Genomic DNA, 72,089 nt, shown 5'->3' with positions numbered 1-72,089 from the left:
TATGATGTGATGGACGATGTATGATATCCATAAAGTGCCATAAATGGTGTCATTTTTGCTGCAGTATGGAAGGAAGTGTTATACCACCATTTAGCCAGAGGCAACCATTTGACCCATTGTTTCTGTTTATTAGATACAAAGCAACGAATATATCCTTCCAAACATTTGTTCACTATCCCAGTTTTCCCATCAGATTGAGGATGATAAGATGAGCTATGAGCTAACTGAGTACCCAAACAAGAAAATAATTATGTCCAAAAATTTCCAGTGAAAATAAGATCTCTGTTGCTTACAATAATCTTTGGGTTTCCATGTAGCTTTTGAATTGTTTCCATAAATGCAATAGCAAATGCACTGGCTTTAAATGAATGAGATAATGCACAAAAGTGTGCATACTTGGTAAGTCTATCAACTACCACCATGATGACACTCTTTCCTTCAAACTTGGGTAAACCTATGATAAAATCCATTGAAACCTCCTCCCAACTTTGAATTGGAATGGATAAAGGTTGTAATAGACCTGGGGTCTTAATTGTCTCAACTTTATTTTGTTGGCAAACCAAACATTCTGCCAAAAAAATTTGAATATCATGTTTAAGCCCATTCCAAAAATATTCCTTCTTAACCTCGTGGTAAGTTTTTAAAAATCCTGAATGTTCTCCTAAGGGACATGTGTGCAATTCCAGAAGAATTTTTTGTTTGAGTTGGGAATTCTTACATAGGTATAAGCGATCTTTGTACCATAATGAATCATTTTTACAGCTAAATGTATCAGATGTACTGGGATCTTGCTGCAACTTTTGAATGAGTTCCCACACTTCTTCATCATTTTTACATTCATCCCTTGGTTCATTTATCCAATCTGGTTGGGTAATAGAAATGGCACAAAGTAATGCTTCCACATCATCATCCTTTCTGGAGAGTGCATCTCCAACAAAATTTTGCTTCCATATTTTGTGGATGATTTCAAAGTCATAACCCAACATCTTTGTGACCCATTTTTGTTGATCTTCTGAAGATAATCTTTGTTCTAAAAAGTATTTAAGACTATCATGATCTTTTTTTAACTTGAAGTGTCTTCCCATTAGGTAAGGTCGCCATTTCTTAAGTGCATGTAGAATTGCCAACATTTCCTTTTCATAAATATATTTGTGTAAATAATTTCCTTTGATTGGACGACATTCAAAAGAAATGGGTCTTTCTTCTTGCATTAAAACAACACCAATTTCATTTCCTGAGGCATCACATTCCACAATAAAGGTTTTTGTGAAGTCTGGCATAGCTAAGACAAGTTCTTGGCACATTGCCTCCTTAAGACGTTCAAAGTCTTTCGTTGCTTCTGGAGTCCAATAAAATGCATCTTTCTTCAGTAATGTTGTTAGAGGTGCTGATATTCTCCCATAATTCTTAACAAACTTGCAATAATACCCTGTCAACCCAAGAAATCCTCGCAGATGATTTATGGATGTGGGGATTTTCCATTCCTTAATGGCTTTAATTTTGTTAGGGTCTACCTTAACACCTTCATGAGATACAATATGACCCAAATATTCCACCTCTCGTACTCCAAAGAAACATTTGGAGGATTTTGCATATAATTATTTCTCCTCAAGTATTTTGAGCACTCTATCAACATGTTGAACATGATCCTTCCAAGACTTGTTGTAGATTAGTATATCATAAAAATATACTAGCACAAATTTTCTAAGGAAGGGTTTGCAAATGGAATTCATAAAACCTTAAGATGTAGAAAGTGCATTGGTAAGGCCAAAAGGCATGACCAAAAATTCATAATGACCCTCATGATTTCTAAATTTTGTTTTTGGAATGTCTTCAGTGTTCATTCTGATTTGATGATATCCTGAACGAACGTCCAACTTGGTGAAGTAAATTGCTCCTTGCAATTCATCCAATAATTCATTAATGACAGAAATGGGAAATTTATCTTTAATAGTGAGCTTGTTGAGTTCCCTATAATCTGCACACATGAACCATGGTCCATCCTTCTTGTGCACCAATACTACTAGAGCAGAGAAAGAACTCTGACTAGGTTGAATTATACTAGCCTCTAACATTTCTGCAACCATACGTTTAATTTCACTCTTTTCGGCATAGGGATATCTGTAAGGCCTGATGTTTGGAGGAACACTTCCTGGAATCAAATGAATAGCATGATCATGATCGCGAATAGGTGGGAGGCCTTTGGGAGTCTCAAATACCTTGGAATGATTGTCCATGACTTTTTGGAGATCTGGAGAAATAGATGATTTCAATGTGCCAATCTCTAGCGAACATAATTGTGCAATTACGCCATGTTGTTCTTTCTTTAGAAGCTTTGTCATGTTGTTATAGCTTATTATCTTTCCCAGTTTCCCTATGATACCCCTTAATTCAACTTCCTTTCCTTCCGAAAATTTTTTCAATAAAAGTTCTTGAAAATTAAAAGTTATCGTACCCATATATTGTGGCCATTGGACTCCTAGTACAACATTAGCACCACCCATTGGAATGGAAAGCATTGGACTATTCAACACATATTCTGCCATGGATAGCATGATATTATGGCACTTTCCAGAAAATCTAATGGTTCCTCCATTTGCAACCATCACTTGACACTCTAGTGCTGGATATAGGAAGCAATTCAATTCCTTCGCTATCTTACAATGAATAAAATTATGGGTATTGTCTGAATCAATCAACATTATTACCTTTTTCTTCTTGATATGTCCTTCTATCGTGATAGTTTGAGGAGTGGTACTTCCGGACAATGCATTACAAGATATGGTCAGATTCATTTCTTCTTCCTCTAGGGTTTTTTCCTGGTGTATATCCTCTTCTCAGCACACTTATGACCTTTAGTGTATTTGCTATCACAACTGTAACAAAGCCCTTTTACTATTTTTTCTTCCAATTATTTTGGTGTCAACGTTGTAGGTTGTGGAAGGCTAGGGGTAACAACACTTCCATCTTTATAGTTGTGATTGGTAGGCTTCCTTGTTGCCATAATTTTTCTTTCAATTTTTCTTTCCAACATTAATGTCTTCTCCAATAAATCAAGTTCCCAAAGGCGAACCTCATGTTGGATATTATCCTTTAAATTCCTTATGAACACATCAATCCTATTCTCCTCTGGAATATATTTTACCCTTATATTCAATTTTTGGAAGTCCTCAATGTGCTCCACCATTGAACCCTTTTGTTTGAGATTTATCAATTGGCTAAAAAAGGTGTTGCTTTTTATATCCTCTCAATGTGTTATCATTTCTTCTGTAAAAATTGCCCAAGTGACAATTTGTTTACAAGAGCAAAGCCATTGATACCATACAAACTGATTGGGTTCCAAATATAAAGTAGCAATGCGTACCTTTTGTGCATTTTGCACATTATGGAAATCAAAATATTGCTCTATCTGTAGTATCCATGTTACGGGATCCTTGCCATCAAACTTCCTCATATTGATCTTTGGAACATGATGCGTCTTCAATCTAACGCTAGAGTCTATGAAGTCATCACTAACATTTCTTTTGTTCTCATCACGAGTTTCCTCTACTACCTTTTCACCATTAGGAAGCATTTCTTGTAGCAACTTTGCCAAACCTCCTTTTAAACCTTCCATGTCTTTCTTCAAATCTTCAATGTTTACTTCTAAACAATCCTTCTTAGCTTCCACACCATCCATATTATCTTCCACGCCATTCATCTTAACTTCCATGCCTTTCTTTAAACCATCCATCTTAGCTTCTGATACTTTTTGTGAGAGTGAAATTTGTTGCACTTAGTCTCGTAATTTTGATATATCATGTTGCATTTCTTCCTCTTCTTCATGAGTCATGCTAGATATTTTAGGTTGCTTACTAGGTGTTTCCATTTTCTTTCTTCGGGGCATCAATTAATGATAAATATGCTTCATTGTGCCCTTCGAATCACTTCAAACAAATTTTTCAGACCAAACTTACGCAATTTTTTTAAAAAGACTACATACCTTTTTTCTCTTTGTAGGAGCTCGATATTGAATCTGTTGTGTATCTGCAATTTCGGATCTCCAAGGCATGAAATTTCATCCTGTGATAGCCCTATACGTCCTCTTTCCAACCCCACAAGTATGATCCCTATTGGATTCTCCACGAAAGATTTATGTCAAATATCCCACGATGGCATGATTATAGACTGGTTCAGTAGAGCACACTTGTACGAAGTGCCACGTATCACTATTTCGACCTTCGGACCTAAAAAACGATACAAAGAAAACTAAAGTCTGTCCTCTTTTTGTAACTGTTTACGAAATTTCAATCTGATGCTTAGAGAAAGATTTATAACTATTTTCCCAAGGTAACTTGTTTGAGATCGAATTCTGGAGCCTGCAAAAACCCTAACTTCCTCAGTTCATATCTTCGAAAATATAGCGAGACAAGATCTAAAATTGGGTCCTGAGGTTTATCATGATTTTGGATCAAATGGGTTTTAATTTCAACTTCTGAAGCTTCGTAGAAAAAACGTTATAGGGAAAATTCCACGATGGCCTATTTGAAGCAGCGAAACCCTAGAATCCAAAGCTCTGATACCAATTGTTATGCAATCAACTCAAAAAATAGAAGAATGAGATAGATCAACGACTTCAAAAGTAGCATGTTCCAAGGGGAAACCTCCTTTACATTACACAAATTAACAATTCTTCGATGATACAAATGACAAGACCTCCTTTCTATATATAGGAGTCTAAGGGGTCACAATATAATGAGAGCCGACATAACAATAATAATGTAAGGGCACAACAATAACAATAGTGGGCTTCTATGGGCACAATAATAATAATATTGGGACAACATGGGCACAACAGTAACAATAAGGGGCTACAATGACAATAATAATAAGGGAATACACTAGTATTATAGGGACCTAACAATATACATAAAAAATGAACCTTTTCTCGACTTTGGCATCATGCTCAACCTATAGTATTTCAATATGGATTTTGGGGGCATCATAGTGGTGTAAATAGCTAAAACATGTTCTGCAGTAACTTGAACTCTTAAATAACATGGATCTTAGGACCCCCTTTGGTGCATATGATTAAAGGCTTGTATAGGCAGCAAATAAACCCATTTGAGGGGGTGAACATAAAGGAAAGGGAGATTGCAACAGGGAGCAATCAAATTCACCAAATTTATAGAGAATAAATGAAGAAATTGTGTGATATAAGGAGAGTAAAACCAACACCCTCACTAAAAATTAACCATAAACAACAAGAGGAGATGGGAAAAGAGGACGAGGCCCTCCACCTCAAAGACTAAGGGGAGATAGCTAGCAAACAATAGACCCTAGGAGTATAAATAATAAATAGGAAACCACAGAGTATTAATATGTTGAAAATCATTGGCTAAAATAGAGACTATCCAATAAATGAACCACTATGCACAAAAAAAAAGGAAAATCGAGAGAATTCTAACTAGATGATTAAAAGTATTCCAAAATATTGGGGTAAAGAGTGATGAACCTGAAAGGAGGAGAAAGATAACCATCTTCGAAAAGAGATGCTCTTCTTGTCATTAAAGAGGTATTTAACCTAGACCCAATGATGCCAGGGCAATATTTCCTGATTCAAATTTTGAAACAACAAAGAAAGATCACCTCCTACTTCCATCCTTAATAGCTAAACTTTCATAGATACTAGAAACGTTGTTAAGCATAAGAGTAGTATTTCCCAATCTTCATACATTTTCTTTCCTTATTAAAACAATTTTCCCTTAGTGGCATAGCTAATTCACCCTCTACAACCATGCATACAAAGGTGTATCATAAAATACCATCACGAGAGAACCAAAGCTTAGAGAATGTCAAACCATCAAACCATCCACCACCCTTCATTAAATAGTGTATTAATGCCTTTTCATGGAGAACCATGCCATACAAACACCAAGTATGTGGGGTCGGTTTCCACCTACCCCCACTATCCCATAGATAAATAACCTTTCGCTATGTTGAGTATACAACCCTAGATGGGGAAAGGGGTTAAATTTTATTGTTATTGCAACTTTTTTACTACTATAATTTCCTACCTTTTATGCAAGTTTTACAACAAACATTGGTAGTTTTTCATTTTGACTACTTTGTAGATTGTTTTGCATTGAATTGTTTCTTAGTAAACCCCCTAGATCTTCCCTAGAATATTATCTCAAACCAAATATGGAATTGACCTTCATTAGCCATCTAAACTTTGACTTGATTGATATATCTCACTGGTCATATATTGGGTAGCTACTTAGGACACCCTATACTTGATTGTGTCTTTCCTTAGGAGTTGTAAATCCTACCAAGGAAGCCTCCCTTTGTTTATATTTATCCTTTAATAAAATGAGGGAAGTTGTTTCAAAGGTGGAAATGGTAACACTTGTGATGTTCCATGAAGTCTTGGAAACTTGGGAATGATTTCCACTAGTATGTTATATTTTCTAATAAAAAGAGTCATTTTTATCTAGATTGGATCATCATATAATTTTTCATCTAACTTGGCACTTTCTGCGTGGAAAATTTTGAGGGAATGGCATGAAGAGTCCATTTAGTGGTAGGTTCTTGTTTGGAAAATTGGGATTTGAAACCTTCCATAACCATTTTAAGGCATCAAATGATGATTTTGGAGTTTCCGTGTTTGAAACTTTCGTATAAAACCTTGATGTTGATATGCACATTGAGACCTTTCCAACATTGTGAAAATCACCTCAATCATAGCTTGTATGTGAAAGCTATGTCTCTTGCAAAATGATCTACATTGTTAACAACCATGGTATGATTAGATGTCATGTTATTCACCTATTTTAACACATCTAAGGATAGCCACATGTGGACTTTTGAGAAGATTCCAGAAGGTAAAAAAAATTATCACAATTGAGGGTTGAGGAGGTCAAAACCTTATCACTATATGTCTATTGGGTAATGTTAAATATTGATCCCCTAGGAGGAGAAGGGAGTTCCAATATCTAGCATCGTATCTTGTTCCTAGATGAGAAAAAACATATAAGAGTGGTATTTTATGATCATAATATAGGACAAGGAAGATTTTGTACTAAGCATTTAGGTCACGGTATGAAAATATTACTCCATGGTGAGTTCCAATGCCTTTGTATCTACATTTTTATAACTAAAGCAAAGAGAGAAGATAACGGGCCTCACCTTATTGTTATATTTTCTTGTATATTTGGTTTTCCAAGATAAATATGGTTTTTATTTGTGTAGATGGTTTATTTGAGTGTCTATTGTTGCCATTTATTATTTCAATTATTTCATATATTTGAGTAAAGATGACAGTTAATTAATATGCGACCTAAGGAAAATTAACTTGCATCGTCTAATATTTTAAAAAATTATAAGATTTGTTGTTATGAATTATTCAAGCAAAATATCCATGATAGTTTATATATCACATTTCAAATATGAAAAATAAACTCATAGTATGTGTATCTTACTTGGATGTTAAAGAACCCCACCCATGGCCTTGAATACTATTCTTGGTGTGGGCTTAAGAAAAAAAAAATTGGGACCATTTTTTTTGTTTAATCATGGCGCTTGTATCCCTCTAGTAAGCTAGAGATGCTCTATAAGGTCCCCAAGTGGTGCTCAATAAAACGCTCATGGAACTATAAGATGACAAGCCTCATGGATTGTAGGTGTTTTTCATGGCACTTAAACCCAAGAAGCATCATTTAGAGAACATAAAGCTTATTTTGTTGCCTTGAACTTGGTTATACCTAAAGACACATTCTTAATTCACAACGAAGTTTTTCATGGCACCCATATCCACTTGAGGTAGATGACACCATATAGAGGTCACATATGGCGTTTAAGGATTCTTTCATGGCACTTGATCGTGAGAAGTAAGGTTTAGGTCTAGAGGCTCTTGTTTCACACTCTCAAATATGGTTAAGGACCTAAGACCCATCCATGATGCCTATGACCTCATAATGGCACCCTTATTTAACTTAGATGCCAATGACTCCATGGGAAGAGCTCATATCATAATTTTTTGGTGTTGTTAGTGGTGCTTGAGGTTGAGAAGTTGTAACTTAGGGCTTAAGGCTCTTGTTTCCCCACTTAACCATGTTTAGGGCGTAAAACCCATTTCTAGTGCATAAATCCTTATCATGCCACATGTATCCCACTCCAAGGGTTGCAAAGGATCTATTCAAAGGAATCATGTGATGGTTCAAGGACTTGTTTGAAACTCTTTAGCTTTAGAATATTCAAAAATATCTGAGACATTTTTTTCCTTCCTAAACAATGTTCAAGGCCTTGTGATTCATCCTCAATACATAAAACCTCCTAATGACACCCATATCCAAATTTGTTATCAAAGACTCTTAAGAGAGTACCTTTATTGTTGTTTACAAGAATTCTTCATAAAAATAGATCCTAAGAAGATATTTTAGGACCCAAGGCCCAAGTGTTTTCTTCCCCTAAACTTGGTGTCTCATCTCAAGAAGTTTCATTTAGGTTTTAAGCCCCTTATTCTCCAGAACTATGTTTATGTCTTTAGACCCTTTTTCATTGTACAAAACCTACTGATCGTGCTCATATCCCACTTGACTATTAGCGAACCTCAACAATGTCCTCAAAAAGAATTCTTGGTGTGAGTACAAGACACATTCCTATTTAGGGTTTGTGTTGTGGTTTAATCATGGTGCTTATATCCCTTTAGTAGGCTAGAGATACCCTATATAGGTTTGATGTAGTGGTTCGAGGATTTGATCATGAAATTATATAACTTGAGAAGATTTGTGGGTTGTAGGTGTTTTTCATGGTGCTTGGACCCAAATAAGCATCATTTAGGGCACAAGGCTCTTATGGTTCTCCCATAACCTTGGTTAAGCCTTGAGACCTATTATTGGTTCATAGCTAACTTGTTCATGGTATCCATTTCTCGCTTGGAGTTGAACGATTCCATTTAGAGGTCATATGTGATGGTTTGAGGACTCATCCATGGTGCTTGAGCTTGATAGGAAAGTATTAGCATTAGCGGCTCCTCTTTCCTCTATTGACTATGGTCAAGAACTCAAGACTTGTCAATAAGATGTGCATGAGGCATGCATAGAGGTTAATAGGAATGTGTATACATTTCTATACTACATTCACATTACTAAAATTCTCAACAAGCATGTGCTTCATTACAACAATTTCAAGAATCAATTTTTTACACTTTCTTTATTCTATGAATAATTATGAAAAATATAATTTTAAATTTATTAAGTTGTACTTGAGACATGGTTTTCATTGCATTGATTTAAATTTAAATTCATCACCGAATATAAAATTTCAATAATATCTCATATACAATATTGATTTGTTGATTTTATAGTGCTTAGTAGACAAGCACGAATTTCTGCATTTGGTAGCTACTTCCAATTATATATGAACCTCATTAAGTAATTACACATAAATTTAAACTTCGTAGAAAACTTTGGCCTCTTCGTTAGAGATGCTTCCATGTGTAAAAGAGAGAGAATAATATGTGAGTGATGTGTATGTTATGATTGTATCGATTGTATTTTTAAAGTGATATTAGGTTGCTCCAAAGAGATGGGTCTCTTTGTAAATTAAATTTAAAAATAATTTTCTTTCTTTTAATTTTAGCTTAAATTTATTTTTTCTTTCTTTTGATTTTAACTTGTGTAGCTGGGGAATACCTCTCACAACTACCCAAAAATCAATGCTCCTTCTTAGCTAGGGAGGTATTCACCTTGAATTTCTTAGATGTATCTCTTTGTTGAATATTTTCATTAAGAATAAGATTTCGTGACTTACATTATCAGCATCATAATCACCCAAATCAACACACTTGACCTATAACAATCATAGCATCCACTTGTTACCATTATCTAGGTTATCACACCTCACCTATGGTATTAGGTACCATCACATAGGTTAGTACATCTAACCTATGGTACATCATCAGTATGTACTAGGTACCATCATCTAGGCTAGAACACCTAGCCTATGGTACAACAACTAGTCATCATGATCTGATCAGTGCCTCAACCTCATGGTATACAAACTAGTATAGGTTTTCCATTGCCATGGTCAAACCATAGGGAACATCCATGTTCCAACTTTATAAGGTTAGACAAACCCTAGAATACATCCACATCTTCACACCAAAAGGTTGCCATCACCATGGTCAAACCCTAAAGGACATCCACGTCCTTACACCACAAGGTTTCCATCACCACGTTCAAACCCTAAAGGACATCCACGTCCTCACTGCATGGACCTCATTTTAGGCCATGATTTTATATGGGTTCACTCTATAAGTTACTAAGCCTAATGCTGAAAAAACACTCACTCTTATAGAGTGGTTGAGCCAAAAACACTAAAAGGCATCCACTCTCATTAGGGAAATTTTGAGGTCTAAAATGGGCCTCCTAAGGAAATTTTAAAATAATAATGGAAATAATAAAATAAGATTAAATTACATCATCAAATTTTAGGGGGAAAAAGGAAAAAACCTTTTTTTCAACTTGTATTTTCAACTTATCTCCCTATGGGTTTACTCAAATTTCGATCATAAACACTCATTAGATGAAAAATTTGATTCCTCTTCCAAGGATTACTCATGTTGCATACTTTCAATGGACGCTACTACATGAAAAATGAGAAAGACATGAAAAACGTGATTGCAATCACATTTTTTCATTTATTTCTCATTTTTCGTGTAGCAAGGTCCATCGAAAGTATGTACTCCTTGGATGAAGAATTACATTTGACATCTAATGAGTACTCTCACTCAAAATTTGAGTAAAATCTTAGGGAGATAAGTTTAAAATATGAGTTGAAAAGCAATTTTATTATTTTATTATTTTTTAATCTTTTTACTTTTTTACTCCCAAAATGGAAAATCATCCCCCATGGTTGACATCATCATCTTGAATTCTATTGGTTCTTATAAATTTTATCTTGGTTGTACATTTTCTTAGGAGGCCCATTTTAGACCTCAAAATTCCCCTGATGTTCAAGTAGCCTCCACCAAACCATTCTCCCTAATTTTGGTCACAATACGTAACATAGGGAGAATGTTCGTCCACCAAATCATCCTTCCTAATTCTGATCAATGTACTTAGTATAAGGATAACATCCCTAATTTTTATCAAAGTACATGATACAGGAATAATTCTTATCCATGATGTTATCAAATCTATGAACCCATTCTCCCTAATTCTGGTCAATGTACTTAACATGAGGATAACCTCCCTAATTTTGATAAAATTACATGACACGAGAAGAATCCATATCCATGAGACAATATCATCATCAATATGTGCCACAACCCAAGTTATCTCTCATAGCCAATGGTACTTACTTAACTAGTCACCATGATCTGATGGGTGCCTCGCCTCATGGTACTCTGACTAGTTCCAGTTTGCCATCCCCCATGGTCAAACCCAAGGGAAACCCATTTCCTAAATTGAAATTCCTCTCTATTCCATGATGCTTAAGAGGCACCCATTGCACGAGTGTCTAGGCCTCAGAGACCAAACCTTTCAAGAATGTTTTCCCCTCATGCTCTCACCAACAATCTAGGTCATGCTTTGTTGTCACTGATAGTATGAGTTATACCCTTGTTTTCCACCAATCAACAGTCCAGGTCAAGCTCCTATTGTTACCAATATTTTCAACCATGCCCCTGTTGATGTCACATAAACACTCTCTCTCACTGATAGAGGAGTTCTCCATTAGTCCAAGCTTGTATCTGAAGTATAAAAACTTTGTCTGAGACATACTTTTTGATAATGTCAGTCGTGTACTCATCATTGGAGATATATTAGAGCCTCACTTCTTCCTTATGTACCATATCACGAATGTAGTTGTACTTGATCTCAATTTTCTTTGACCTTCCACACAGCTTTAATTGTCACAAAATATCATGGTCGATTTCAACACTTGGTCAAACCATGTTATGAGCAGCTTATGAAGCTGCACTACTTCACAACTCGCAAAACTATCTGCAATATACTCGGTCTCTACAGTGCTGAGTGTGACAAATGTTTGCTACCTGTGAAGCTCAAACTAAAGCAACAACTTGATGTGTTCTTTCTATCTTCTAAACTCCCTACTCAACCCCATCAGATGTACTTCAACATTTGAGAGATATCTCAAACCATATCTAACTGTACCATGTCAGTGCCTCGACACATGGAGTGGCTCATGCCTTATTTCAAACATAAATTGATGGCTTCCTTTACTAGATCCATCACTACAACTACTTTCTAATCACCTTGATTGGGTGCTCCCTTTAACACTAAAATAGATCCTACTATGGAAATCCTAGTTGCTCCCTCTGCCACTATTTCCTCTTAGTCACTAAAGAATATATGTTTTCTAACATGGTCCATTCATAGAAAGGCATAGTGCTCTGAGAGACCTCTCATCTCTGGGCATCAATATTGTAGTCCATCATCTAAAGGATCTCAATAGTATGCTTCCCTTGACCAAGGAAGTAATGCATCAAATCTAGATCCTTCATCTTGAATTCTAAGGTCATTTTCTTTTAACATTAAAGCAAGGCTTCTATGGTAATCATGACTGCTCCCTCTATCATGAAAGAAAATATTTCTACCATGGTTTCTTCCTCTGAGTCAGAATAGTCATCAACAAGATTACAGGCTCATCAAAACCCAAGGTACCTGACAACTGGAGTGAATGTCTTGCCATAGTCTTCTCCCTCCTTTTGGGAGAACCTTCTTGCCATGGATTTTTCTTTGTACTACTCTATGTTGTAATCTGCTACACGCTAGATCATGTAGATCCACTTGGAAGTCACCATTGACTTCCCTTAAGTCTTGGAACACTTTCCACACACATCGTTATTTGAAACTTGCTAGCCTAATTGTTTGCTTCCTCTAAACTGGAAGCTCTTCTAGTCATCTAGCATGGTTTTATATTTCATGTTCCATTCCTCCCTCTCGAACACAAATCTCTCTAGTTGAGTTTGTGCTCCACCTTAGGAGAATCCTCTTGTCATAAAATTTGCTTCATTCTTCCTAATGCTTCCATCTGCTACCAAAGGCTTAAAAACTTTCACAATGTACCTATAACCTTCATTAAGAAGTCATTTTAACTAAGGATTGTAGAGAATTTTCAACTCCCTCTTGATCCTTTACTTCTTGGAGGAAGCATTGCAATCTCATCAAGCTAGAAATTATTATCCTTGTCCTCATCATCATGTTTCTTTCATTTCCTTTTGGGCATGAGCTAGGGTTTCTTCTTTCAGCAAAAACGATCAATCCTAGGGTTTTTTCCATAAACCCTAGGGTTTTCTTGTATAATCCATGTAGCTTGTTAGGGTTTACAAAGTATAAAACCTTAGATTTTCATTTTACATCTTCTTATAAGTGCAACCATTTTTTCAATGTGTAGAGTTCTCATTTTCATGTCCATTTCCAAGCATATTGGAGCATTACTAAGAATTGTTTCTTGATATTTTCAAACCAAGCATCCTACATGTTGTTCCTTAAGAAACCAATTTCCTGGCTATAGGGAAATTGTGCTTAAGACATTAATAAATATCACTTACTGTCACTTATTGTTTGTTGTGTTCTCAAATGAAGGACCTAGAAAACTTGGTCTTTAACTCTTAATACATGTATGACCACATCTCAAAATGCCATTTGTTGTTAGATATAAATGATGAATGAAGAAAGTTTGTAGGGGAAGTTAAAGATAATATGTTGATCTTTCACAGAAACTACTATCTGTAACTTAGAGGAATTATGATAATGAGAACTGAATCATAGACAATATGTTGATCTTTCACAGAAACTACTATCTGTAACTTAGAGGAATTATGATAATGAGAACTGAATCATAGACAATATGTTGATCTTTCACAGAAACTATTATCTATAATTTAGAAGGGAAGTGAGGACTTCGAGTATAGGAGCACTCTTTTAAGGAATTTTAACCTTATCTACGTAAGTAAATAAAGACCTATTGCTTCATTACTATACTTGAAAAGAAGAAAACATAGCATGATACATGACAGAGAAGCTTACAAAATTATATGCAAAAACTCATGGAAACCTCTGATTCTTTCATTAATCAACAATAATATCAGGAATACAGTGGCCTAGTCTCTGGGTTCTCCAAAGTTCGAACCCTTAGTAAAATTTTCTCTTTTTATACATTGTGGAACAATTGTTGATTTCTGAAACTGCTCAAATTATCTAACTACTTCTCTAACTATATGAAGTAAAAACTATTACAGAATTTTACAGAGGGTAAAAGACACCTCAAAGAACATGAAATAACAAAATATAACTGGATTTAGAAGGGAATGATAATTATTGGCTTGCTCTGTTGATCCGCTGCCAAATTCCTCTATAAATTCCCTAATGATGCTTAATTCATTTTAGCCGTAATAAAATACATTTAGTTTGTGTAATCCTGGCTTACATGGGCATTCTAATTGGCCAAAATGCCAAGAAACATATCGGATTGTCTTCCTCTTCAGCTTCGGCTCTAACCCTGTTTTTCCACTTTACACAGCGAAATTAACGCGACCTTTGATTAATACGGAACCTAAAAGAGTTAATCCTGCTTCATAAACCTATCAAATCCGCCCATTTAGCACTTCGTTGACTTCCATTGCAATTGCAATCGGCTCAAAAATCACTGTAAAACCTTAACTTATGCAACCTTAGGCTGCATAACTATGGAAATGTTGGACTTTGGCGTAAAACCTTTATATCTGCGCTTTCTATTGTAAACCGTTTATAATGAAAATATATGATAAAACAGGCTTTTTCCACCTTCACACAATTTTCGAGGTATGCTTCCCGTCGATTCATACCCGCCATTGATCTACGCTTTTCAGATCAGACGGTCTATAAAGGTTTCGGGTGGGACATAAGCCCAAAGAATACCCGCCCAAAATGGGTGGTTTCCTCTCTCCACCTAACTGCTACGTGTTTAATGCTGAGTGGAATCGTGTGAGTTCCATAAAAACCATCTACCACTTGTGCTCCACCCGAAAATCTGCCTTATAACTTTAAATCTGCTTTTTCTTCGCTTTGCGGCTTTAACACTAATTTTTCATTTACACAACAAAATCGATGCAAAACACATAAAGCGAAATTGAAAAAGAATTAACCCAATTTAATAAATATATCATGTCCAGAACCCAATTGCTCATCGCAATCGGCGCTTTCCATATATACATATATATATATATATATATATAAAATATGTTGTGCGATACAACGGACCCGCCACAATTATAAAACATAATATATATCGTTTCGGGTCCATCATCGCAAATCGTGATCGGCGGAACCCATATGCATGTATATAAAGGACTTTCGATACAGCGGACCCGCCAAACTTTTAAACATGCTGCATATATTATTTCGGGTCCGCCCACCCATATCGCAATCGGCGGATCCATATACATACATATAACTGCGATGCAGCAGACCCGACATGCTTTATAAAGCATAGTGTATATATTTCAGGTCCAGTGTTAATGTTTAACACTTGTTTCCTTTGTAAAACCCGATATATTTCTTCATTTCCTTTATATTTTGATTTCTGATATACTTGCCTTATCTTTTAACAATGTAAACTTTGAAACGGGAACTGATACTATTACCCGTTTCGTAGAGATAGCAAAAAAGTGACCTGATTTTGAAAAGGGGTGATGCAGAACGAACATGTTTTTTTTAGAGCATAGTTTTTGTCACTTTAATTCTTTTTATGTACATTACATTTTAGAATCATTTTAGAATGGTAGTGATTTTCATGCTGATTTTAAAAAGTGAGTATTCTGCATCACCCCCTTTTTTTAAAAGACCTGTGTTTTGGCTTTAAATTTTCTAATGTATAAAATGTAAATAATTATTTTGTAAATTTCATCATTTTTGAAGTGGCTGTTTTCTTCACATTTTCTTGTTTTTTATTTTAATTTTAACTTTTTTTTAGTGAGGTTTTTATTGTTTTGCATTTTTAAATTAGGAGGTCGATATTTAGAATTTTCGATATTCTACATATTTATACATCCTTAATTAATTTTTCAATCCACATGAAATAATTGTTTCTAAAAAACAATATTTTTTAACAATGTACATAAAAATAACCATTTTTAACATAAATATAACTAAAAAACTACATGTTTTGATAATTTTTTGCTAGAATTGACATGTCAAAATCACAATTTTTATACGATAATTTTAACTAAAAATGGTTAAATAATAGTTTTTTTTATGAATTTCATGTCAAAAAAATAATAATAATCACTTTTTTCTTCAAAAAATAATGATTAACTTAAAAATCAATGCGAAAATCACATATTACAAATATTGAATGTATAACAACCCTAATTGAGTGTTTATTCTTCCCATAAAATGCAAAGTCAAAACATTGCAAAGCTTGATTTACAAGAATAGCTTAAATTTAATCAACAATGTCACGTAATCCAAACTCTTCGTCCTCTAGAGTTTCATCATTGTCTTCTTCCACAATATTTTATGTTTCCTTTTGCTCACTTTCCTCTTTTAATGGGTCTTTGATGTCTGCGAGTCTCCCAATGTATGTCTTTCCAAACATTCCATGTAATGGTGGTTGGGGTTCCTTTGCCTTTTTTGCCACACGTGATTCACTAAAGTCCCCTTTATTCAACCCAATTTCTTGCATTGCATCTGGAAGAAATTGAAGAACATTAATTCTTTGCTGAATGAAATTGCACTGTATTGGATCTTTTTTCAATTGCAATGCAATTTCTTCCTTTTCGAAGGCAACATGCTAGCTTTGCACCTAATTATCAAGCACAAAATAAATAATGAACAAAATTAGTACAATGACATATTAATTAAAAAATAACATATCGAAATTCAGTTCCATATAATAAAACTTACCTGAGTCAGAAAATAAATCCAGAATCCAATCTCCTTCATCTGAACAAATGTCTATAAGATAGTTAATCAATAATTGTGGTTTTTGATAAATGTTAACTATCTCTCCTTTTTATTTTGATTCCGGGAATCAACTAGCCACCGGGCGGGCGGCTGGTGGCTAAGTGATTCCCACCAATCGGGCGGGCAGCTGGTGGCTGGTTCATTCCCGAAATCACCCAGCCACCAGCAAGATGGGGCGCTGGTGGTTGGGTGATTCCGGGAATCAACCAGCGACCAACCGAGCGGGCAGCTGGTGGCTCCGGAATCACCTAGCCACCAACCGCCCACCCGGCTAGTGGCTGGTTGATTCCAGGAGGCTGGTGGCTAGTTGATTCCGGGAATCAACCAGCCACCAGTCGGCCTCCTGGCCAGTGGCTGGTTGATTCACGGAATCAACCAGCCAACAGATGGCCTCCTGGCTGGTGGCTGGTTGATTCCCGGAATCAACCAACCACCAGCTAGGCGGCCAGCTGGTGGCTGGTTGATTCCCGGAATCACCCAACCACCAGCCGAGTGGGTGGCGCGGCTGGTGGCTGGGTGATTCCGAGAATCAACCAGCCACCAGCTGGGCGGCCGGCTAGTGGCTGGTTGATTCCCGGAATCACCCAACCACTAGCCATGCCGGGCAGCCGGCTGGTGGCTGGCCACCCGGAATCAACCAGCCACCAGCTAGCCACCAGCCGCCCGCCCGACTTCACCCAGCCACCAGCTTAGGGGGTGGCTGGTTGATTTTCAGAATCAACCAGCCACCAGTCGGGGGTGGGCTGTTGGTGGCTGGTTAATTCCCGGAATCAACAAGCCACCAGCCCGGGGTGGCCAATGGTGGCTGGTTGATTCCTGGAATTAACCAGCCACTAGTTGGCAGCCCGGCTGGTGGCTGGTTGATTCCGAGAATCAACCAGCCACCATCTGGGCGGTCCGCTGGTGGCTGGTTGATTCTCGGAATCACGCAGCCAGGAATCAACCAGCCACCAGATGACCGCCCGGCTGGTGGCTGCATGATTCCCGCCAGCCAAGCGGCCAACCAGCCACGAGTCGGGCAGCGAGCTAGTGGCGTGTTGATTCCCGGAATCACCCAGCCACTAGTTGGGCGAGCGGTGCGGCTGGTGGCCGGTTGATCCCTGGAATCAACCAGCCACCAGCTGGCCGCCCCACTGGTGGTTGGCTGATTCCAGGAATCAACCAGCCACCAGCCGTCTGCCACACTGCGCGGCTAGAGGTCGGTTGATTCCCGGAATCACCCAGCTACCAGTCGGGCCGGGCCACCGGTTGGTGGCTGGTTGAATTTGGGAATCAACCAGCCACTAGCCCGGCTTAACCCAGCCACTAGCCAGGGGCAGGCTGCTGGTGGCTGGTTGATTCCGAGAATCAACCAGCCACCAATCGGGCGGCCAGCTGGTGGCTGGCTGACAAGGTTAATTTTAGGGGCGAATAATAGCCCAAAGGCGAAATTTAAGGCTTTTTATATTTTAATGGGGCGAATTTTTAATTAAAATAATAAAAAAAAATTATATAATTAGCCCATATTTTATTTAAAAATTAATTTATTTTTTTATTTTAGCCCAGGGCAGATAAACTAACCGAATCGTATTTGATCAAAATAGCCCCATTTTGATATTTGCGGAATCGTATTTGATCAAAATCGCCCCCATTTTGATTTACAGTTTGGATTTTCTGGTCTGGGAGTGGTTTGTGAGGGTCGATTTGGTCCCGGGAGTGGTTTGTGAGGGTCGATTTGGTCATGGGATGTTAGATTTATTTTGAAATGGAGGGCGGAGGGAGGGCGGCTCCCTGTTTTGACGGATTCAGCCCGCTGTTTTGGTGTATATGGCTCCCTGGGTCCCTGTATAAAAATGGTTTTGAAATAGGTTTTTTCATCCTAGTTCACAAATCTAGCAGCAGCAGTTTCGGTGGGATATTCTTGCATTTTCAGGTTTCAATCCGCTTATTCTTCTCTGGTTTCGGTATCCATTGTTTCTTGGATTTGAACGGCTCATGCCACTGCAGCAGCAACAACAACAGTCGGTACTTAACCGAATTGTTGGCTGAGCGCGAGAAATTAGGCCCCTTTATTCTCATGTTCGTGTAAAAGGTATATTAACTCTGTTGATATTCAAGCATGGGATAAGTAGCCGTGATCTGCTTACTCTTTTTATGATTGTCTGTGTCCTCCCTTTTGTTGTGTTGTTGAGCTGGAAATTTATCAGTACTTACCCTAAATATTACAGCATTTGGATGTTTGCAGTCTGCCAGTATCCCAAGATGAATATTGTGATGGAGAAGGCAACTTCCTGCTTCTGATTCCCATGTATTGTTCATGTTGGAAAGATCTAGGCAATGATTGTTGTATTGCTCATATTTTTCATTCAGCTTGATCTCGGTACAATTGTCTCAAATGTCTTTTATGGTGAGAGGGAGCGTTATAGTCATGTTGCCAAGTATGGGCTGGTTCATAGGGTTGAGTGGGGGAATTGGGTGTTTTCTTGCCTGAGTCATGGGTCAGTTAGCACTATTTATATCAAATGTGGCATGAATGCTGTTTGAAACTGGAGATACTGATGACCTCAATGATGTGAAAAATTGGAGATACCGTATGGCCTCAATGGTGTTTGTAATCAAAATCTGGATTGAACACAGTGTCTGTATAGACTGTAGTTCAAGTTTTGTATAGACCTTTTGAAAAGTTTTCGAGGCAAGAAATCTGTTGTATTAATATTGTCTGATTTGTAATAGAGAACTGCTATGCGGTGCTTTGGACTACTTGGGAATGAATTTTTGTCTCAGATGTCGATAGTCTGTACTGTGGTAGACAATAAGATGATTTCTTTTCTCAGGGATTGCAATTGCTTTCCGGAAGATGGGGTATACCTGTTCATGGTACTTCTTTCGACATCAAGTTGATAAACCTTCCCTTAGACTTGAGTTTTGTTTGGTTCTTGTTCGTTGGGTGATGATAAAAAATGTAATATTCATTTGTATTTGTTGATTTTATACTCATGGAACTTGTTTCTTATTGTACTCAGTTCTTTTGATGCAAGAAAGAACAACAGACTAGTTTGAGCTTGAGGTACTTGAAGCGGCAGCAGCTCTCTTCTCAAGCGGTATGTGTTCTAGTTCTCAAGTGTAATATGAGTAAATTTAGAATGTACTGCCGTTTGACAATACTTGTAAGCACTTTGAAGCAAATGTGGCCTGAATGCTATTTGAAACTGGAGATACTGATGACCTCAATGATGTGAAAAATTGGAGATACCGTATGGCCTCAATGGTGTTTGTAATCAAAATCTGGATTGAACACAGTGTCTGTATAGACTGTTGTATAGACTGTAGTCTAATTATGTATAGACTGTTGGTCTTAAGAGCATGTGATCATTGATCAAGCCATCATGACCCATGTCAGCTTTGAAGGGATAAAAGGAAGACGTGTTGAAGCCAATGCTGCCATTGGAGTTTGATTCTTGAATATCATGGAGATTAAGAAGAATTATGTTCCATGCTCAAGGTTAATTACAGTAACGTTTTATGTGCTTACTCTACAAATGAATTTGAACAAGTTTTTCATGGAAACCTTTCGAAAAGAGAAAAAAGACCTTGCATTATAGTTTATTGGTGGATTCCTATATTTTCTTGGTTACCTCCACCATCGTTGCCCGATGAGAGATAATCCTTCTCCCTTCTCCTCTTCATTTGGTTATCCTTTGCCATCATACTAGAATACAATCTCCTCCACAATTGTAGTCTTCATCTCAAGGACTTCACATGACAAATGAGTCTCTCTTTGTGGTTAATTGTACTATACCTTGGGTGCCAACATTCATAATTCTTGTTGTTGAACCAAGCTCTCCAGTTGCAGCAATAAGCTTGACACCTTTGTCTTATTGATTGCATTCTTTGAACAATGTTACTCAAGCCAATCCTTAAACCTTGGATTGATCAACCGATCTCTAAAGAACATTGCATCATGATGTTGTTCATCCCCTCTTCTACAATTTCTCTCTTATAGATGCATTCTTTGATTGTTCAAGGCCTCCTCCTTAATGACATTTGAGGGATAATTTTGCCTCCTTCCTTGTCTTAACATAAACTTGGTTTTGTTATCCATCTTTCACATGGCTGCTAGGATCCATGGTCACTTCTGAAAATTGCTTGCAAGGTTATCTTGGCTTCATTATGCATTGTTTTTTCCTTTTGGAAACTCATCCTTCCTTGAGGATTGTCTAGCATCTACTACCTCAATTTGGATTTCTTGGATCAATTTAGTGCTCTCGTTCTCCTTTTGGACCAGTTGTCCATTCTCCTCACATGCAAAGCATGCATTCACATAAAATTCACCAATTTTAAAAATAAAAGGTTACCTGGCCTCTTCTGATGCCTCCAACATCAAATTTTGTCTTCCTTCCATGCTTTAGGAAGGTACTCCTTCTCTTTCTTCTATTCTTATGACAACTATGAATGATTTTCCCTCTTGAAAATCCTTATCATCTGCATCTATACACATAGCATCAGTATCATAATCACCAAGCTCTTTAGCCCCATATGGTATATATGTTACGAGCACTTCTAGCTAACCTCCCATGAGACTTTCATTTATTGTCTCATCGACATCCTCTTTGTGTAGCTCCCTCTACTGTTATGATGCTTTTTCCACCATATCTTCTATCAACAAATCCATATGTTGATTTGAACTCTTTATGCAGTCCATGAGACTCTCTGATAGTCTCTCTTCAACATCTTCCTCATCATCAAGGACTATTCCCTGCTCTGGTTCAAAATAGTGAACTAATTCAACTTTAGGCTCAACAGGTGCTTCATCTTCCTCCCTAGCTTTCTAGCTTTAGGGGGCTTCCTCTTAAAATCTTTTTTCTGACAAGTAATTTGGCCTTCTTCCTTAGGTCCCATCTCTACCTTTGGTATTCTCTTTCAAGCCTCATTTTGACTATGTTGAATCTCTCCTTCAACTCATAAATCTCCTTTTCAATTTCTTCTTTACTCATGCCATTTTCCTTGGCATGCTTCTCCCTTTTGTTATGGCCTCTCTTTGAATTATGTCCATCAGTAGCCATCTTCTTTCCTCCTTTCTTGTGATCTTTCTCTTGCTCATTGTGAGCTACACTCAAGCCCCTTTAACAATTCTTCTCCATCACTTGTTACCCAATATCTCACCCACTTCACCTCAACCTAGGCTTTTGGTATTCCTCTGGTTCCCTCCTCTGGAACCCACTTGAGCATGCTCTGGTCTTCTATGGCTTCTACACTTTTCTCACCTTTTGAGAACTCCACTTGTTCTCTTCTCTTTGAGGACCTCAGCTAGAAACCTTCTATGTTTTGTTTTGTAGCCTATTTGTCGTAAGTTTCTTGCCATACACTTTAAGAACTTTATTGGTCCTCTGTTACCACTCCTTCTACTATTACCACTGTAAGGATTAACTCCTTGTATACATTTAAAAAAAAATACAAACCAATTACCTACTAGTTCCTTAACCTCTGAGGTCTCAATATCTCAGTTCTTCCTAGCTCTACACTTGGTTGGTACTTCTTTAATATGCTCCAATCCTGTATTCCGTTCTCAATCTCTTTCTCTCCTCACTTTTTTTCTTAGGTTCCTCTTGCCCAAAATTTTCTTGGTTTCTTTGTCTCAACTTTGATGTCTCTTCTTCACGAGCAATCTTATAAATATTTTTGGTTCACTGCAGAAACCTCCTCAATCACTTGTCAATCCCCAAGAGCATCAATATTGCTCTAGTACCACTTAATGCATACCTTTTGGCTACTCTCATATTTCCATCATTCAACGTAGTCCATCTCATTCATTCACCTTCCCATTTTTGGCTCTTCCGGTCCCTTTTTCTAGCAGCCTTAACTGTGGAACCTTACGTTATGACCCACTAGTCAATTGCTCTATTCCTTTGACCTTTGACATAACAAACAATCTTGATTTTCCCAGATTTTCCACAAGTTCTTTCTCACAGTGACTATACTCGCCCCTGTCTTGCGTTCTAAACCTCCGTACTACCTTCAACACAACCACCCTTAATAAATATCTTCGCATAACCCACTTAGTTGTTCTAGGTCACTAGACAGTTCTCAACCTCCTTAGTTGAAGATTTGTTCCCACTGTGCCTTGAAACCTCACAGAATCTGCTTAAAGTGTGTAATAATTCTCCCAGGCCAAACTTGAAGTCAACACACACACCTGTCTCCTGGTATTTGAAAGCACTCAATCTCAATAATAAAGGTGCTTAGGCCTAACTTTACTCATATTACACTTGAGGTACTTGAAGCGGCAGCAGCTCTCTTCTCAAGCGGTATGTGTTCTAGTTCTCAAGTGTAATATGAGTAAATTTAGAATGTACTGCCATTTGACAATACTTGTAAGCACTTTGAAGCAAATGTGGCCTGAATGCTGTTTGAAACTGGAGATACTGATGACCTCAATGATGTGAAAAATTGGAGATACCGTATGGCCTCAATGGTGTTTGTAATCAAAATCTGGATTGAACACAGTGTCTGTATAGACTGTTGTATAGACTGTAGTCTAATTATGTATAGACTGTTGGTCTTAAGAGCATGCGATCATTGATCAAGCCATCATGACCCATGGCAGCTTTGAAGGGATAAAAGGAAGACGTGTTGAAGCCAATGCTGCCATTGGAGTTTGATTCTTGAATATCATGGAGATTAAGAAGAATTATGTTCCATGCTCAAGGTTAATTACAGTAACGTTTTATGTGCTTACTCTACAAATGAATTTGAACAAGTTTTTCATGGAAACCTTTCGAAAAGAGAAAAAAGACCTTGCATTATAGTTTATTGGTGGATTCCTATATTTTCTTGGTTGTTGTTACATGTTGACTATTGGAAGATCTGTTTATATTACTGAGAATCTTTCACCTGAAAATGGAGCAGTAAAGGACATATTAACTGTTATACGCTTTTGATTTTTCTGCCTTTGAGAACCTTGTGAGTTGTATGTCATTGAAGGGTGACTTGGTTTGAATAGTTAGCTTTGGAGAGCAGTTAGAGGAAGAAATAACTCAAACCCAAACTCAACAATGGAATTTTTATCAATGTGTCCATTCCAATAGATTATTATTCTAAATCTGGATGATGTGGCAACAATAATTATATATTTTTTGGAATGTACCTTAGTGAATGATCACCTTTTGTAATATTTTAAGTGCCGCTACATAGAGATGTTATTTCTATGCTTAATTAATTGCATTGATGTGCCATAGAGCAATGCAATGCATCTGGATACTTGAAGTCTTGGAATTGCAGAGCAGCATTTGCTTGATTCCTTGGTAGCTGTTTGAAGATCCTAACCAAACTGATGTTTCTTTCAGAATTGTGGTTCTTTGTCATAGTAGTATAGTACGCTGTTCCTGAGATTACCTTTGGTTCTGTTCTGAGATCTGTAGAGAATTGTTGAGCAAGGGGGAGGATAGCTTCATCTTAATTTTAAAGCATCCCTCTACCCAACGTTAAGCTTGATGAGAAGAATTATCCTATCTTCAAGTGAAGGGTGCTAAACATATAATTGAAGAATTGATTGTTAAGACTTGTGGAGGGTAAGAAGACAAATTGCACTGTTGCTAAAGAATTAGTAAAGCTTTTGGCGCACAATGAAGATGTGCAGTACATTATAAGTTTTACTATTGCAGATCATATTGGTCCTCAAATTAGAAGTTTGATTAGTTCTTGTAAGATTTGGACTAGGATTCTCTAACAGAACAAGGATTCTCTATTCTAGGAAATCACTGTATGCATTTTAAATGATTGGTTGTGTATATCATTGTTTATACGATACGTATTTAGGATGTGCAAGATCAATTTGGAGCAGTTGATGATAGAATTGATCCTAAAGTTCGTAGTGCCACTGTTCCAATGGTTGAAAAAAATGTTTCAGCCATTTGTGACCAGTGTGAATGCCACTGATAAAGTGGCTAACTTTCTTGGTGGAATGTTACTGCAGAAAGAACATTGCTGGAACAGATTCACTTAAAAGAGTGTATACCGAGCACTTACACTGAAATCACTAAGAAGAAAGGGAAGAAGTCTGCATAGAAAAGTTTAAAAGAAACTTCACAAAAAACCCTTGAAAAATGATGTTGTATCAAGCAGGGCCATTATTGCATAGATTGTGTCAAGGCCCATTACCACAGTAAATATATATTATTTAGAACTATGTTGTAATTTTTGTCAGGGTTCATGTTTAGGTTCAACTATCACTGGCTACCCTATTCTGGAAGAGCTTTTGCTCTCCTGAAGACATCTTGATCTAACTCTTCATTCTTTGTTTTCACCTCCATAAAAAATCTCTAGTGGATTCATAAATTTTCCTTTTATTGTGACAGACTATTTTATGTGGTATTGTTGGCATACCTCCTTCAAATGGTGTTATTCCTGAATCTCCAATGCACATGAAAGGCTTAGCTACCCTCAAACATCAGGTACTAATATATTGGAATTATCAATTGCAGCTTCTCAGGGAAAAGACACAATTCAGACATTTTATAGACGAGTAACTTACAAGTACTTTTGTTACAGTTGGTGCTTAGCAAGTTAGTGACAACAATCTGGAAAAGTATGCAGAAAAATTCAACCTTAGGGCAATTATACAGAAACATGCAAGAAGCCTATGAGCAAATGCAGACCCCAATGGTTTATCAGCCTCCACCTGCCTTGGTAATGGTCTTATTTTTGAGTTTGGGTGTTTCATTTTATCTAATTTTCCTCTCCCTTTATTTATTTGTCTTGTCATGTCCCAACCATTTATGCAGGCACTTAAGGAATTGAAAGAGTCCACAATTCAGTTGGCCGCAAGTACTGGGAATATGGATGCCCCAGTTGATGAATCAATTTTTAATGTTGACAAGGACGTGGATGACCTGCTTCTTGTTGAGGTGAAAGAACAGCAATTGAGTAATTTGTTGCAATCTCTGATGGTGGTTGGCTGCCTTGCAGTAATGCCCATCATTAGAAAGATCCCAACTTCTGTGCTTTGGGGTTACTTTGCCTTCATGGCCATAGAGAGTTTGCCAGGAAATCAATTTTGGGAAAGGCTATTGTTTCTTTTCACTGCTCCAAGCCGTAGATACAAGTATGAACTTTATTCAAACTATAATGTGATTGAATTTAATGCTTGTAATATAGTTTTCAAAGCTGATCAATGTTGAACTGATGGTTACAGAGAACTTTAGGAGTATCATGCTACATTTCTTGAAACGGTGCCTTTCAAGACAATTGCCACTTTCACCATTTTCCAGACATGTTATTTGTTGGCATGTTTTGGTATCACATGGGTGCCTATAGATGGTGTTCTCTTCCCACTACTAATCATGTTGTAACTTGTTAGTCCCAGCGAGGCAGTATATCCTTCCCAAGTTTTTCAAAGGAGCACATCTTCAAGAATTGGATGCAACAGAGTATGAAGAAGCCCCTGGAATGCCATGCAATATAACAGTGAGTGCAAGACACATATCAAACAAATTTTAAAAATATTACTCAATTCTATTTCATAAGCCCTGCAACATGAACAATAATAAATTGAACTGTAACATATATTGATTGCAGGAAGCTGGAATTCAGGGGTTCGGACTAGGAAGCATGGGAACAGGTGCAAATGATGGCGAAGTTTTGGATGAGATGATTACATGAAGTCGCGGTGAGGTCAAACACACATATAGTCCACGGATAACTAGCTTGAGTGATTGCACACCAATTCATGGATCCGAGTCTGCATTAAGTCCCCAAGTTGCAGAAGCTAAACAAATATATAGCCCCCGTATAAGTGAGATCAGACAGACACATAGCCCTCACAGAGGGGAAAAGCATTCGGGCATTCCCCTGGTTAGTCAAGGAAAAAATATGAGTCCAAGTGCATTTGGTTTGAGGCCACATAAACCAACTTCCAATTAGGTGTTTGGAGTATAAATCCTCGGCTAGTAATCTTTCCCTTGAGTGAGCATATCTTATGTTTAATAGTACATATTTTGTTGGCTTATCATTATTTAATCATTGTGCCATAAATCACTCGGTTGTATTTGGTGTGTCTTCACAAAGAACCTCTGTCCATCTCAGAGGACAGGGTAGACCATATAGTGCGTGTAAAAAAATGTAATGGAAGTCAAGCTTGAAGTATTTCTGTTTTCTTGAAGCATGAAATCTATTATGTCAGTCTTGTGGTTTTGTAGACCCCGTGGTATTAAAGGGTCCTGTGAGTGGTTTGAGCTTCATAGAAAGTCATCCTTATTCTACCAGTTGGATCATAACCACAAAGTTTGCAGCCTTTAATGTTTCATTGAAATAAAAAATGTGGAAATTAAACTTGACAAATGAAAAGGAAATGGTAAGGCTTACAATATTATAACTTCTGTAAATGTTTTCCCTTGGTTAGTTTTTAAAGGTAATGGCTAAACCAGCAATTACCTTTAAAAAGATCCAATTCATTTCTCAGAGTGGTGCAAGTATTGCACTAGGCCCTCTTTATTTTGCATGGCCACATTTTTGTTCAGGCTAAAGTTGGATTTTTTATCTTCTTTTTCTGGTTTTTTCTTTCTTCTTGTTAACCCGTAACAGGGTTTCTGCAATAGAAGAGGGGCTGTGTATTCTTCCTGACCAGTTGACCATTGCGGTGGCACATTGATGACAACCAATCTATGTTCTGAAGGACACAATTACATTATATACCACCTCTATGCCATTTCTGTAGATCAAAGTGCCAGACATTATGCACAGATTGAAGTCAAGGACCATGTAGGCTGGTGCCACTTGTTCGAGATTCAACTCTTGGGAAGAACACCATTTCCAAGGTCCTCCAAACTTGTAAGCAGCGGCCTACAGTTCAACTCTTCATTTAGTTGAACAATACTGTTGGTGGACCATCCTTAGCATTAACCATTTTCTTACAGTGAGCTACTTGGTTCTTGATATTCCTGACAAGTAGAGCTACCCTTACTAGCACTCAACTGTGTAAAGCGCCTTTTCCAATTTTTCCTGAATCACTGCCATGTTAACTCTGTCCATTGAAGGAATGCATGCAGAAGTTTTTATATCCTTTGTTTTATGTTAAAGTGTTTGGATCAAACAGTAAACATGCAGGTATCCTCCTTTTTTTGTTAAGGGCTTTGTAGTCCCTCATACCCTAGTCTACCCAGATTGTGGAACATGTAGTTTAAGGGGTTAATTACTCTGCCTAGTGAGGCATTTTGTTGGCAACAAAGCTTGAGGTTTGGCAGTCTCAGACTTCAGTCATACATTTTAATAGAAAAATAGAGAGGCAGCATAATGTTTCAACATTAATAGAAGTCTAGTTTCCAATGAAAAGTGTTGAACAAAGAAAGCATTAAACATTCATAGCACAATTTGCCGAATATGAACTTGCCAACTTAACAAAGATTCAAATAGGTGAGATGAGATGATGAAGAGATATTCTAAAAATGTACATACACTGGCCTCACAAAGAAAGTAGGAGAGAGAATAGGAGAATTATATTAAGATTTTCAGAATGAATGTACAGAAGATTCGATGCCTATATCTATGTGCCATCCTCTTACATATTGAAGAATCAATTATGATTGAACTACATAAATAGTAATAGGTTAACAATAATATATGTATGACCAATAACATAAGAGATTATATATGAATGACTAGAATAAAACGCTGAAATAAACTAAATACAAACTGTCAATATCCAATTAACATAAAATGATATCATGAGTAGAATTTTTTTTATACGGATAGAGAGAAATGCTATCCTCTTCTAGTAACAAGTAGCCCCTATTTTATCCTAAGATAACAGCTATAATTCAAATCATGTTTTGCTATATTCAATACCCTAGATTTAGAAATAAATGACTAAATACTACAAGGAAATAGCATTACCCCATAAGCTTTTTCAGATGCAACAATATGCTCCTTTTGTGGTTCATTGTTGGCTCCTTCATCCACTATATCATGTTACATACAGGCATTCTTGCTAGCTCATGTTGAGATGGAAATATATATTTTTCATGACAGTAAAACATTTAGATAATGGAAATAAAGAATATGTGCATTCAAGTTAAATCAGATTTATCTTGAATGGTTGGGAAGATTTGTTATTATCTTTAATAATTTAAGTCTTGTAAAACAAATTCAGAAGGAATAATTTAAGTCTTGTAAAGCAACAAACTTGAAGAAAAACAAAGAATATGAAGCCATATACAAGGAATATGAAGCCTGTGTGTTATGTTAATTTATCAGCAGTTTTATGCTCTGCAGTATAATCTGTGAGAAAATTGGCTACAATATTCAACAGACAGGACATTATGAGTTTCTCAATTTGTGTTATTATATGCTATGGATTTTCTAACCGATATCTTGAAAACGCGGTCTGCACTTGCCATCTATGCTTGAGTTCTGCAGCGGTTTGTTACTTTCAAGCCATGCCTAATGTCATATTGTTTGTTGCAACTTTAATGTAGACAGCTAACCAGGAAGGCATTGGGTCATTCATAGAGGATGCTTAGGCATGATTCCAGGATTTTGAAAATAATTGTGATTTCCATCACTAGTCATAGAACTTGATAGAAAGTTGGGATATTCATGAGTGTGAATTTATGTTTGTGTGTTTACATACTTTCTTATGAATTAACTAATGCTCAGTAGCAGTAGACATTGGACAAGTATATTTGTATACTTCTGTTTTAAACTGAAACAAATCCAGGGCTAAAAGGAATGGATTGATTGCACTAGTCATCCTTCTATAACTTTCCAACATAGGCTGGAGTAAATAGATTGTAATTTGGGTAATTTTTCTAACTGCAAACAAGAACATACTTGTGTATTGGCAGGGAAGCTATGATGGCCATTATGTCAGGCCAGGTGATCGCACTCCCTTGATCGTGAGCACGATTGTGATCAAGATGGAAGACTTCATAGTCTAGATTGATTGTTTAGCAGTGATAGTTAGTGGGCTCATTCACAAAAGCTTCTATTTCACTAATCCTTTTTATAGAGTTGTCAGATTCAATTTCCAAAGGTTTTAAGTACACTATAGAGTTGAGTTCTGAGAGAGTTTTGATTCACAGTGTTAAGTATAGCAGCTATGACACTTGAATGAAGACAAGCATAATAGAGGTATCAGACTCTGTTATAAGCTTACCTACATATTATAAGGGACTTGGTTGGTTTTTTTATAATTTTATAGACAAGTTCCATGTCGTGGAAATGTGAAAAAAAATAGTGATATTGCCACCATGTGGTTCTTATCACATATGGTTTTATACTTCTTCAAAAAATTCTCTAAGAGTTCACAATGCTAAAATTCACTAGGACTTTACAAAGTTGTATTATTTAGTGAAAGACTTGCCAAGTTCTTACAAGATTTTATAATTGAGTAAAATATTCGCCATGCTTGGTGAGAGATTCGCCAGAAAATTATATATACATATTATATTATTGATAAAATCGCCTTCCATTTTTCCTATAAACCATGGAGATTCGCCCAATTATTATATTTATAAATTTGGGGGGGTTCTTAAAATTTTCCCTGCTGGCTGATTCTCAGAATCAACCAGCCACCAGCTGGCCGCGCGGTTGGTGGATGGTTGATTCCGGGAATCAACTAGCCACCAACTAGGTGGGAATCAACCAGCCACCAGCCGGGCGGCCAGCTGGTGGGTGGTTGATTCCGGAAATCAACCAGCCACCAGCTGCCCGCCCGGCTTCACCCAGCCACCAGCAGAGCGGGTGGCTGGTTGATTCCCGGAATCAACCAGGCACCAGCCGGTGGCTGGTTGATTCCCGGAATCAACCAGGCACTAGCCGGTGGCTGGTTGATTCTCGGAATCAACCAACCACTAGTTGGCCAGCCGGTTGGTGGCTGGTTGATTTCAGGAATCAACCAGGCACCAGCCGCCCACCCGGCTGGTGGCTGAGTGAAGCCGGGCAGGCAGCTGGTTGATTCCGGGAATCAACCAGCCACCAGTTGGTCGCCCGGCTGGTGGCTGGTTGATTCCGGGAATCAACCAACCACCAGCTGCCCACTTGGCTAGTAGCTGGGTGATTCCCGGAATCAACCTACCACCAGTCGGGCTGCCAGCTGGTGGCTGGTTGATTCCCGCAATTAACCAGCCACTAGTCGGGCGGCCAGTTGGTGGCTGGTTGATTCCGAGAATCACACATAGAAAATTTTAGGTGTGAATGTTCGCCCTTAGGCGAAATTAAGGGGTTTTAAATTTTTAGTGGGTGAATATTCTGTATCATAGTATATTTTTACAAATCACCTCAAATAGCCCACCTTATTTTAAGGGAGAGGGAAAAAAAGGTAAATTTAGCCCTTGAAATTAGGAGTTACAACCTTCCATTTACCCATTTTCAAGAATAGGTTTATTTAAGTGAATCCTATGGGCCAAAGGCCCAAATACCATATTTATAAAAGCGGTATGGTAAATTAATAAAAGTATCAATAAATTAGAAGTATGGTAAATAAATAAAACATTTTTTATATTTACTCCATAAGTCACCTTATATACATGCAAGGGTGTAAACAAATAAAAATATAAGTAAAGTGGAGGTATGTAAATAAATAAAACGTCTTTTTATACTTACTCAAAAGGTATGGTAATTAAATAAAAATATAAATAAACTAGACGAGGTATGGTAATTAAATAAAAATATAAATAAACTAGACGCATCCATAACCCTTGTTCTATTTATGAAGGCTCAAGAAAGAGGTTTTATTTAAGTGAATCCTATGAGCCAAATACCATATTTGTAAAAGAGGTATGGTAAATTAATATAAATATAAATAATCGAGAGGTATGGTAAACAAAAAAAAACATTTTTTTATATTTACTCCATAAGTCACCTTATATTTATGAACATGCAAAAAATGCGTTATATTTAGGTGAAACCTATGGGAAAATACTATGGGACAAATACCATACCTCTTTTATAAATATGGTATTTGGGCCTTTGGCCCATAGGATTCACTTAAATAAACCTATTCTTGAAAATGGGCGAATGGAAGCTTGTAACTCCTAATTTCAAGGGCTAAATTTACAATTTTTACCCTCTCCCTTAAAATAAGGTGGGTTATTTGAGGTGATTTGTAAAAATGTACTATGATACAAAATATTCGCCCACTAAAAATTTAAAACCCCTTAATTTCGCCTAAGGGCGAACATTCGCACCTAAAATTTTCTATGGTTGATTCCGGGAATCAACCAGCCACCAGCTGGCCGCCCGGCTGGTGGCAGGTTGATTCTAGGAATCACCCAGCCACTAGCTGGGAGGGCGGCTGGTGGCTGGTTGATTCCCGGAATCAAGCAGCCACCAGTCGGGCGGCCAGCTGGTGGCTGGTTGATTTCGCGAATCAACCAACCACCAGCCACCCGCCCAACTTCACTCAGCCACCAGCCGGGCGGGCGGCTGGTGCCTGGTTGATTCCCGAAATCAACCAGCCACCAGTCGGGTGGCCAACTGGTGCCTGGTTGATTCCGGGAATCAACCAGCCACCAGTCGCCCGCCCAGCTAGTGGTTGGGTGAAGCCAGGCGGGCGGTTGGTGGATGGTTGATTCCCAGAATCAACCAGCCACCAACTGGCCGCTCGGCTGGTGGCTGGCTGATTCCAGGAATCAACCAGCCACTAGTTGGCTGCCCGGCTGGTGGCAGGTTGATTCCAGGAATCAACCAGCCACTAGCTGGCCGCCTGGCTGGTGGCAGGTTGATTCCCCCTTAGGCGAAATTAAGGGGTTTTAAATTTTTAGTGGGCGAATATTTTGTATCATAGTACATTTTTACAAATCACCTCAAATAGCCCACCTTATTTTAAGGGAGAGGGTAAAAAAGGTAAATTTAGCCCTTTAAATTAAGAGTTACAACCTTTCATTCACCCATTTTCAAGAATAGGTTTATTTAAGTGAATCCTATGGGCCAAAGGCCCAAATACTATATTTATAAAAGAGGTATGGTAAATTAATAAAAGTATAAATAAATGAGAGGTATGGTAAATAAATAAAATATTTTTTATATTTACTCCATAAGTCACCTTATATACATGCAAGGGTGTAAACAAATAAAAATATAAGTAAAGTGGAGGTATGTAAATAAATAAAACGTCTTTTTATACTTACTCAAAAGGTATGGTAATTAAATAAAAATATAAATAAACTAGACGCATGGTAAATAAATAAAACCTCTTTTTATATTTAGTCCATAACCCTCGTTCTATTTATGAAGGCTCAAGAAAGAAGTTTTATTTAAGTGAATCATATGGGCCAAATACCATATTTGTAAAAGAGGTATGGTAAACTAATAAAAATATAAATAAACGAGAAGTATGGTAAACAAAAAAATTATTTTTTTATATTTACTTCATAAGTCACATTATATTTACAAACACACAAAAAATGTGTTATATTTAGGTGAAACCTATGACAAAATACTATGGGACAAATACCATGGACTAGATTGTTATTAATACCATGTAAAAAAATTTATTAACCCTAATATTAGTATTAATAAAAATAAAAATGGCACATGGTATTGATCCATGGTATTCACATGGAATGTAGCCTATTTAAATGGGGGAATTAAAGCAGCATAAATCCATCTTTACTCTAAATCTACCAACCCCCAAGAGGTCTCAAATATCGTGATATGCAAACTACCATAGAGTGAAAAAATATTTGATCCGATCAAGAGTAAAAATGGATGTTGTAATTTGATGTATGTTAAACATTTTAGCTTGGTTAAAATAAAAAATAAAATAAAAAACAACTATTAATTTTATTAATTTTTATAAATTACAATAGTAATTTTTAAGCTCCAGGTTTATGATAACCCATGGTAATACCATGGTATTCATGTGAGCATAGACTATTTACAGGAGAAATTTTATCATCTTAGATCCATTTTAATTCTGGGTTTACCAAGTGCTCAGAGGGATAAATAGATTTCATCCCCCTAAGAGTGATAGATGTGGAGTTAAGATGGATGTAGGTTGGTTTTTATGATAATGAAGATATTAAATAGACTTAGGAAATTATATTGTAAAAACATCTTAAGGTGAATGGTTAAAGCATAGATATTAGACAAGTATATTTGTATACTTCTGTTTTAAACTGAAACAAATCTAGGGCTAAAAGGAATGGATTGATTGCACTAGTCATCCTTCTATAACTTTCCAACATATGTTGGAGTAAACAGATTGTAATTTGGGTAATTTTTCTAATTCCAAATAGGAACATACTTGTGTATTGGCAGGGTGGTTACAAGGTCCCTAGAAGTGATGAATTTGAATTTTTCTTGGTTTTATATATAGTATTAGGTTTTTTCTCATGCTTTCTGTGAATGGCACGGGTGAATTTTATTCTACACCCACTAGGTTATCGATATATAATTTCGGTAATTTTGATTTCAAAAGATATTTTAAAGAAATGCAATGATTTCATTTATGTATTCAATCAACACAAGATTTTATAATTGAGTAAAATATTCGCCATGCCTGGTGAGAGATTCGCCAAAAAAGTATATATACATATCATATTATTGATAAAATCGCCTTCCATTTTTCCTATATACCATGGAGATTTGCCCATTTATTATACATGTAAATTTGGGGGGGTTCTTAAAATTTTCCCTGGAATCAACCAGCCACCAGCCGGGCAGCTGGCTGGTGGCTGGTTAATTCCTGGAATCAAACATCCACCAGCTGGCCGCCCGGCTCAGCCACACGGCGGCTGGTCACTGATTGATTCCCGGAATCATCGAGCCACCATCTGGGCGCCGACTTGTGGCTGGTTGATTCCGGGAATCAACCAGCTACCTGCCCGGCTGGTGGCTGGTTGATTCCCGGAATCAACTAGCCGCCCACACGGCTAGTGCCTAGTTGATTCCTAGAATCAACCAGCCACCAGTTGGCCGCCCGGCTGGTGGCTGGTTGAGTCCGGGAATCAACTAGCCACCAATCGCCCGCCCGGCTGATTGTTGGGTGAAGCCGGGCGGGTGGCTAGTGGCTGGTTGATTTCCAGAATCAACTAACAAAGAGTCAGGCGGCTGGTGGCTAGTTGATTCGTGGAATCAACCAGCCACCAGCCGGGCGCGGCCAGCTGGTGGCTGGTTGATTCTTGGAATCAACCAGCTGGTGGCTCATTGATTCCCGGAATCAACCAGCTGATGGGCCGGCTGGTGGCTGGGAGATTCCCGGAATCAACCAGTGACCAGCCGAGCGGGCGGCTGGTGGCTGGGTGATTCTTGGAATCAACCAGCCACCAGCTGGGAGGGCGCCTGGTAGCTGGTTGATTCCGAGAATCAACCAGCCACCAGCCGCCTGCCCGGCTTCACCCAGCCACCAGTCGGGCGGGTGGCTGGTGGCTGGTTGATTCCCGGAATTAACCAATCACCAGCCAGGGACGGGCTGCTGGTGCCTGGTTGATTCCCAGAATCAACCGGCCACTAGTCGGGCGGCCAGCTGGTGGCTGGTTAATTCCCGAAATCACCTAGTTGATTCTCTGAATCAACCAGCGACCAGCCGGGCGGGCGGCTGGTGGCTGGTTGATTCCGTGTTGATGCGTCTGGTGGATGGTTGATTCCCGGAATCAACTAACCACCAGCAGGGTGGCCAGCTGGTGGCTGCACTAACCGGGCGAGCGGTTGGTGGCTGGTTGATTCCGAGAATCAACCAGCCGCCTGCCCGGCTGGTGACTGTGTGATTTCGGGAATCAACTAGCCACCAGGCGGGTGGGCGGCTAATGGCTGGTTGATTCTGGGAATCAACCAGCCACCAGCACACTGGGAACCAAGCAGCCACCAGCCGCCCGCCCGACTGGTGGCTGGTTGATTTCGTGAATCAGCCAACCACCAGCCGCCCGCCCGGTTGGTGGCCGGTTGATTCTCGGAATCAACCAGCCACCTGTTCGACTGGTGGCCGGTTGATTCTCGGAATCAACCAGCCACCTGTTCGACTGGTGGTTGGGTGATTCCCGGAATCAAGCAGCCACCAGCCGCCCGCCCGTCTAGTGGCTGGGTGATTCAGGGAATCAACCAGCCACTAGTCGGGCGGCTGGTGGCTGGGCGATTCCGACTAGGTGATTCCAGGAATCACCCAGTGACCAACTAGGTGGGCAAGCGGGCCGCCATAGTGGCTGTTTGATTCTGGCTGGGTGATTCTAGGAATCACCCAGCCACCAGCTAGGTGGGCAAGCGGGCCGCCATGGTGGGCGGCCCGGAATCTCCCAGCCACTAGCCGGGCGGGCAGGCGGGCCACCGAGGTGGTGCCACCCTAGGTTGCGCCACCCCGGCGGCCCGCTCGCCTGCCTAGCTGGTGGTTGGGTGATTCCAGGAATCACCCAGTCACCAGTCGCCTGCCCAGCTGGTGGCTGGGTGATTCTCCGGGAATCACCCAGCCACCAGTCGCTTGCCTAGCTGGTGGCTGGGTGATTCTTCGGGAATCACCCAGCCACCATCCAAGTGGTCGGGCGGGCCGCTGGAGTGGCGCGGCCTGGGCTGGCGCCACCCCGGTGGCTCGCCCGCCCGCTCGGCTGGTGACTGGGCGATTCCGGAATCGCCCAACCATCAGTCGGGCGAACTGCTGGTGGCTGGGTGATTCCAGCCGCCTGGGTGATTCCCGGAATCACCCAGCCACCAGTCGGGTAGGTGCGGGTGACTGGTGCCTGGGCGATTCTCGAAATCGCTTAGCCACCAACCAGCCGGGTAGGCGGGGAGGCGCGAATCACCCAGCCACCAGCGAGCGGGCGGGTGGGCCGCCGGGATGACCCGGCCTGGGCTGGCGCCACCCTGGTGGCCCGCCTGCTCACCCTGCTAGTGGTTGGGCGATTTCGGGAATCACCCAACCACCAGCTGAGCCGGGTGGCGAAGCTGCCAGGGTGGCACAGCTTTGGCTGGCGCCATCCCAACGGCCCGCCCTCCCACTCGGCTGGTGGCTGGGAAATTCCGAGAATTGCCCATCCACCAGTCGTCGGCCCGGCTGGTGGATGGGTGATTCTAAAAATCACCCAGCGACCGAGCGGGCGGGCCGTCGGGGTGGCGCAGCCTGCAACTGGCGCCACACTGGCTGCCCGCCCACCTTCCCAACTAGTGGCTGGCCGATTTCGAGAATCACCCAGTCACCAGTCGTGCCACCCCGGCGGCCTGCCTGCCCACCCAGCTAGTGGCTAGTCGATTCCTGGAATTGCCCAACCAGCAGCCGGGTGGGCTGGCTGGCCATCGGGGTGGCACGGCCTAGGCTGGTGCCACCCCGATGACCCGCCCGCCCACCCCGATGGTGGTTGGGCAATTCTTGGAATCTTTTTTCTTTTGTATCTAGCATGTTATGGTTGAAAACATGTTGAATTTATACTTAGGAAAGAAAAATGATATCCTACCAAAAACATTAATGTGTTCTTTCCTCAAAAACAACTTTGTTTGGCACATAAAATTTGGTTTTACTAGCATTTTTTAAAAAGTTTGAAAATTGACCCTAAAAAAAAATCATTGTTCCAGTATCATCATTTTCGTTTTGAAGCTATATTTTGCACGAAAATTTCGTATTAAATTTTGTAGTCACTGCCATTTTTAAAACATGTTCAAAATTAACCCCTAAAAAATAAAATCATCGTTCCAGTATACACACTTTTCATTTTTAGCACTGTTTTTGATGTTTTTTCGGGGTTTTTTTGCCAGAGTTCCCGTTTTGATTTTATAGTTCCCGTTTCAAATTTTACATTGTTTTTTTTCAAATTATTTTTCAAGTGATTTTGAATGAAACAATGAATGAAACAAACAACAAAATACATGTTACAACACTACACACATCGAGTTCTATAATCATCCAATTTCATTGAGATAAATTACAACTTTAAAAGAGAACTCAACCACTTTTTCATTGTGAGCTTATCATGTTAATTCTTTTCCTTCATCATGGTGAGATATAATACAATGTCTTGCTTCTGAATCACAAAGAAACACAAAACCCTAAAATATATAAGTTCATATTTTTATATATTCTTGCAAGGTCTGGTCTTTATGTTTGAGTACTTATTCAGGTTTTCTTCATCAAACTACATATCCAAACAATGCAAGATATATCATTGTAGTATATGGAATTACAGACTTTACATCTTTTAATAATTTCTTTTTACACTCACACAAGTTTCCCATATACCATGATGGTTAATATGCTACACATCAACAGCTGTCCTTGAAGTATGGTTAAAGGATTTCTTTATAATTGCATACAATTTGTAGATCATTCACAGAGTCCTCTAATGCATTTTTCATTCTTCAATGCATGGACAAAAAACTTTGGTATATCAAAATATTACGATGCAAATCTTCAAAATTTTGAGAGAGCTTCTCTTATGGTGATAAGATATTATCTAAGAATAATTCAAACAAGATTGTAGTGATGATGCATAGCTCTCATTCCAACGATTCTAGAAGTTCTCACATTATAGTATGTTCTGCATGGAAACTTTATGAAGCTAGGAACCAAGCAATATGTCAAGTTGAAAGCTCTTCAATGATCTCACCTCTTTAATGTCAATGCCACTTTAGATTTATGAAAGAGGGTCTTCACCAATCTTATTTGAGGAAATTGATTTCAAAACGAGTTATCTTTAGTGAGACTTTTTGGAAGCTTTTCCGGTCTAATTCCTCTAAAATACGGCAAGCATTTATTGAAATCAGAAGCTTGATGGGTAAACCAAAACGAGTTGTCTTTAGTGAAACTTTTTGGAAGCTTTTTCGGTGGGTTTTTCCAGTCTAATTTCTCTAAAATCTAGCTTTATTGAAATCACAAGCTTGATGGGTAACCCCTACACAATCGAAGTGCAAAAACCCACCGAAAAATCTTCCAAAAAGTCTCACTAAAGACAACTCGTTTGGAAATCAGTTTCCTTAAATAAGATTGGTGAAGACCCTCTTTCATAAACCTTAAGTGGCATTGACATTAGAGACAACTCCATTTCAAAATGCATGAGGACTTTCAATTATGCTTTATTCTATATTAACAAATATATTCATAATTTATGGAATTGTTTTTATTCTTTATATTTTGGTAATTAGACACATTTACGAGGAATTATTGCTTACCATAATTTATCGAATTATTTGTACTCTTTATATTTTGGTAATTAAACATATTTACCACGAAATTACTACCCACCATAATTTATGGAATTCTTTGCATTCCCTTCTCCATAGAAGCTATAATACCATGATGATTTTATAGTGCTTAGTAGACAAGGACAAATTTATGCATATTTTTGTAAATTAAATTTAAAATTATTTTTCTTTCTTTTAACTTTAACATAAATTGTATTCAAAATTAAAAATATTTATTTTATTTCTTTTGATTTTAATTTGTGTATGAGGAATACCTTCGGCATCTACCAAAAAATCAACCTTGATTTAGCAAATAAAATAAAATGTTTTAAGTAATACTAATTTAATAAATAAAGCAGAATTATAAAATATTTTAATTTGAAAATTATAATAGTTTTTGTGAATGTGGAATTTTGTGACAACATTAACATGGGTATAGCCATGGACTCTTTGTTAAGAAACTTTATTTATTTGAAAAACATTTGAAAACTCTCGAGATATCAATAAATATTGACAAGATTAAGGTTATAGTTATTAATTTAAAAAAATGTTTATTTTAATTTTACCAATGATTAATGGAAAGTGAAAAGCTTATTTTTATCTTGAAAATAATAAATAAAGAATAGGATTCTTAATCTTTTTGGATATGAAATTTTTAGTTGCAACATTTTCAAAAATAAGCAAAAAATAAATAAAACAACATTAAATATGATTTATAGTTTATAATATTAACATTTATAACAATATTTCCTATCACATTTTCCTTTCAGAGGAAGGACTTCTATCCATTGAGAATATATGATTATAAAGACGATCTTAATATACAAATAAATGATAATTAGTAAGAATGATAATGGTTTTCCTAACATGGTTTTTATTTTTATTTAATGATTAAGAGGAGGCCTCTCTCCAAAATATTGATAACATCATAATCATAAGCAATATGGTGGCTAAATTTTCTACAAAGAAAATTCTATAAAAGAGATTATTCACTTCAAATAGGAAGTTCAAAAATGTCTTTTTTCTATTGATATTTTAAAAAAGAAACGCAATCTTCATAGATTTATAAAAATAAAATCTCACAAATTTTATAACAAAAATATTGAGTTGGATATTGATACTTTAAAAAAGAAACTCAATCTTTATAAATTTATAAAAACAAAATCTTACAAGTTTTACAACAAAAATATTGAGTTGGGTAATGTTATGATAAAATAAATTTATAATTACTATAATTTTAAAACTATAAACAACAATAAAACAAATTAGAGCAGGAGCGATGGAGCAACAGGCAGGTGAGTATGGGTAGGCGTTGCGTGTCTGAAGCACGTCAACATAGCTAGTTGTACCGTCCGCGTACACGTCTACCTCAAAACAGGGAAGATAATATAATATACCCATTCTCTGTAACAAGGGTTTTTTTTTACTCAGTCTTTTTTACAGTGCCTGCCTTACCTGCACCACGGTTTGAAGTATTGACCCAAGGTTTCAAGCTGTTTTGTCGACTTGTTGCTCCATCTCTTGGCGGTTACCACAGGCAGCTGGCGATACCTTGTTCCTGACAGCGATGGACCTCGATTTGGAGGATTACTTGGAAGAAATGTTAGCGAAGGGTTCTATCTGGACTACCCCTCATTCAGCTAAGCTAGGGTCGCATCCGTTTAGCAATGAACTGCATGAGGCAATCTCCGGCCTCCCTTCTCTCTCAAGTCCATCTGACCACCGGGTGATCTTGTCGGACGACCCCCCAACTTGGTCGTCCCTCTCCTCTCCCCTGTCATCTCCGTCTTCCCTAGGGTTTGCGTCGGGGTGCCTAAACCCTAACCCTTCATCCCCTACCCCTAGTCATATCTCCCAACCCCCACTGTCTGCTTTCCCCTCCGCTCCTCCCGCTCCATCTTCCATTTCGATCCCCCTGATTACGCCGTTCTTGTCCTCGCCTCCCTCTGGCAGTTATACCATCGTTCCCCCCTTAACGGGCGCACTCCCTGACGACTCATCCCTTCCCCCAGAGAATCCCCCTGTATCGGAGCACACCGCTGACCATCGAGGAGACACAGCGGCCGAAGTTAGGGCTTGCAAGAAGACCAAGTGCTTCCGGACCAAAGCAGTCGATACCTTTCTCAAGCTCGAGGAGGATATCCAGCTCGGTGACACTATGGACTTTGCAGACAGGGTGCTAGTTGGAAGAGTCCGGGGTCGAAATTATACAGTGGCTCGTTTAAAAACATGGACATCGGAGGTCTAGGGGCATCATTTAGCCGACCTGCCCACAGTACAAACATTTGTGAAACGATGGTTTGCCCTATGCTTCTCCAGACCAGACCACACGAATTGGGTACTATCGTCCTACTGGCATTTTGAGCATGCCCCAGTCCTCCTAAAGCGTTGGTCTTCGTTGTTCGACCCGGACACAGAGCAGCTTGGTGTTGGCCCGATATGGGTCAGATTACCGAGACTCCCGTTACACTTTTGGTCCGAAGACATCTTCCGGCGTATTGGGAACTCAATTGGCACATATATGGAATCTGATAAATCCTATTTATCTACGGGCAAGATGGCTTTCGCTAGAATTCTGGTTCATGTGGACACCAGGGGAGGGCTTCAGGAATTCATCACCATTCAGTGGAGATCGTTCACCCGAAAGCAGCGATTGGACTATGAGGGCATACCCTATAGATGCCGCAGGTGCCATAAAGTCGGACATGTATACAAGGACTACCCCCTGATCATCAAGAAGGGCCAACAACCAGAGATCAATGAACAGGAAGCCCGTACCCCTCGAGATATTCCTCAACCTGCTACGGAAGTGGAAAATCAATCTCAACACGCCCCGACTGAAGCAGACATACCACACGAGAAAGAATCAAGGAAGAAGCGGGAGAAAGCTCCTCTTCGACCTCCCTCCCCACCTCTAACAAGAGCACGGGTGGCTATAGGGGACACTCACTCCACGGGGAGCGGAACACTGTTGCTGACCACTTATCCAAAGAAGCAGTGATCAGGGATGACGACACTTGGATGATTTGTGAGGAAAAGGATGGTGCCATTTATCACCAATATCACAGACCTTTTATAGATCCTGAATCTATCTGAGCAGCACTGCAAGAACAGAATACATTTTTGATGTTTATCTGTAAATATTTATTAGAACTTTTCACTCCATCTCAGCGAAGAGGTCAGACAGTTTACTATTTTTGTTTATCTCCAAATACTCCCTATGCGGAGGAATGCTCAAAGTTTTTTCATTTTTGAACAAGCAATGCTTATGCATATGCAGAATGTAATTTTCTCCTATAATGAAAATTATGACTTTTTCCATGCAAAAAAAAAAACAAACAAACAAATTAATCTTGTAGCAAAAATACATTTTTTACTTTTATAATAATAATATAAAACACAAATAAAATTTATCATAATTCAAAATCTATTTATAATAAAATAATATTTTGAAAAACCTAACTTCTAACTTAATATAAATCAATTAAATTAAAATACTAAAAAATAAGAGTAAATTAAGATTACTCAATTAAAAAAACACCTTTTTATCCCATAAGTATATTAAAATCCAATTATAAAATATAAATATGGTTAGATTGTATAGTAAAATAATATTTTGAAAGACTTTTCTCACTTCTAACTTAATATAAATCAATTAAATTAAAATACTGAAAAATAAGATTAAATTAAAATTACTCAATTAAAAAAAAAACACCCTTTTATCGCATGAGTATATTAAAATTCAATTATAAAACACAGTGTTGATAATATCGGTATCGGGAAAATATCGGCGAGGGTCCAGAAAATATCTTATCAGCAATATCGGCGAAAATATGGGCAAAATATCGGCAAATATCGGCAAGCATAAAAAATGCATAATATATTCATTTTTTTCAGATTTTTAAACATATAAAGCAATAACAACATGAAATAAACACATTGGCACATAAATATGAAGAAAACACTGATATATATGATGTCAAATAGAAATGATATATCAAAGGCGATACCAAATCCTGCTGATCCCTGATAATTGTCCATTCAAGGACTCAAATGTGGAGAACCAATACAAAATAACATCACATATATAAAAGTATCTCATCATCATGAGTTATATGTAGCATAACAAATAAAACTAGCAGGCTAGCAACTATCTATCTGAAATCACTGCCCTCTCCCCCTTTTACGGGAAAACATGATGGGTTGTTTGCCAGGCCTGCCCCTAGTAGTAGAAGGCCCTGACCCTGCCTCTGCACCTAATGTCAAATAATGAGTGCTAAGTATGGGGCTATGCTCTCCTATATCTATAGAAGATTGTGTTGATGTTGATGCTCCCGCAGTGTCCTCCTCCTCCTCCTCTAAGTGTTGCTGCTCCTCTGACTCCGAGTCCTCCACTTGTTGCCCCTGCTCTAATGGATCATCTGCCACTGGCTCTAACTATGAAGGTGACTCCTCCAATATGGGCTCCTCAGACTCCACCCTCCACGGAGACAATACATCAATATTGTCTAAGGAAATGGCATCTAGATCCATTGATGATTCTATTTGCCTCACTCGAAGTCGGATGTTGTAATGCACATACACCAAATCGTTGAGGCGTGCAAACTCCAACCTGTAAGAGTGTCAAAAAAAGTAATAAGTCTTGACTCTTGACTCTTGACACTTGAAGGTCATAAATTAAAAATTAAAAATTACAATAAGTATAATTGCTCAACTGAAGGCTTGAGCTCAAAGTTATACTTGTTGTGCTTTTGGCATGTATTTTCTCAAATACACTCCAATTGCACTCACACCCTGAAGAGCTACATGTTTGACTCAAGATTCGTATGGCCAATTTTTACAAATTTGGTGCGCTTGCACCATAGCTTCGCCACCAAATATCTACAACAAAATAATGAAATAAAAAATTCAAAAATTTAAAACATAATTAAACTTTCAAATAAAAGTTACATAATTGAATTTTAAAAAAATAGAGTTATGACTTGTCACTTACGTGGCATGAAGAGGGTCCTTTCCCTAATAGCATCATCAAAGCCAAATAGGCCAACACAATCCCGATAAGACTGTATCTCGCGATTGATTTTGCTATGAAGCTTAGGATCAGGTACCATCCTTTGAATACAGGAATGGAGCCCTTCCATCACCTCGACATCAAAATCAAAGTTGCATTTGTATGAAAATGCGGGGTTGAGGAAGAGTGTTGCTGCATGAATGGGTCGATGAAGCATCCCTGTCCACCGACTATCGATCACATCCCATAACATCATCTGCCTATCAAGGCCAACAGAACCCTTGTCTGCATAATAGGAATGAATGGCCTCCTTGGCCCTATCCATGCCCTCATACAAATAAGGCATTGCAGGCTTCTCTCCATTCACCAATCTAAGAACCTTTACTATAGGTTCGCTAATTGCACATGCTTCTTCTACTCCATGCCAAAATGTCTCAGAGTACACCATTTTTGCAATGGCTTTCCCGTCATGTCTCCTGTTGTATCTACAATTATGCCAATCATCAAACACAAACATTTGCTTCAACTCAAACTAACATCGAAGCAAAGACTGAAGAGTAATAAAGGTTGTGGAAAAACATGTGATGGCAAGACGCCGCAACTCCTTGTTTCTAGTGAACCTCCTCATGAGGCTAAGAACAAAAGCATGGTTATAAATAAACTTGGGGATGCTCCTAGCCATATCAACCGCCTCCTTGATGAAAGAGAGTTTCCCCATATCCTCAAGCAACAAATCGAGACAATGTGCTACACATGGAGTCCAGAACAATGTGGGATGCCTCTCCATAAGCATTTTTCCGGTAGACACATAATTAGCTGCATTGTCTGTTATGACTTGCACCACATTTTGCACACCAATCTCCCGAATGAACCCATCTAACAACTCACATACCGTTGCTGCATCTTTGATATGTTCTGATGCATCAAACGATTTAATAAACATGGTACCTTTAGGACAATGTACCAAGAAATTTAGAAGGGTCCGACCCTTCCTATCTGTCCAACCATCAGACATCACTGTGCATCCAGTGACTTCCCATGCCTTTTTCAACTCTGCCAATCTAGAGTTGATGTCCTGCTTTTCTGCTTGAAGAATTGGCCCCCGCAACTCCTCATATGTGGCACTTCTGTACCCTGGGCCCACAACAGCAATAGCATCACACATTGGCTGCCAAAATGGATTGGTTTTGGTGATGCTGAGAGGTAAGTCACTCCAGAAAATACACCTCCCCATGACTCTATTTGCATCTTGCTTCTCCTTCTTTTTAACAAGCGATTTTATGCCAGGTTGTGCTCTAGGTCCTGTTTGTGGAACAAAAAATGATGACCTCGCAGTGGCACTAGCAGTAGCATGTGATGGTGTGCCAGCTGTGGAGCCCCTCCCACTAGGGCCACTACCCTCAATATCAAAATCAGGAGAAGATATCCCGAAAGATCTACCTGCACGTTCAGCTTTGTTTCTTTCTGCCTCTTCCTTCTTTTTGTCTTTTTCATCAATTGCCTCAAGAGCTTTTTGTATAAGCTCTGGACTAGAAACTATACAAACCCCAACATCATGTCCACTGAGTCTATCAAGATGGTATTTCAGTCGTGTAATCCCACCTGTCATCCTGGTCCCACACAATTTGCATGTAAGATATGCACGATTTGTCCCACCATCAGGGCTCCCATACTCCCAAAATGGGTCCAAGGCTTTTGGCATATTTGTATATTGTAGTGGGCTAACTCAAAAGGAAACCTAGGGCACCAAAAAAAAATTGGAATTAGTACCTTAATAAGTAATACAAAATTACAAATAACCACATCATTTTACAAAACAGTTTTAACTTTTTTGCTACATTATTTGCAAATTTGCAATTTTGCAATGGGCATGAAAAAGAGAGCAGACTTAAGAGGGCAGTGAGCTTGTATCATGCAATAATTGCCACTTTAACCAAATATGCCAAGCAATGAAAGAGCCTAACAATGCAAATGATATGCTAAGGAAATGAGGTGACTGTATATTACTTATTATATCACTGTTACGTAATTATACCACTGTTGTAGGTGCATTATCAGACCTCGGTATTCAACAAACAGTCTTCCAAAATTCACTTGTATGACATCAGTGTTTCAGACAAGGTTCCTTATGAATTAGATTTATTTCTTCATTAATTTATAGAGACTTTAGAAGCCAAATTTTACCATTGTTAACTCATTACCAAAGATCCAAATCATTCATATTAAACGCTGAAACTAGCATGTCAATCCTAAAAATTTATGAAAAAAATGCTAAACAGTGACTAACAAATGAATGCAAATGATTTCTCAATATATTATGGTGACCGTTAATTAGTTTTCTAGCCACTGTTTAGATGTATTATACCACTGTAAACAATGTTTCTCGAAGCTGCAAGTGAAACAGTGAGGAAGAGAGAGGGATAAGGAGGCAAACTTAAAACCCTTGCATTTGGTCATGGGCATGAAAATCTTTTGAATTGGAAAAAAAAATCAAGCAAAATGATTGTAGGGAAATAGGCAAGCAAGAACAATCCTAAAACTAACAAAAAATTCATTAAAATAGGGGTTTATTGTCAACATACCTGTTAATGGAAGAAATGAAATTGTCTCACTGTTCTTGAAGCTTATATCAATGAAATCTTCGTTGTTGGTGGCTATAATAGCTATGGAACGCTCAAACCCTCCTTGGCAGCAACCACATAGCTCTCCCCTTCCTTCTCCAGCAATCAGAAATGAAAATGATATGAAAAAAACCAAAATCGGATTTTTATGGGCCGCGCAAAAAATTTTCCCTGTCACCGGGCGATTCTTTCGATCGCCGCGTGATATTTTCCGAAATATCGCGATATTTGCGATATTTTGTCGGTGATATTTCGGCTCGCCGAAAATATCGCGATATTTCCGAATATCACCGATATTTCGGCAATATTATCAACACTGATAAAACATTAATATTACTAACAATATTCATAATATAAACCAGAAAATTCTGAAACAAACAAATTAACTATAAATTTATATATAAGCTTGATCCATCGGATTTGAACATCAAATTGCTTGATCTAATTAATAAAATAAAATATTTTTTTATAACTAAAATCATTATAAAATATTGATATGTGATAATAAATATAATGTCAGTTAATGAATTCGAAATCAATAATATCGTATAAAATCTTCTTTTTACAACGTGGAGTTTGGTTTTGGATGGAGAATATATTAAACTCTACCTACACATTCCAGAGAGTTGTACTGGGCCGAAAGCCTGACTTGAAATTTGGTATATAACCTCGATTAGCCATGAATTATTGGGCTTGACATGGGGAGACAGAAAAGGCACGCGTGCCTTAAAACACAACGCTTCATTAAACCACATAGTGTAACGTGGACCCTCATTGATTCCCAAAGTTAATGAATTGGGAAATGACCAGCATTCATGCCCACAATCATGTTTCTGGCTCCCTGGAGAGGTAACTTGTTCATTTCTATTGAAAACTATCAAAGTTCTGAGTTCTTTTGATAAATAAAACTTTACTATTCTTGTATCTTTCTTTACAGGGTGCAGGCTTAATCAATCAATTTGGCAATGTCTTCTTACATATATCTTTATGACCTGGGTAAACTAATTGTTTTATGGCTGGATGCAACTCAACCACAGAGTTTTTACTGTTTTAAACTTGCATGTATGTGTTTTGATTGTTATGTTTTTTCTTATGTTCAAGAACTTAACCTCACTTGTGATCTCGAGCAAAAAGAGTACATTGGAACTAGCATTCCATGGAGAGCAAAGATTCTTATTGCTCAATTAAGAACTAACTCGCATCAATTACTGTGCGAAACAGGTCGGTGGGAAAGACCTAAAGAAGTTTGGGAAGAGCAGGTGTGTACTTTTTGCATTTCTAGGGCAGTGGAATCAGAAAAACATTTCATTTTGGAATGTGATGCTTTCAGAGACATTAGAGACAATTAAAATAGTATGTTAACAGCGGTTCCTTGACATTGTCTTTTAAGTAAGGGGACTGTTAGAAGGTTGAGTCAGCTCATCATTAATTTGAATAATAAGAGGACTGAATTGCAAAAGGGAAAAACCAAGGAAGCTAGTGGTCCCATAGACTTATCTGGTCTAGTGGACGTTAAAATTTCATTTCATTTCATTATTGTTTTGTGACTATCATATATCTTGCACATATTTGTCCAGATTGTTAAATAGGTCATGAATGCTAGAAAGAACTAAGAGGGTGATATCTAGATCAAGAATGCTTAGAATTAAGGGAATGGTATTCATATAAAGTTAGGTGATGGTGGTGGTTTCAATTTATTTCATTTAGTCATCCAACATGTCATATTATTGTTTATTGTTTTGTGTTTTTATGATTTTATGATTTTCTTTTCCTTTTAAGTGATTATTTGGATGTTGTATTTTGAATATTTAGAATTTAAATTAAAAAAATGATTTGAATTTTTGTTTATTGTAGATTTGGGAAACCAAACTATATTTTGCTTTCTCTTCATTAAACACAACGAATTTCAAATCTACTAAATATAAGATTATTTAAAATTAAAATTAAGAGAACAATATGTATAAAATTCATTGGTTATAGTGTCATACAAGGTTTTACAATCCTCATAAAAATATTTCAAAAATGTGAAAACACGTTCAAATTATTTAAAATTAAGAAAACAGTGTTTGTAAAGTTGACTTCCTGTAAGATAAATATATTCTATAAAAAAGTTATATAATATTATTTTTTTATATTTAAAAATATTTTTTTGCTTATATAATTTTCAATAAAATATTTAACACCCTAAGGCGTTTCCCTCTGGGAAGAACTCTCCTAGCTAGCTATCACTCCCTCTGGGAAGAACTCCCCTAGATAGCTATCACTTTGTATTATTATTATCCATTGTTAGACGATTGAACAATGTTTAAGAATGGTCTTCCATCAGATTTAAAAAAAACAGTGTTAAAAATAAATAAAAAACTTTGCTAAAAAGACATAAGGAACCATTAATTATTAATTCATAAACCATAAAACAGTTTCTGGTTAGGTAGAGTTGCAAGTGAATAGCTGCCTTTGCAAAAGGATGAGGAACAACTGGAATGACAAGTGATTCACGAGCCGCCTTTACAGTAGGCACAACTGCAAGGAGTCGTCATTTACCAGCGATGCCCTACATCCATACAAGGCGTCCTTTGCATCACAAGTTCATTATGATGACGGCCTGGTGGTTATTAGTTAGGGCCACATTTTTCATAATTTAAACGATTTCTCCACCAGGATTACAGTTGTAGATGCATATCCAGAAGCAAAATCACTCATTGGTGTTCCTATCACCAAGGTGCCTTTCCTATTTTATGGTGTTGTTGGTGTTGTGAGGACAGTTACTCTGAGGCTAACACTAGGACCTTGAGCCGGGGTTTCTCTTGCCCATCCCTCTAAGCTTCTCTTGCCAGATGGAACTTGCGATGCCCTAGTTCGTAGTTATGGTTTCTCTCTGTCTCTCTAAGCTTCTCGGAAAACCATATCATTATCTACTCTACAAGATGATATTACATGGGTTTAGTTGTACTCATAATATATTTAGTGTTAATGGAATTAGGGATGCGTCATTTCCAATTTTGTGTATGACTTTCTAGTGCCCCGATGATTTGTTACGCTAATGTTACACATTGTGAGGTTAGGCACATGCTCATTGATCCTACTTGCATCTTGTCGAAGGGTTGTCTCTTGCTTTTTCAATCTTGCTATCCATGGGTTTGCTTACCCGAAAAGATCTTGATTGATGACCCAAATCTACAGAGATGAGAAGTTACTCATACCCCAGGAAGGTAATTTTTGCAGTGAATGAACGGTTGGTTTATTTACTTGAATGGGATTTTATGTGCCTTTAACAAACAACGGCTTATGTGAACCTTCTTTGTGTTAGGTGAATGAGTGGCTTCTCTGTGTTGTTTGTGAATGGCTTTCTGTTTTCTTTTATGAGATGTCCTCACACCATGCATTGACATGCATTCTGAATGATATTATATCACCATTATTGAAATCCATGATGAGATAATGTACCCATCGTAGATGTTGTAGATCTACCAAACTGATTAAATCGCCCACCAAGTATTTGATTTTTGATAGCCTTTACGCACTGCATAAATTGAGTTTAGACACTGCTCAAATTGATAAACAATGTAAATAACCAAAGACTAAATTTCCTTCTTAATCTTCGCTTACACATTGATCTTTGTTTTCAATTGCACATCATCTTTTTGCATCTGTTGTTATTTGATCTAGCCCTTTAAATTTAGGGAATTCTAGCTCAGGACAGCGTAGGCCATTCTGGGATGTCTTGACTATTCCTCAAATTCTATATGCCAATACAGAGATAAACACAATAGTAATTCGTTAACACAATTCATCCATAATGCCCACTTAATTAGAACTATTTCCGCTCATACTTACATTCACAAACAATCCAATTTCTGATTGATGTTATTAATACACCTCCATATTAATGTTTCAATATTATTGAAATCTAAGATAGGAAGAAAGATGATATTAGATGGGTTTAGTTGTACTCATAGAATTTAGAGCAGAAAATTTGGTATGATTTTGTCCAACTGAGCTCTTGTTATAAAAAAAGGTTAAAATACTGCATAAAAAAAAAAAACAAAAAAAAATACTTTCTCCTTATTAATAAGTAACACAGACTTACAGAGGCTATATAAGGGGAGGCTAAGAAAAATTCATATCGGTCATTCAGGATCAAGTGATAGGCTAATAGGAGGTGCCACTCCACTGTGGATGCCCCCATCGACATAATCATCATGGCATGTCAGGAGTTTTTATAGTTGTAGAAATAATTCCAAGGCACCTATGTTGCATCTGACCTTACTACTATCTAACACATATGAATAAGGAAGTTGGGCACATAGAGGGTCAAGGAGGGGGGAGGTTGAGCATAAGGCATATCAGTTCTGCACAATCAAAGGAGTTGTCTATATCTTTTCATTTTCAGAATTGTGTGTACACTTGTCATCTTAATTTCTATCACTACTGTTCTAATTCAAAGGAATTGTTTGTATCTTTTCATGTTAGGAATTGTGTGTACCCTTTCCATCCTAATTTCTATCTTAATTTCTATCACTATTGTTTTGATTGGATTCTATGACATGTATAAAAATGTACCCCGGGAAGGTAATTTTTGCAGTGAATGAATGGTTGGTTTCTTTATTTGAATGGGATTTTATGTGCTTTTAACGAACAACGGCTTATGTGGAACTTCTCTTTGTTAGGTGAGTGAGTGGATTTTGTGTGTTGTTTGTGAATGGATTTTTGTTTTCTTTTATGAGATGTCCTCACACCATGCATTCACATCCATTCTGGATGATATCAGATCACCATCACTTAAATCCGTGATGAGATAATGTACCCATGGAAGATGTTGTAGATCTACCAAACTGAATAAATCACCCACCAAGTATTTTCTTTTTGACATCCTTTACGCACTGCATAAATTGAGTTTAGACACTACATAAAAAGAGTTTAGATACTGCTCAAATTGATAAACAATGTAAATAACCGAAGGCTAAATTTCCTTCTTAATATTCGCTTACACATTGATATTTGTTTTCAATTGCACATCATCTTTTTCCATCTGTTGTTATTTGATCCAACCCTTTAAATTTAGGGCATTCTGGTTCAGGACAACTTAGGCTATTCTATGACGTCTTGACTATTCCTCAAATTCTACATGCCAATATAGAGATAAACACAATAGTAATTCGCTAACACAATTCATCCATCATACCCACTTAATTAGAACTATTTTTGCTCATACTTACACTCTCAAACAATCCAATTTATGATTAATGTTATTAATACACCTCCATATTAATGTTTCAATATTATTGAAATCTAAGAGAGGAAGAAAGATGATATTACATGGGTTTAGTTGTACTCATAGAATTTAGAGGAGAAAATTTGGTATGATTTTGTCCAGCTGAGCTCTTGTCATAAAAAAGGTTAAAATACTTTGTCAATAGAAATTTAAAATACTTTGTCCATATTAATAAGTAACACATACTTAAAGAAGGTGTATAGGGGGAGGTTAAGCAAAAAGCATATTGGTAGTGTAGGATCAATTAATAGGCTAATAGGAGGTGTCACTCCACTGTGGATGTCGTCGTCGGCATAATCATCATGGCATGTGAGGAGTTTTTATAGTTGTATAAAAAATTCCAAGGCACCTATGTTGCATGTGACCTTACTACTATCTAACACATATGCATAAGGAAGCTGGGCACATAGAGGGTCAAGGAGAGGGGATGTTCAGTGGAATGCTTATCAGTTTCGCACAATCAAAGGAGTTGTATATATCTTTTCATGTTCATAATTGTGTGTACCCTTGCCATCCTAATTTCTATCTTAATTTCTATCACTATTGTTATGATTCAAAGGAATTGTGTGTATCTTTTCATGTTCAGAATTGTGTGTACTCTTGCCATCCTAATTTCTATCTTAATTTCTATCACTATTGTTCTGATTGGATTCTATGACTTGTATAAAAATGTACCTGTTCTCAATGCTACAGCAACATGGATTTTTGATCCTCTGTTTGATTGGATAGAAGCCTGGGAGATGATTTCCCGCCTTAAATATTTAGGCACAATGTTTTTTCTACAAAATTTTGAAAATGCATTCGAGCAGTCATTCACTCTCATTCATGTTGCTAAACAATTGGCATCTTTACTGGCAAGACCCATGGTTGAGCCACTTGTGGAACTTGGAGAATATACATTACCATTCTGGGTTCTTTGTCTTGACAAAGCTGAGAATTCTGTGAATATCATTTGGATTGTCATGTCTTCAACATTTAGTTGTGTTTTATATTTAGTTTAGATACTAATCTTTCCATTCTTGATTCTATTCTACCATTTATGGAGTCTGGGTATGTTTCTACTCTGTGGAACTAGATATTAGAGTTTATTTTAGCTGCAATATTCTTTTGACTTTCCTATAAGTGAATATTCATAATATCTACATGTATAAATTTTTGTTTGTATTTCTGTCATTTACATTTTAGGAACAAATTTTGGATTGATTATTGATGACTTTTTGTATGGATGGTTTTGCAGTAATAGCTATTGTATACCCTATAGGTTCTACCTTCTGGGAGCTTCTTATCACTCCCATATGATTAGTCGTCAAGTTGCCAAATTTTGTAGCTCTGATCTCATCTGAGATTTTTTATTTTGGAAAAAGGACATATGAGTCTGTAAGTGGGACTTTCCAACTGATATCTCTTATTGGGACAACAACCAATACAAATACATTTCCAGTATGGCGTGCACTTTGGAACGATATTATTCTCTCGAACTATCATCCGTGCATAACATATTAGCTAACCTAAAGGTGCTACATCACACATTTTGTTAGTTTAAAATTGATCACTAGGGTTTACTTTGACTTGGTCTTCAAGTCTCTTTAGATTTGTGATCCTAGATCCATGCTTTTCTACTTGATCATGAAGAGATTCTAATTGTAATGGGTGTAAAGGTTGGCTCGATGTAACTGGTTCCTCAGATTTTGATGGATGCACTCTTCTTGGGGATCAAAGTTGATTTTTTATTTTTTTTATCAAGGTTGAGTTGGTCCAAATCATATATCCAAGTTGTGCACTATTGTAAACTAATCATTGCAATTTTAAGTCTATTCTTTTCACCATTATTCACTACAGTTTTTGTTGCCTTCTTGCACAAGACTATAGTTGTGGGTTCTTCACACTAAGCTGAGTTTTGCACTTGGAATTGTGCACAAAGTTGCACTCAACAATACCCGAATATTCACTATTTCAAGAGATTGAATTGCAAGAGATGCTATAAAGAAATCATTTGTTTAATAAATTCAAGATCTAGACATCCTAAAACCTACATTGTCTTACTTATATACTACTGAATATTTACTCATCATTCTCTTCTTGAGAGCCCCCAAACCAGTTTTCTCCCATGATAACCAATGATGGTGCCAAGGTTGGTTGCCCAATTTGCAACCATTAAAAAACATTTATTCCTTAACTCCTAGATCCCCTCCTAAATCCTCTTAAGCTTCTTACTGTGGCTCGTGATTTTAGATAGCCAGTGGTCAAGTACAGTACTAATTAATCTTACAGGCATGATAGCCTTGGAATATTTTGGATTTCAAAGGTGTTCTTTGCACTATAGATTACTAATTCTGGCATTTTTTGTGTTTATTTAAAATACATTTGTAATAATATTTGCATTATGGACAATCTCTAGAGTAATACAAAACTCGCTAATGTAGTCAAATTTTTTTGTCTCTTTCAGGGTTCCCTGACACATATTTTTTCAAAACTATAGACAATTAGTCCTGCAGAAAGATATTAAAAGGTCAATAATATCGTGATTTGTTTCTCTGATGACTGGCAATTTCAGCGTAGCCTGCTTCTTCCGACAAATTTCTTGATAAATCTCTCTACAAAGGTATACTAACCAGCTTTTCTGTTAAAAATGACATTGGAGATCTCAACATGGTTTATGTGCAATAGGATCTGGATGATGAATGAAATTTTTATATTATATGTTATATCTTTTTACCCTTTCATGGTGGAATTTGTAGCCAATCCTGATAGGTTGTTGAAATGCTTCTTTTGACCAAAATTTATTGGTTGAATCTAAAACTAATGCCCATAAGGTCAGTCAGTTTTGTTTGAATGTATCCAAAATAGTTGTTTTAATTTCTCCAAAACAGAATCATAAGCTATGTGCTCTTGAATGTGTTGGAAATAATATTGAGAGGGGGGTGAATCAGTATTATCAGATCAATAATTTAATTTCCCAAACAGATTTATATACGCTACTTCAGCTAAGTGAACTAGCGTGTACACGTGACTGTACTTAAAGCAACCAGCGTATATGCAGAGAACTTTTGATTTAGGCAGTTTATCATGTATTGAACTTTAACTAGTATATCAAAGATTTATTAGACAGTGCAGTAAAAGCATAATAAAGCATCACACATAAGCAACACACATGAACACCAAGATATAAGGTGGAAACCCAATGTGGGTAAAAACCACATGTTGCTGTCGTCTCTGTCTTCTTTTAATAATAAGAAAATATGTTTACAATCTTGTACTGGTGCAGACTTATACCAGTACGCAGAGACCCACCTACAGAAGGCTGCAACCTTCTCTCGTTCTCCAACTTCTACTGGAAGGGAGCTACAACCCCCTAGCTCTTATACTAGCCAATATGTTTACTAGTACGTAGGTGCCGACCTACAAAAAGCGACGACCTTGTTTCTTCCTCCAGAGACCACGTTTCATGAATTTTCAGACTGGATACTCCTGGAACACAACACCACAATCTAAAGGCCACGTTTCATCCAATTTTCATACTGAACCCATCAACAACATTGAAGCTCAAAATCAATCACCACTGCAATACAACTATCAAATACATCTGCATCAACCAATCACTGAAACTCAAACATCACAACTGAATCAATCAATCACTTTGACAACCCATCATCACTGTAGCAAATCACAATCAATCAATATGATCATTCAGAATACAGTCACCAAAACCCAAAGCAGAACCCAGAATTATGCAACAGCGAACAGAAACAGCTGAAACATACTTCATAAGGTATACGCTACTTCCGTGTTGAACCGGCATGTATACGTGCTTTGATCAAAGCCAACCACAGTATACATCTGTAAATATTAATTCATAATTTTGCAGCTATTCCAGACTTCAGTTATACCCAGATCATAACATTTACAGAATAACACATGCGTCAGTATTCAGATCTAGACTATACATGATCAAACCATATAATGATAATTCATTTCAAGCCTTAAAGTCCCAATCCACCATTAGATCTTATCCCTCATCAACCGCTAAGGTTCATCCTTGGTTCAAATCAAGCAAAGCACCATAAGCCAATAACCTGCATACTAGATCTCACACTTCATCAGATATTCGATACTTGCACACCTTGGCCTAATGATCTTCTCCTCCTTATATAGTTTTAGACCTTTCTCAATACCATGGATCAAAACCACTTAGGACCAATACCTTGGACCAAATACCTAGGGTCAATACCTCGGACCAAATACCTTGGACCAATACCATGGATCAAAATACCTTGGACCAAATACCTCGGACCAAAAACTTAGTTTTCCAACATATACGCGCTTTTCCTTCTATGAAAGTGTGTGTGTACGTATACGCTACTTGTGTTCAAGGAACCTGCGTGTATATGCAACTTGGTCAAGGTGAACCTGCGTATACCTATCTTACTTTGTTCTTTTTAGTCTGATTTGTAATTCTTTGATGTTGACATGCTGCACCGTGATCTTTCATCTGAGTGAGTTGCCATCAAGGACAACACCTGTATCATAATGCCAACAGAATGTAATCCTATACAATCTTATGATAACAATTGTCTTGATTTTCCATCCTCAAATGAAGCATCATCAAAATTGTATCATAGTTTTCAATACACATTGTACCATGGCTTAAGCAAGCCATTGGAGAATCAAGCCCATAGTTTTCTAGTGTATAAGTATAGTACATGACATGAACAATATTATTCTTGGAATGTTCAAATGCTTTAGGATCCATCATATAGGTTTTTTTTTACCCACGTCTCCAACCACTAGATGTGGTTCATTCACCCTGATGAATGGACCACATATGTTGGTTCGAAATTTAGATAAAATAAAATTTATGCGATAGATCTAAAATCATTTCAACATAATCCATGCTGGAATTCTTGTGAAAAAAAATTCTAAACAATTCTTACAACTATCTGCTTCAAAAATACTTACATATATCGTTGAAGGAAAACCAAATGTGATACATGAGGTGGAGATTTTCCTTTGCCCTTTTGCCAATGCCCAATAATGCAACCAAGGTTGCAACTGCCTCAAAAATTTTATGTAAGAAAAAGTTTAGAATTTTATGTTAGAAAAGGTTTATTTATTTGTTAAGAGCAATTTTATTTAAATAAATTTGTTTGTTGTCTTTATTATGTTGGATATTCAAAAATGATGAAATGTGAATAGAAAGATTTTATTTTTCATTAAATATTGTATTCTCACAATAGAGAAAAAAAATCAAAAATCATATTGAAAATTGGGAAGCAACATTCCAAGAGGATCAAGTAGGAACCATTGTAATAATTCTCAAGGCGTGAGCAAGAAAATCCCTAAAGATTCAAGAGTCACATTCCAAGAAGACTAATGGAAGATATTGCAGAAATTCTGAACACACTAGTAAAGGGTCTAACAAGACAAATAAAAAATCCTTAATTTAATGATATTTTTGTATTGTAATAAGACATTGGCATCACAATTTCCTTTTTCTTTTTCACTATTATATTATGTCAAAACTCTTTCACTATTACATTCTTTCACTTATAATATAAAGACAAATATTCTTTCACTTATAATATAAAGACAAATAAAAAATCCTTAATTTAATGATATTTTTGTATTGTAATGAGACATTGGCATCACAATTTCCTTTTTCTTTTTCACTATTATATTATGTCAAAACTTTTTCACTATTACATTCTTTCATTTATAATATAAAAACATAGATCCCTTTAAACATAAATATATTTGAAGTTATACCAACGTAAATCCCTTTAAACTCAAACATACAAGTATCAAGAAATATTAAATTCCTTAAAATACAAATATTTCCTTAAATATACTCCTTTAAATTTGAAAAAATCTTAAATTTAAATAAATCTATGCTAGTAGTTAATCCTTTTAAATGAATGCAACCTTTCTATGCAACGCATGCATACTCATTCACGCTAAAAGTTTATAAATTGCTTGAAAATGACTCTTCCCAAACCTTGGCTAGTATTCCCCATTTTGCAAGAAAGTTAACCTGTAACAACATTTCTATAAGTTAGCACCATGTGGACACCTGGCAATGGTTCCTCGATTTGGAGCTGTGTACAGCATAAGAAAACAAGTTACCTTTCAATCGTACAGTAAAATTTGATTATGATCTTGAGTCGGGGAAGTTCAGAGCTCAAGCATAACTTTGTACGCAAAAAAAAAAAATCAAAATTCCATGGTATAGGTTTAGGAAGTCCTCAACAACAACTTGAATTAGGACCCATTCAAATTCTTAGAAAAATTAATTAGGCATGGTGTCATAAACATAGGTAATCTTAAATGGTTCTTTTCAAAACCAAAAATCTTCAAGATTGTCTAATTCTCATGCAAGTACTAGTCCCCATATCTCTTTCGAGGACTTCAAAATAGTTGACTTTAGTCATTCCAACATAAGGGACTGAGACATCCCAACATCCATCATACCATAAAAAGCCTTCCCTCCATACATACATCCATAAAAAAGAGTCTAGTTTATCTCTTTTTGGTCCTTTGTTTGATTGGATAGAAACCTAGGAGATGATTTCCCCCCTTAAATATTTAGGCACAATGCTTTTTCTACAAATTTTTGAAAATGCATTCGAGTCGTGATTCACTATCATTCGTGCTGCTAAACAATTGGCATATTTACTGGCAAGACCCATGGTTGAGCCACTTGTGGAACTTAGAGAATATATCTTACCACTATGGCATCTTTGTCTTGACAAAGCTGAGGATTGTATGAATATGATTTGGATTATCACATCTTCAACATTTAGTTGTATTGCATATTTACATCAAATACTAATCTTGTCATTCTTCATTCTATTCTTCCATTTATGGAGTTTGGGTATGTTTCTACTCTATGGAACAGAATATTAGAGTTTATTTTAGTTGCAGTGTTCTTTTGACTTTGCTATAAGTGAATATTCGTAATATCCACATCAATAAATTTTCGTTGGTATTTCTATCATTTACATTTTAGGAACAAATTTTGGATTGATTATTGATGACTTTTTGTATGGATCATTTTGCATTAATAGCTATTGTATACCCTATAGGTTTTGCCTTCTGGGAGTTTGTTTATCACTCCCAAACGATTAGTCGTCAAGTTGTTGAGTTTTGTAGCTCTGATCTCATTTGTGATTTTTTATTTTGGAAAAAGGGCATAGCAATCTGTGAGTGGGACTAATTTTCTCCCATGATAACCATTGATGGTGCCAAGTAGCGCACCTTGCCCAATTTGCAACCATTAAAAAAACATTTTTTACTTAACTCCTAAATCCTTTGAAGCTTCTTACTGTGGCTCATGATTTTAGATAGCGAGTGGTCAAGTACAGTACTAATTAATCTTACAGGCATGATAGCCTTGCAATCCTTTCGATTTCAAAGGTGTTCTTTGCATTATACCTTACTAATTCTGGGATTCTCTGTGTTTATTTAAAATAGTTGTAGGCCTCTGTTAGGTCCCTATATTACTAGTGTAACCCCTTATTGTTATTAGTGCAATCCCCCTATTATATATTTTTTGCCCATGTAGTCCCCATATTTTTATTATTGTGCCCCATTGAAGCCCACTATTGTTATTGTTGTGCCCTTACATTATTATTGTTATGTCAGCTTTGATTATATTATGACCCCTTAGAATCTTATATATAGAAAGGAGGTCTTGTCATTTGTATCATCCAAGAATTGTTCATTTATGTAATGTAAAAGAGGTTTCCCCCTCAAAGAGGTTGATTTTTAAGTTGTTGATCTATCTTTTCTATCATTTTGTAAGTTGGTTCCATAACATTTGGTATCAGAGCTTTGGATTATAGGGTTTCACTGCTCCAAACAGATCATCGTGGCATTTTCGCTATAAATTTTTCTTTACGAAGTTTCAGAAGCTAAAAAGAAAAACCCATTTGAGCCGAAATCGTTTTGAACCTCGGGTCCAAATTTCAAATCTTATCTCGCTATATTTTCGAAGATACGATCTGAGGAAGTTAGGGTTTTGAAAGCTTCAGAATTCCATCTCAAACAAGTCATCGTGGAATTTTCACTATAATGTCTTTTACGAAGGTTCAGACTCTAAAATTAAAACCCATTTGATCTGAAATCTTGTTGAAGCTCGGGCCCGAATTTCAGATCTTGTTTCGCTATATTTTCAGAGATACAGTCTAAGATATTTAGGGTTTTTGCAGGCTCCTGAATTACATCCCAAATAGGGGACCTTGAGAAAATTGTCATAACTTTCTTCCTAAGCATCAGATTGAAATTTCGTAAGAAGTTACAAAAATAGGGCGCACTGTATTTTTCTGTGCATTGTTTTCAAGTCCGAAGGTCGAAACAGTGACACGTGGCACTTCGTACAAGTTCGCTCTACTTAAAAAGTATATAATCTGGTCATCTTGGGAGACTAGGCATAACTCTTCCTTGGAGAATCCAATTTCGATTGGACGGGTGTCATTGCAAAGAGAACGCAGAGAGATACTATAGGTCGCAATTTCAAACCTTGGAGATCCGAAATTTCAGAGATACAACAAATTCAAGATCGAGCTGCTAAAAGCAAGAAAAAGAATGACTTGAATCAAAAAAATAGAAACACCTAGTAAGAAAATTTGGATGGATGATTTGAAGAATGCGATCGAAGCTAAGATAAATAGTTTGATATGTGCCATGGAAGCTAATATTGATGGTAGGGAAGCAGATTTGAGTAAAGGCATGGAAGATTTGAAGAAACACATGGAAGGTTTGAAGGAAGGTGGGACAAAGTTGCTACAAGAAAGGCCTCCTAATGACGAAAAGGTAGTAGAGGAAACTCATGATGAGAAAAAAAAAATCAATGTTAATCATGATTTCATAGAATCTAACATTGGATTGAAGACCCACCATATTCAAAAGATCGATATGAGGAAGTTTGATGGCAAGGATCCCATAACATGGATGCTATAGATGGAGAAATATTTTGATCTACATGATGTGCAACTGTAACAAAAGGTACGTATTGCATCTTTATATTTAGAACCAAATCCATTTTTATGATATAAAGGGATTTGTTCTCGTAAACCACTTATCACATGGTCAATTTTCACGAAGGGAATGATAGCACATTATGAGGATACAAAGAGAAACACCTTCTTTAGCCAATTGATAAATCTCAAACAAAAGGGTTCAATGGAAAAGCACATTCAAGACTTCCAAAAATTGAATATAAGGGTAAATGATATTCCAGAGAAGCAGAGGATTGATCTATTCATAGGGACTTTAAAGGATAACATTTAACATGAGGTTCATCTTTGGGAACCTGATTCATTGGAGGAGGCATTCAGGCTAGAAAGAAAAACTGAAAGCAAAATTATGGCAACAAGAAATCCTACCACTCACAATTATAAATATGGAAGTTTTGTCACTCCTAACTTTCCATAACCTACAAGGTTGACACCACAACAATTGGAAGAAAAATGAGAAAACAACCTTTGTTACAGTTGTGATAGAAAATACACTAAAGGTCATAAGTGTGCTGAGAAGAAATTATTTTTCATTGATTGTGAAGAGGAGGAAGAAAATGATCAAGAAACATCAAAAGAAGAGAATATACACCAAGAACCAACCCCATAGAAAGAAGAAATGAATCTGACCATATCTTGTAATGCATTGGCAGGAATTACCACTCCTCAAACTCTCAAGATAGAAGGACATATCAAGAAGAAATAAGATAACCTCACTTTCGCGCAAAATCGAATGAAACAACAGGCAGATCAACATCGTAGCAAAAGAAGTTTTGATATAGGCGACTGGGTACTTTTACGAATACAGCCATACAAAAAATTTTCCCTCAAGCAAGCTAAGAAGGATAATAAATTATCACCAAAGTACTATGGTCCTTACAAGGTGCTGCAAAAGATTGGTACTATGGCATACAAATTGGAGCTTCCTGCATCTTCTCGAGTGCCCCCAGTTTTCCATGTTTCATTCTTAAAGAAGGTTATAGGTGACAAGCTCCCAACTCAAACAATATTGTCAAAACTTGACGAGGAAGGAAAAAATCATATTGGAACCTGAAGCAGTCACAGAAACAAGAACCCAAAAGCTACGAAATCGATCAATTTCAGAGTATCTCATCAAGTGGAAGAACTTACTCACCGAAGATTCCACATGGGAGGATGAGAATTTTATATAGAAGCATCCAGAACTACTCAAGCATTGAGGACAACAAAAGGAAATATGAAAATGGCTAATAAGAAATACAACCACTTAATAAATGACTAGGAAATTTGGTTAAATGCAACATCTACCATAGAGCATGTTTCCAGCGAAAGAACAACAACCCAACAATGCATTTCAATATAAAATAAATCAATGATATCATAACAAAAAATGTCAACTCGATTGTTGATGTTCTTGGTATTGTTACTAACATTTCCAATCTGTGCACTATACATAGAAAATTCGACTCTGAAGTTACTAAACAAACAATACACCGTTAATACATGTTTGGATATAACATGGATGCGATCTTTTGGGGAGGAAATTTTGATGTTGTATCACAAGAAATATCCTCCTTATGTGCTGCAGGAAATAACCACATCATTGCAATCAAGTTTACTTGTATTGAAGAAATTGGTTCAAAAAATGTCGTCACTACAACAAGATCCATTATTCTTGTAGATCTTGACATTGAAGAATCCCACACGCTAAAGTCATGGTTTAAAAAAGAAGGTTCCATTACAACTTCTACATCCTTAACAAGAAGATATTCACCTTCTTTTAGCCATCAACAAAGAAAACAATTGTTGATATTTACAGTAGTGATTCCTCAGATAAACCTGCATTCTATCAACTGAGGGGCACAATAACAAAAATTTGTATGGAGAGCTTTTACTACCTTTCTTTCTCGTCTATTGTTGATGGGAAAAAATGCATGAAAAAACTTATACCAAAAAATACAAGCAAATTATATTTCCTAAAATGCAACGCTGAAGTAACTGAATGTGATTACAGATACTTACTTAAGATCTACATACAAAATCACACTGGTCAGTTAGATTCAACAATTGATTTCGAAGATGCAACATCTACAATTCTTGGGATTAATGCAAAGGACTTCTATTTGTTATCTTCATATCTAGATATAATCAAGGAAATTATCTCCAAATCATTATGGACAGATCACATCTTCACACTATCAATGAAGATAGAAACATTTAGAGGAATACCACGCTTGAAATATGTTACCATGAAATAATAAAGTTTGCAATTCACAACAAAATGCAACACCAATCCTTCGAGCAATCGATAACATGTCGATATCATAGATAGATACCGTTACATGTGCTTTTCACTTTATGGCAATTTGTATTATTTTACTTTATAAATACAATTTTAGACCATATAGTATTGTATGCCTTCTCAGCAAATTCTCTTATACAGTATTGAAAAAAATATTCGTCCTCCATTGTATCTATTATTGCATTATGTACATACACTTATTCACATTGTTTTTACTTTCTTTCTCTTAACAAATGAGGGAACTTGATGCATTACACATGCAATTACCTTCATGTATAGTTGCAAATTACTGAAATGTTATTTCAAACACATTGTTCTAATCATAAATTAACATAGAAATATTCAAAACTTCAATTTCTTTTTTCTCTTTTCCTTTTATACAATAGCATGGTTGTTTTCTTTCCAAATAACATTCATGTTTTCCGCTCTCTTGCCTATAGGTACCTTAACTTGTGCAAACGTTTGCTTCTTGTAATGATGAATGTCCCCGAAGATACTATGCAGCAAATAAAGAACGAATAAATGCACGTCGATGTGAGCTTTATCATGCTAAAAAAGGCGTCACAAATTCCCAAAAAATCAAAAAGAAAAAGAAAAACCAACATTCATCGTCTAAAACATATGATGCAAATTCACATTTTCTATCAAACCTCTACCTATTTAATACTTCCCACCCTGAAACCAATCCTCTTTTGCAATTTTCAAACTCTCCATTTCTTGAGCTAACTACTCAAACAAATACATCCATAACTCATTTCCCTTCCCCCTCCATTGCACATGTTTTCAACAATGCTCACACTAAAAATGCACATCGTGAATTCCGTGCAAATATTGATAAACTAGCATCTAAATGTCTATGCTCCATTTGTCTAGAATCATATCATAGAATACATATCCGCAATTCGAGCCAAATGTATTACTACTTCAGATGCATGTCTAAAACAAAAGGTCACCTCTTCTCATTACCAAACAACATGGACTCTGGTCCTCAACCACCTGTCCTTGCTTCTCTTTCACAAATAGAAGAAATGCTCATTTCTAGGGTTAACCCTATACTCCAAGTAACAAATGCACGTGATGGCCAATATAAATAAATTGGCCACACAATTTGTTTTCCACAAGACATTAGAAAAATCACAAGCATGTTGCCACGGATGTTGAATACTTGGACATTCTAATTGTCACCCATCATAGTAATGACCATCATTCTTATGATTTCATTGTCATTAGACATCGTGTGCTCGCTGAATTAGAATACAATTTGGAAAATGACCCATACTATAAGAATGTTAGCATTGATAACAACGTGCTAGCATCCTTACCAGCGTTCCCCACTGATGTCTCCTCCTCACTTTGTCATTCCAATACCATAGATCCAACTGCCCACCTATCACCTAAAACACCACTCGACCCCACTGAAGATTCCACGAACCCATACCCACACCACACATCATCATTTATACCCACTATTCTCAATACAAATACATAAATCCAAGAAATACGACAATATTTACATGCCTACAACCACCATTATGATAATACAATTGAATGGTCACCAATCAGCTTATCCCTAATCAATTAATACAACACATAAGGTCTCCTCTCTATGGATTTTCCCACCCTTTTCCCTATAGGAGCTGCAATGCCAAATCAACCAAGAATGAAAGTAGTGCAGTTACATGAATACGCACTTCATTTCATACATTACCACGATAACAAGTCTGACAAGCATCCACGCTTTTGATACTACATATACAATCTCCTGATGCAACATCATATTCAAGAAACAACCTCTATTTTTGTAAAAAAATATATCACAGATAACTTTCCAACATCTATCCATGATCTAAACATCCAATTAGAACAATTTCCAGACGAGAAATTGGTAGAATAAGTCTGCGATTCAGTTTCTCTCTACGTGGCACAAGGTCTTTTTGGCACAAAGCTAGAAATGAACTAACAGAAATGATATCTCAGCTTGGATGCCCAATGTTGTTCTTCACATTAAGTGCAACTGATACAAAATGGCGTGATCTTCATGCAGTCATGTTAGGATGTCAACCTCCCAATGTTGCAAAAAAACTAAAATAGGTATATGATAACATTATCTATAACCCCCATTTAACATCACTATATATGCACCATATATTCACAACATTTCATGAAGTTATCTTAGAGAAACAATTGCATACAAAAGACTACCCATATAGGTACGCACTCTACCGCATTACTTTTGTAATTCTCTAAACATAAAATCTCATCTAATGCAAAATTGTCTAACAAAAATGCATACTTCACAGGTATGAATAGCAGCATAGAGCATATGCACACATCCATGGTTTCGTTTGGCTAGAAAACACACTTGATATAGAAAGCCTCAACTGGGATGACACAGAAGCAATTGATAATGTTAAGCAATTCTTCGACAAATACATATTAGCTTGGAACCCTTGCCTTTCTACACTTCCAAACCAACCCATTACTCAAGAAAATTCAGAAGACCCTTACCTATTTTCCACACCACACATTTTCAAAAGCAATCCTTTTAATGATTATGAACAACTCATCAATTACATTGAACGACACATAAAATGCACCGAAAGCACATGCCTAAGAAAGAAAGGCTCCTCATTCGAATGTCTCTCTAAAGCACCTTTGGAATTACATCCAAAATCATCCTTGTTCATTGACTCCAATGGCCGGAAGACATACACCCCTGCTCGCAACGATGATTGACTCAATACCCATAACCCTACCATCCTATCTATTTGGCATGTAAACGTTGACTGCCAACCAATACTCTCAATCCATGTCGTACATAGATATATCGCAAAATATGCATCCAAAGCAAAGCAAACAAAATATATATATATATATGAAAGCTCCCACCACATTCTTCATAGAATTGCCCTCACTTCACCTAATGCTGGCCTAGAAACATCTGCATTTCGAAAATTCCTTGCAAAAACACTTGTTGATCATGACATTGGAGCACAAGAAACCTGCCATATTCTCCAAAAATTAACATTGACATTGTGTAGTCAATCCTTCTTTTCTTTAAATGTAAGCCAAAAAATTTATATGTGTCTTCCACAAAATAACACCACCTCCTCTCCATCACCACACATCATAGATACATAAATCAAACGCCCATCTTCCCAAGAATCCACATCACTTATAGAATTAGCAAGATCATGGTCATATGATGCTCGTCGAAAGACAATGAAATGGAAACTTAAACCTGAGAAAGCAATTGTTCAGGTCATACCACGCTACTTCTCAATACCATCCACTACAGAACCTTGCTATGTTGACTTTTTTCGAGTTGAACTTATGCTATACACACAATTTCATCATATTGCTTGAGATATAGGAGATTATGCTGAAGAATTCATCACAAATTGGCAAACTTTTTGTCCTTTCTACAAACCTTGGCATCAACACCGCATATTATCTGATATTGAACCTGTTCCAAATGATAACTCAAATATTCATGAAACCCATCCTCCAGACACCATGGAGTTAAATGAATGGAAATTACTCTCCCAATTACACCCTACAAACGAGCTCCTCATAAATGAACTTGACATGCTTGGCCTTCGTGGTTTTGATGACAACCATAATTGGACTCATACCACTATCCCATTAGATCTACAAGAAAAAGGCATACAATTCATTGAGAATAACTTATTTGTCCAACGCATTCTTCAAGAAAATAAACATATCTTGATGAGCATTTATTCATTATCTCCAATGCAAAGAAAAGCTTTAAATATTATTTCTAATCATTTTGCTAAGAAAGATATTTTTCCCGCTCTAAGAATGATAATTCAAGGCACCGCTGGTACTAGAAAATCCCTCCTTATAAATTGCATCAAAGAAATGTTCATAACCCTTTCCAACTCAGGACCTTCACCGATCATGCTCCTTGCCCCTACAGGCGTTGCAGCCTTCAACATACAAGTATCGGCAATCCATTCTGCCCTCCACCTTCCTATAAAAGATCTTATGTCCTTAGAAGGCAATGCTCTTGCAAAATTACAAGAATAACTTAAGCATATCTGGTACATACTAATCAATGAAATGAGCTTCATTGGGTCAATGCTTCTCATCCAGATTGACGAACGTATTTGAGAGGCATTTCCACTACAAAGAAACACTTCGTTCGGTGGTTGTTCCATTATATTAGTTGGTGATCTCGGCTAGTTACCTCCCGTCAAAGACATACCACTATATGCAGGCACAAGCCACGGAAGCGAATTGTGGAACACATTCAACGCAATGATCACATTACCTGTGAGGGAGAATATGAAACACCATATGGATTGGGGACATACTCAATAAACACTAAATATGCCAGTGGTTCCTTTGTCTTGTATAGCTCTTGATGGATAGTGCTTGAGGGACTATGGGACCATTTTAAGGAGGCCAAGTGTCTAATAATGGATTGCAATGTCAAAGTCTAGTAGGGATGTAAGGATTTAGATGCTTGGGGTTTTGCACCTTAGTGAGTGTGGAGGGAGTGGGCTAGCCTTTCGAGATGCCTGGAGTATTACTGCATGGAGTACTAAGTTGGGTGCTTGCCTTGGGGCAGATGAGGTCTGAGTTGGGCGTGAGCCTTGGGGCCAGCCCTCGGATATGGTACAGACCGATGAGGCTTTATGCCTCGTTCTAAAAGTTGGAAAAAATGACAAAGATTCCTTTGTATTTCCTGGGTATTGTAGGAACTTTTGATTCTTGCTGGTTATACTAGTTCAACGGAGGGTGTAGGGAAAACGTGAAGTAATAAATAACTAAATAATATAAAATGTTAAATGGTTCAAATTAATTCCAGGATGAATTTCCTTAAATAGGGGGAGTATGTAATTACCCTAATAATAATAAAAATAATATAATATAATATTAAAATATGAGTAAATAAATAATAAACAATAAAGAAAAGATAATAATAGTCAATAAATTGTAAACAATAAAGAAAAAATAATAATAGCAAATAATAAAGAAAAGATAATAATAGTAAATAAATAATGAAGAGAATATAATAATAATAAATAAATAAAATAGTAAATAATAAACTTAAGTTCTAAATAAATATATATATAAATAAGAATAAGTAAAATTAACAAAAAGTAAAAAAAGAATAAAATAAGAAAGAATTAAATTAAAAGAAATATTGAATTAAATAAAAAAATAAAAATTGGCATGTTGACACATGGAATGCGTGTATGCGGATCCCCTTTTCATTTTTGGAATTGTTTCGTGTATTCAGTGGATGAAGTGGAGGATGAGGTTCATCCATTCTCCCGGGAGAAAAGTGTTGTGAGACAAAGGATTACTTGACAGTAGTAAATTGATTGAAGGCTCAGAAGTGGCCAGCTGTAGAAAGATTATGTGTAGTTGGGCCTACGATTGGGTGGAGAGTCATCCCCAAAACTTTGTTGCAGTTAGCAGGATTCAAACAGTGTTCAACTCTGAAATCACAAGTAAAGAATATCATCGCTACAAGTAAGTTGTCTCTGCTCATATTTTTCAAAATTTTATGTTAATTATTTCAATAATTGTGTGTTGATTATTAATCACATAAATTGATGTAACTAGTTTTATATTTAATTTCGGGTTGTTACACCTTGCACGATATTTTCCCTCAAGTGTAGATGGATTTGGAGATACGACCATCTAAGAGTTTGAAGTGGCAACATAACATTGCTAGGATGATAAGTTATGGGTTAAATATAATGGTAATGTGCAACAAAACACCATCGATGAGGAATCAATGGGCCTTGTGCTTGCGTTGATGTGGCAGTGCCACATGGGCCATGTAGGGACCGTGTAGATGCCACATGGAAATTCAATGTTGACATGGCCTAATATGATTGGCTAAATTTATGATGGGCATAAGTCTCAATTTGGGAGTCAGATTGAGGTAAAATTTATATCACTTGAAATCTCTTAACGAGTTGTATGCGATGGTGGTCTTTGTCTTGAGAATTGAAGATTTAGAAAAGGAGGTTTTGGTAACCCCAACTCCATAACAGACCTTGGGGGTCAGATAAAGAAAACAGGTAACACCTCCCATAGCTTGAGACAGTTAAAGGGGCGGGAGGGAGTGTTACAAATGCATCATACGGATTCCACAAAAAAAGATAACGAATAGGTCTATGCAGTGCATTTTTTTTATATTTAGTGGTTTTCGTCTCTACGTTTTAGTTCAGAATTTTTATTTTTGGAAAGTTTATTTTTCTATTCCCTCCACCTTAATATCCTCTGAGTAAAGAGCGGGCCATCCTCCCATTTTTTAGATTCCGAATCAAGGCTCATTCTACCTTACCATTACCTCTAGGGACTCACCGTCAATGAACTAACTAATCATACTTAAGAATGTAAATCCTAAATTTTGATTTTAATCACCAATTTCATTATGATAATTGTTATAAATGGTCTGATTACCCAAGTATGGAGTCTTGAACGTGTGAATAATATAGAGGCTCATTGAAATTCTCATATTCAACTTGAACAACACTCGATACAAACACAACCCTCTTGCATTCATCTTCTTTCCCTATTGATTGTTGTATTGGAGATAAATGGCAGGAAGAGGCAACAAGATTGTTGCTATAATTGAAATTAGAATTGCTTGGTGCATGTGTTGTTGCATAATTTCTATTTTTATTGTGGCTTGAAGCTCTCAGGTGTTTTGACTTAAGAAGGGCCCAATCTTTAAGTTTTGTAGATGACTGCTAGTGCTTGTGGGGCTGCATGTGGAGACCACATTTTTTTCATAAAAGTGATGTACAAAATGTTTATATTATCAATCAAACAAAGCTTTCATGTCAAAATATATTTTGATGATGCGGAATACATCTAGGAACTGGAAGAAGGTCCCAGGTATTTGAAAACCACAGTATTGGAGAAACCTGCAAACATAACAGAGTTATAGGAATAGATGAGTTGTGTCCCAAGAACAACGTCTAGAGAGAGGGCCATAAGCCACCAACAGGCCACTCCTAGTGGTGTGAAGAACTTTGTCCCCCTTCCAATTTAGGATGACAAATATTGTGCTGGCTTTCAGGTCAAAACCATTTTTCAGTTCTCTTGCATAATTTCTATTTTTATTGGGCTTTCAAGTGGGTTGTGCTGGCTGCATGATCAAAGAAGGAAAGATAGGCTGGCCAACTATGCCTACAATGTAACTGCTATGGCATTTTGTCAGAAGCTATGTTACATTCAAGTTCTATTTCTCTTTAGGATCCTTAAAAATATCTGTAGGAGTCTTTGTCTCCCTCTTACTATGATAATGGCTATATGTAGGAAATGTTTCAAAAATATGATGGTGGCGATCTGAGCTTTTGCATGAGGACTAGCTTGAGGTTTTTCATCTACCCAAACATCCAGGTCAAAACACTTTCAGGGGCTTGCCTCAAGCTTTCCTTTTTTGTGATTGTGTAACAAAATCAATTTAATATTTATGTTCCATCTCCTAAAAATAAAAAAGGAAACTGCGATTAAAAATTAGGAACTAGCATTTAAGATTAGTTGTGGACTCTCAAATTATTCTAAAAGACACTTGTAGAAAGTTATCATATTATGTTCTAAAAGTTATCATATTATGTTCTATGATCTATCTCTTTTTCTATGTTTACAAATTTTCATTTTATCATATAAATTATAAATTAGTTTGATTTGCATATTGTATATGATTTAAAGCTCTACTCTAGACGAGTCACCAAATCCTATAATTTTGAAAGTTGCCCCACCAGCACCTGAATCACACTTGCAGTCATATTTCTCATGAAATCGATATGTACCAGCCTACAGATGAAGCAAAAAGATCACTGACGTTTTAATTTATGTCAAGTGAAATCCAACTGTATATGTCAAGGCCCGAAATGTTTTGAATATATTTTGAGTGTATTGTGCTTTTCCATGATCATTACAGATTTCATATGCTAACGCTTCCAACAGTACACATTTTGGATGACCATTATTTCAACATTTCAAATGAGGCACGTTTTTTCTTGCATTTAGTTTGAAGTTTTACACACACTAATATTTTGTTCTTGTTGGATTATTTTTCGTAATTGTTATACTCAGAAAACTTGATAGTTACACCCAAATGGACAATCTTGTAAGAACTATGCAAATCTTCCTAAAAGGACCAATCACAGAGATTCACATCCATATAAGGAAATAACTATCCAAATTTATAAGCATTTAAAAAAGCCATGGCGCGTGACCATATCCTTCAGCATCTGTAATCAAACACTGATTTCTTGCCCTTCATTATAATTGCAATAGAGCAGAAGATTGTGAGATATTGAATATGACACCAGGAATGAAGCTCCAAGTAAAAACATCGAGACAAATTTTTCGCTGAAATGATAATATCACCTACAAATATCATAATATTTTCATCCCTGAAAATATCATGATAGCCTCTTCGATATCGAGATATTATCGCAAGGTGAATGAAAATCCCCGAAAATATCATGATATTCTCTTAGATATCGAGATATTATGAGGGTACCATTAGACTTTGCCATCACCTCGTTTTTTTGGAGTGGGGATTGAAAATTTGAAAATTTTGAATATTTTTGCATTTTTTTTAATTTGATCAATATTTTCCTGATGTTGCCAATATTTTCTTTTCCAGACCCTCAGTGATTTTTTCACCGACACAATGTTTTCAATATTGGAAAAAACAGTGCTCGACTATCAGACATCTTGCCAGAGTGAGAAGAAATGACAGTGACATTACTGGATTTGGGAAACAGTGCTTTTAATATACGATATTCATTATCATAAGGCAAATTCAGAAAACCAAAAAGCTCTACAGAACCAAAGACAGAGGCAGCAGTCAACATGCTCATGTA

The 72,089-nt window shown here is 37.0% G+C and overlaps 1 protein-coding gene across 2 annotated transcripts; it reads left to right on the top strand.

The window, feature by feature from the left end:
* The first annotated feature begins 19,943 nt into the window (after positions 1-19,943).
* Positions 19,944-26,349, top strand: LOC149208400 (putative boron transporter 2). Of its 2 annotated transcripts, XM_089394064.1 has the most exons (5): positions 19,944-20,032; positions 25,286-25,381; positions 25,479-25,616; positions 25,712-26,031; positions 26,122-26,349. In XM_089394064.1, exons 2-5 carry the CDS (start codon positions 25,346-25,348, stop codon positions 26,129-26,131), a joined length of 504 nt encoding a protein of 167 aa, XP_089250190.1. In that variant the 5' UTR covers positions 19,944-20,032; positions 25,286-25,345; the 3' UTR covers positions 26,132-26,349. The 2 variants fall into 2 exon arrangements, with proteins under 2 accessions (XP_089250190.1, XP_089250189.1); XM_089394063.1 differs by having other exon boundaries at positions 25,712-26,349.
* The last annotated feature ends 45,740 nt before the right edge of the window (positions 26,350-72,089 follow it).

Source organism: Pinus tabuliformis, chromosome 1_2 (assembly GCF_031772625.1).
Source record: "Pinus tabuliformis cultivar Carrire ecotype Pingquan chromosome 1_2, CPIR1, whole genome shotgun sequence".
Lineage (NCBI taxonomy): Eukaryota > Viridiplantae > Streptophyta > Pinopsida > Pinales > Pinaceae > Pinus > Pinus tabuliformis.
This window is presented reverse-complemented; position numbering and strand designations above follow the sequence as displayed.

Coding starts and splice junctions, on each gene's coding strand:
- LOC149208400 (XM_089394063.1), top strand. CDS start 25,346: ATGCACATGAAAGGCTTAGCTACCCTCAAACATCAG. Junction 25,382..25,478: donor TAGCTACCCTCAAACATCAG/GTACTAATATAT, acceptor CTTTTGTTACAG/TTGGTGCTTAGCAAGTTAGT. Junction 25,617..25,711: donor ATCAGCCTCCACCTGCCTTG/GTAATGGTCTTA, acceptor CCATTTATGCAG/GCACTTAAGGAATTGAAAGA.